Raw genomic sequence first — 72,089 nt, 5'->3', positions numbered from 1 at the left:
CAAAGTATCATGGACTGAGTGGCTTAAGCAACAGAAGTTAATTTGCTCACAGTTCTGGAGGCGAGAAGTCCAAGATCAAGGTGTTGGCAGAGCTGGTCTTCAGTGAGGCTTCTTTTCCTGGCATGAAGATGGCCACCTTCTCCCTGTGTCCTCACGTGAACTTTTCTTGAATGCGTACTCCTGATGTCTCTTCCTCTTCCTATAAAAACATCAGTCTTATTGGATTAGTTCCCCACCTTAAAGACCATATTTAATGTTAACTACCTCCTTAAAAGGCCCTATCTTCAAATACAATCACAAAGGTGATTATAAACTTCAGTATATGAATGTGAGGGGGGCACACAATTTTCTATTATAGTGTTCACAACTAACAGGCTACTCTTATTTCCCACTATAAAACCTACTAACTCTGAATGCTTATTGGTAAGGGTTACCCTTAGGGCAACAGACTACCTCCAATTTTGCTTCTATTAAGTTGCAAAATGATGAACTGAGAGTCAGCTATGATAAATTTCCAAATAAGAGCTATAATTACCAATTCAATAATTTATCTAAATATTGTACAGACCAATGGAAGGGGTGTCCGAAAAGTCTAGAGAGTTTCTGTATCTAAGACCAATTCTAATGTTTGGAAAAACTTAATAGAAGAAAATTATATGACAAAATTGTTTAATTAATTAATTGTGGCTGAAGCAACTATAAAAGAATGAGGGTAAAACCTATAAACATCCAAAAGGATTCTACCCTCAAATTATTTCGAAAGTGTCCAATGTATCACTTCACATTAATTAAACAGAAACCAAAAGCTGTGGTTGTTATTTTCAGAATGTTGTATATATAAGAAAGACAACATGGAACTACAATTAGCAGAAACATCCTCAAAAGGATGTCTCAATCCTACATCTAAAGGTAAAAATGAAATATACATAAATGGTTTATGTTAAAATAAAAGGCTTAATTATATTGTAGTATTTTAATGAGTCAACTTTTCATTACTCAAGTAATTATGAATTATAATCATATTATATAAGGATTCTTCTATATTTGTTTAAATAACAGTACAAATGTGACTATAAATAAGTTTAACTGAAATTTTTATTTATATATTTGTTTAAACAATAGGTTTATAACCCCAATTTTTATTAAAATTAGTTATCAGAGTGACTTGGTAGGTTGCATAATGTTCATTTTCATATATAAGTATTACAGTTATAATTCACGTAGGGGTTTCAGATATCTAGGAAGAAGATGTGATGACTAGGGACAGAGGCAAATGGAGAATTTACTGGGATATGCTGGGACAGAGTTGCACAAAAGGGGAGGTCTTTCACAGTATAAGGCTATTCAGAGGCTATGGCAAGGGGGCCAGCACCCTGAGGGGAAGGAGGGCAACGGAACTACTGGAGAAGAGGGGAATCAGAGAGGGGACTAACATGTTAGGTGATTTTTGCTCAGCAATACAGCTGGAGTTCTGTGGGTCCAAATACTATAAAGGACAATAGGAACTTGGGGTCCTATAGCCACAAGACGATCTAATCAATGACCCACAAAAATGGGATGAAGTTTCTCATTGTTTGTGAACTAGGCAGACTCTAAATGGCTAAAAATCTGTTTCTTGGGCTGGGTTCTTTTTTATATAGTTAGATGTACAAAGGTTTGAGTTTGGTACCAGGAGCTTCCAAGTCAATGCGTCTCAACCTGCAGTAAAGAAATAAAAAACCTAAGGACCAAAGCACAATAGCTATCTTTGGATCTTTTATATACAATTATATTATTAGTATATAATTATATGTGTATAAGTATTACATATACTTGTAAATATATGTGTTTATATATGTATATACTGATATTATTTCATGCTGATATTTGTGATATTCAACCATGAAACTACTGGACTAGAATTGCCATTAGCGATCATGAAAAAGAAGGGGTTGAACATTTATTTCCCCTAGAGAAAATAATTCCAGTGAACAAAAATTGTATACAGACAAAATCACTAATCATCTTTACCAAGTATAAATGTATATTTTAACATACTTGCACATAAATTATTTTAGCTTATATAAAATTGCCAAAAGAATGTACTACTGGCATGCTTTTCAGAGGAAATTTTAATTATTTTCTGTTCTCTCATCCTTATTTTTATTCTTCTTCTTGTTGTTTCCTTAGAGTCACTCTGGCATGGCTTCAAGGGAAAGAAAGTCGATTGAAATACATATTATTGATGTTACATTAACAGACTTCACAGCTAGCAATGTGAACCATGAATATACCCACATAAAATACAAATGGCTTCAATGTTGGGGGGAGGAGGGAAATAATAAATAACAGCTCTAAAATTGTGTGGAATGAAAATAAATCATCGTTTCAATAAATTAACAAACAGGACCCACTAGACTTATAAAAATGCAAAGCACTATGCACTTTAAATGAAGTTAATAAAAGCAGATGGGGAATATTTTATTAAGAAGCCATTAAACAATAAAATAAAATTCTAAGATAACTGTGGGTTGAAAGCTTGCTCAGAAATTAAACTAAGAGTAATAACAAGGATTGGGATATATGTTAGGGGAAGGGGAAGCACAATAACTTAATTCAACAACTTATCATTAGGAACCCAGGTGCCCAGGATATCAAGGTAAATACAAAAATATTTATTTGTAGCAGGGTGAGATGCAATTAAATCCCCTCAGACACCGGGTTAAAGAAGGGAGAGGCTTTATTTGGCCAGGAGTGTCAGCAGACTTGCGTCTCAAGAACCACACTTTCCGAAGAAAGAGTTCCTAGCCCTTTTAAGGGCTTACAACTCTAAGGGGTCCACCTGAAAGGGTTGTGATAGATTAAAGTCTATAGATAGCACATGTGGTTAGAGTGAGGGGTTAATCTTTAACCTCAGGCCTGGTCAGTGGCACCAGTTGGTCTTGCCACTGACTTCATTCCTGTTGTTTTTCAGTTTTTACTTCCTCCTTCTCTTCAGAGACAGGAGACAGTAAGAGAAATGGCGTCTCTCCTCATGTTCAAGGGTCACCATATATAGGCAGCCATTGTAATTGCCTTAAAGTAATACAAAGTCTAGTAGATAAGAAATAAAGTAAAGTACTGTATTGGTCTTTTTCTTCATAATTATCATAGTGTCCATCTTTCCCACAAGACCTTTTGAATATAAAAACTATATTCAGGTTTTTTACAGTATTACTAACACTAGAGCAGTGATGTTTGCATTCATAGGCCCTCAATAAGCATGTACATGTGTTAAATTGTTTAATAAACATTATGGGAAGAGCACCAACTTGGATTCTTGTTCTGCCTCAAGCATAAAACCAGAGTTTAGCAAGTAATCCTACTACCTGCACTGAGTTTTGCTATGTGTTTTTTCCTTCCTGAAGACTCTCATTCCAAGCTTAGAAGAAGTCCTGAAGACTCTCATTCCAAAGTTCAACATTTTTCTTTATCTCTGGATAGAGAACCCACCTTATGTAGGAATTGGGGAAATGTTACATAGTTTTCTTGTTAAACTAGAGATAGTATCTGATTAGAACATCAAAGTGAAGGGTAAACTTAAGAGTATGAATTTGAAGCCCAGTTAAATACCTGAAGCTCTAAGATAGTGTGCTGGATATTAGCCAACCTGGTGTTTCCACTACTCCATTTCAAGATCTCTTTTGTGACTCAAAAGACATATTAGAATCCACATTTCACAGACTCCCCTTCCATATTTGATTCCACATTGCATTTTCAGATGACAGGCACTGGTGAAGAAACCGAATTCCCTCAGGTATTTGCAGCCTGAACAAAACTGAGATGTACAGCAGCTTCCTGAAAAGTTTTTACAAACCACCCATTTCACTAATGCAGACTGGGAAAATTGGAGGGAATTTTATAGTATTAAAGTAGTTTCTAGACAAATTATTAAGAACCACCCACTTTGATATTTTGGGCTAAGATCGTGGGTAGAAGTTTTCCTGACCTTTGTTCCTTCAGCTCCTCTAATAGTTGTATGAGTCTCTATTTCTCATAGTAAGCTTCTGTATCCTAATCACTTAGTGAATGAATCATTAATTATGTGAGTAATTTCAGACAATACTGTTGTCTGTGTTTTCTCCACTTTTTAAGCACAGACAAAAAGCTAGAGTGGAAGACCTCAGATAATTGTCTTTACATCTACGTTAGCAAATGGCAACATTAGCTGTATGGGTAGTAAAAAACCCCATCTCTGGTTCATGGGTTTCTTAGCATTTTCTAACAATGAAACCTGACGTGTGTGATAGGACTGATCCAAACAATTTCCTGGGCTTACAGGCAAATGAATTCACACTGTGGTGCTCCTCATCCCTTTTGCGATCAAAGCAATCTGCAAGCTTGCTCCTGGTTCAGTGCTTTCATTATTTCAAATGCATGTAATTGTGGTACATTAAAAGAGACTATTCCTCCTAGATACAAATACTCTGCTCAGATTGGACTTCTTCACATCTATACATGGCATATCTCTATTATTTTCTAGACTCAAAGCCACCTGTCTTGGCAGAAACTTCAGTTTGAATTCAAGGGACTCTTAACATTTTTGGCTTCTTCTTTTCTCTATTATTATATTCTGTGCTTTACAGAGGTAAAATTGGGCTATATATACACATATTCTGACTAATACAAATGTCAGAGGCATGTGAACCACAGTAACTCCATCTTAAATAGGAGCTGGGTAAAATGAGGCTGAAACCTACTGGGCTGCATTCCCAGATGGTTAAGACATTCTAAGTCACAGGATGAGACAGGAGGTCGGCACAAAACACAGGTCATAAAGACCTTGCTGATAAAACAGGCTGTGGTAAAGAAGCCGGCTAAATCCCACCAAAACCAAGATGGCCACAAGAGTGACCTCTGGCCTTCCTTACTACTACACTCACATCAGTGCCATGACAGTTTACAAATGCCATGACAACGTCACAAAATTACCCTATATGGTCTGAAAAGGAGAGGCATGAATAATTCACCCGCTGTTTAGCATATCATCAGGAAATAACCACAAAAATGGGCAACCAGCAGCCCTCAGTGCTACTCTATGGAGTAGTCATTCTTGTATTCCTTTACTTTCTTAATAAACTTGCTTTCACTTTGCACTGCAGACTTGCCCTGAATTCTTTCTTGTGCAAGATCCAATAACCCTTTCTTGGGGTCTGGATCAGGATCCCTTTCCTGTCACATGAAGAGTGCTTACTTCATAATTTTCATAAACCATATTTTAAACAATATTTTCACTGTACCTCTGAATTGGAAATGAAATAATTTTTTAAATGCTGTGGGTAGAAATATGAGTTGAGAAATTTTGATCTAGACCTCTCTGTACCCAGATTCTAAATACTCTACTCAGGACTGTTGAATTAGTCTCTTAATTGGTCTCTCCACCTCTAACTGCTCTCTCTTCCATTTTCAAGATCTTGCCTACTAACTGTTCTACATTCTCTAAAATTACATGGAACTCTATAGATCAGTTCTGAGATAATGTGGGCAGAAGAGAAATGTTCTTTCAGGCCTGCCTTCCAAAAATCTTCCCATATAGCAAGTTAGGTGCAGAGGCCCAATAGAAAACAATGAGACTCTAGGAGTTTGCAGAAGGAGCCTAGGTCTTTGAAGAAGTAGAGCTTCCCCACTGACCCACTGGATTATAAGATAAGCAGGAAAAAAAAATTTCTTTGTTAAACCATTGAGATTTTAGAGATTAATGGTTAAGAGTATGTTAACCTAATCTGATTACATAAATTAGCCTAGTCTATCTAATCTCATCTCTGAAACCTCTCTACGAAACAGAATCTGAATATTTTAGAATTATTTTCTAAGACATTCCTCCAGGAAACTGTTCTAATATACTTACCTCCTTTCTTTGACAGACCTCATGTATAAAATTACAGTTTGGATTAACTGAACTAACTTTAACATGATCTGAATAATCTAAAATATACTCACTTTTTTTCTCCATTTACATTTTCTTTTCTCAAAGATTTGCCTCTTAAAATCCTACACAAAAATCCACTAAAGTGACTAAATTGTCAGGATTATTGTATTTTTGTGTATATTGGAGTGTACAGAATAAAATAAGGTCTGTCTGAGAAAAATAAATGTATTATGTCATAGAAAAATAGAAACTTTCATCTGTGAACTAGGGTTTGCAGCATTTTGATTTTTTAATTATCTATAGGTAAGTTTCACTTAAGGAAAAGATATTCTGGTTTCAAATAAAAAACCAAGCCTCACAATCTATTTCATACTCAGTATTATGGTGCATTAGACAAAATATTAAGCAAATAGTTGAATGTCAATTCTAAGTTTTAAAACTGTCTCTGATTTTCTTTACCGAAATGGGTAATGTATTGTGGTCTTGGCATTGTTTTGCTGGTTTGTTTCACCTCAATAAAGGTAGGATCCATAAACAAAAGTAAAGACCTCCACTCTGAAAAGTGATGGTTTATCGTTGTTATAAACTCATGTGGAAAATCTATATAAATGATCTTACACTGCTTGAGTCAGGTTTGTATATAATTATCCTAAGACATCCTAAAATGTATGTATTTACTTATCTGTCAGCATTCTAAAGCATGAAAATCATCTCCTTTACGTTGTATAAGAGTTGACTTCATGCATGGGAAAACATGGAGCCTTAAGGCTCAACTGGCATTTGGAACAAACAATCTGTCTACACAGAGCATCATCTGTTTACAGTTATTATCTATCAAAAGGATATAAGAAGCATTATCTTGTGAATGATCACACAGAAGCCATTGTTGTATCATCCTCACTGAGTGGCTGAGTAGCAGAAAAATACCACTTGGAAAAAACTGTGGAATCTTTATTTTCCCCTTCCAAAATCAAAGTCATCTCTTGTCAATGCTTAGATTATATGGCAATGAAATAGTCAGGTTTACTTCTTGTTTCCTTAGCACCTGAAATTATTAGAAATGACCAAAAACGGCTTGATTGTAGGGTTGTATCTTTAAACCCCAATTGGTGTATTTCAGAGTTTTTAATACACAATAAGTAGGCAAGTATTCACTGAATTTAACCAAAGAAACTGATATGGCAATATGGCATCTAAACACACAAATTGGAATATATATATATATGTACGTGCTGTATTTGAACTAAATGAATTGTTTGCTTCCTGTCTTGTTTTGGCATAAACAAAACACAATAAAAAATCAGAAAAGATGAAAACCTATTATCTATAATTTTGGACAGGGGCAAATATAAATAAGCCCTGCTGTTAATAAACATAAAAGAAAATGTATTATATTACTTAGAAAGGAGTTGAACTAACTCTAAAAACCTTATTCCTTTTATATACATGAGCTCTTTTTCTCTTCACCGGGTCTTAATGTTTTTGTAGATTTCTACCCTCACATTAGCTGGTATCAAGGTACTACTCCTTCTCTTTGCTGGAGTAGCATCACAGGATTCCTAGTAGAGAATCAGGATGTTAGCACTACCCAGTTTTAAAAGGCCATCCCTCCCACAGAGTGTAAGGTAGGCCACTTGAGGAGCATAAACCAGACACCTCTAGGCCCTCGCAGCCAGAGAGAGGCCCTAGTGGAGAGCTGGAATTCCTGCTTCCAACTAGCAATGACAACGAGTAACACCCTCCCCACCAAATGTTAATTGGGGACAGATGGAGAACCCCACACATGGGAGGAAAAAGATGACTTGTCTCTCCCCTGATGGAGTTATGCCTGAAGAGGCCTGCTATAACACAAGACTTGGAAACACTGAAATAACACAGATGTTACATATCTGATAAGGTTTTAAAGTGGCCTTCATATAATTACTTTAACAAGCAATTATGAGCATGATTGAAACAAATGAAGGAAAGACAGTCAGTCTCAGTGAAGAAATAAAACATTTAAACATGAACCAAATGAAAATTTTAGAAATGAAATTTATACGTCAACAGATACATCAACAACAGAATATAGAGGACAGCAGAAAGAAACAGTAAATTGACACGACCGGCTGGCCCTGGTTGGCCCTTGAATTCTTTTCCTGGGTGAAACCAAGAATCCTCCTCGGCTAAACCCCAATTTGGGGGCTTCCCTGTCCTGCATCAGTATAAATGGGAAATTCCACACATAGATTTGCCCAGGTAGTTATGTGAGTTCTTCATTTTCTCTTTTATAAAATTTTCAGACTCTAGAATAAAAATTATTTTGATCAGAAATTCTTTAAAATATTAAATGTCAGTATTTACCATAACACCTTTTCTGACCTGCTAGTATGAAAGTAAGGATCTCTTGCTTTCTAACTAGTTGAAAATACCAAATACGCAATAAGATCATCTCGTTTAATGTATTGCATAAATTGTGTGTGTAGACAGTAGAGTAGGTAGTAAAGAAAATGGGGACATGCGAGCAGGAATGGGGGTGGGGAGGGTAGTTTACAGAGCTCAACAAAACCACAGTCTAGCCAGCATATATATAGTTTAGTAACTCAGACTGACAAGGGATTTTTTAATCGATTTCAAGTAGTCATTTTGAGCAACATTTATATGATTTCTGCATCAATTCAACCAAATTACCATCTATATCTACTTATGAACTGAAGGGATGTAAGCCTACTGAGATGTCAAAGCTACTTTCTATTATTACCAGATTTCTTTCAGAGCTCAAGATTAATGAAAAACTAAATCTCAGCACAAACAAAACGAAAAGAAACATTCTATTCAACAAACTTAAACAATTTGATTTTTAGTCTAGCTTCATAACACACCTGACATGAATACATATTTTCTGCAACAGTATATGTATATATAAATATATATACATATATATAAATATATATACATATATATATATACACACACATACATACATATATATATATATATATATATATATATATATATATATATTTTTTTTTTTTTTTTTCTGGAAGAGGGATGCCCAGAAAATAAAGATATGGTGTTTTCTTTGGGAAAATTACCCTCAGGAACCTACTCAGCAGGACTGTCCCTGAATTTTCTGAGCCCTAGAGCAGCTTCCTAATTCAGGATGGTACTCGGGTCACAGAGGTAAAATTTATTTCCTTAGAGTAGATTTTTCAAGGTAGTATTTTAGGTTTGAATATCATACATTCTAGAAATAATCTTAGAAAATTAATTCATTGGAAGAAAGAGGTAGCATCATTTCAGAAAAAATAGTGTTTGCTTTTTATGTTTTCATAAAATTTATAGTTGGATTGTATAGGTTTGTTTTATTCATAATAATATAAAAGTAGAAATGTTTCAGATATTTTTAGTTTTACACATGTTGAATAAAATGCTTTTAGTTTAATACGATACAATAAGTGAATCTTTAGCAACATTTTGAAAAAAAAAAATTTTCCAATATATTTTTACATTCTAGAAAAATTCTCCATTCCAGACTACATCCACCATAAATGAAATACATGTATACTATAGCATTTTAAATTTATCGATTATTACTTACAAAGTAAAAGTCTTTCACCATTAATTACTTAGCAATGTATCATTTTCTCAAAAAGCCAGGATGAAAAATCTCATTATCAACTATGGTTTCAAGATATAAATTAAATTCAAATGACCAATAACAATCTTTTCCTTCTCCCTACCTAAATATCAAGGACTTGAATAAATTCAATCATCCATATTAAATAAATTCAATCACTTTCTCCTTTGTTTACAAATGTATGTTATTAAAAGATGATTCTCAAGCAAAAGAATAATTTTATCAGTTTTCTACTTTTAAGATTATTAAGGTTTTTCTTGTTTATATGCTTTCTTATACCCCTTTATTCTCCACCTAGTGAAAGTTATTCCAAAAGAGGTTATCCAGCGTAATAATGCACATAAATTAGTACTATTAGACTATTAAGAATGTATTAGTGTAAATAAGAGCTTTATAATAAAATTGATACTTTTTATTTTCTGATTCTCTTATTCCATATGTATTAAAACTACCATAGTTCCTATATACATATATGCCTCATTCCTAGTGCAAGTATGATACACTTTTATTTTGTTATTTAGTTTTTTGTCTTTGATTTACATGTTTACACTAACATTTTTTAAAACTCTATTTGCTTAAGGTACAAAAAAAATGTATTATTTACTGCAATCTCAACTATTAAAGCTAAAGCATTTCAAAGCACCTAGTCAAAAAAAAAACTGGAGGTGATATTCCCAGACAACAGCAAAGCACTAAATGAATTTCATAGCTGTAGCAAAACTTTTTTTCTTTTAAAATAGCAAAAAGATATTTATATCAAACTGCATCATCATAATCAAATATAGCATTATTATACTGAATATTGACTTTGTACATCATGCAAGACTTCGCAATTGCTGAAATATATTAAAAATCGAATGACAGGTGTGACAAAATCTACTGCTTGTGTGCCTTTAACTACATTAAGTCTCATCACAAACTGAAAGAAAAATGTATCACATGAGATAAAGAATATAAAGAACAACTCCAAGGGTTATTATCTTGTCACTTTCTATAAATCCAGACTTACATAATAGCCATTCTTTTAAGTGAATGAAGAACTAGAATACATTACAGACCAGAGCTGATTTCTTGCTAAGACCTCTCTTTCAATTTACCCTTTGTCCTTGTGATCAGTCCAAGTCCATGGCCTCAAATTAATTCATACATTGATGATGCTGTAGATTAGCTCTATCTCAGAATTATTATTTGAGGTTTATATCTATTATGGGCAATGCCCATTCAATATTTTATTTGGATGTCTCAGGAGCTCCTCAATTTTAACAAATCCAAAACTGAACCAAAGTTGATCATTTCCCAAGAATTCCATTTTACCTCCTAAATATTATTTTATCTATTTACTTATCTCTCTATCTCTATTGCAAGCACCCCAGTTCAATCTATTATGATCCGTCATTAACTGCACTATGGCCAACACCCTTCCTACTGGTCTCCTAGAATTTATTCTTGCCCCTAGCGTATCCATTCTTCATTCAACAGCCGGAAGCATCATTTTTAATGACAAGCATGATAAAAATGACCTTGAGGAAAAGAAGTGGCCAAATGTATGTTGTACTATTTTCAAATAAAATGATAAACAACTAGAGAAAAATGAATAGAGGTGTTGAAAAAATGACGTCAAACATTAGTCTTGTCAATGGTGACATTGACAAGACCAGATTCAGTGGAGAGGTAGGAATGGAAGCCAGAGTGAAGTGAGATGAAGCAAATGACAAGTAAGGAAATGAAAATACCAGATGAAGACAACCATTTTAAGGAGTTTAAAAACTGAAGCAGAGGAATGGGGCAGTAGCAGCATTAAAATATTGGATTAAGAGAGGAATTTCTTAAGATGGACAGTTATGAAAAACATTTGTATGCTAAGGGATCCATCATGCCCCAGTGGGACAGAGCATGGAAGGAAGAAAAAGTTAGGTTTCTATTTTTTGAATGGAAAAATTTTTATATCAGATCTGTGGTTCATAGAACATTTCTTCACCCAAAACTTTGGCTCTTTAGGTAAAATTGTAGTTAACAAGGGATAATAAAGTAACTGGAGTGATGGTGTCCTGTCTCTTTTTCTCCTCTCATAAGGTACTCATGATTCATGTAAGGTATTCAGCTATTTGAAATGAAGTACTCTAACCAAAAGGCATTAGAGAATGGTCACTGTAGGCTGGGCACGGTGGCTCATGCCTGTAATCCCAGCACTTTGGGAGGCCGAGGTGGGTGAATCGCCTGGGGTCAGGAGTGCGAGACCAGCCTGGCCAACATGGTGAAACCCCATCTCTACTAAAAATATGATCATTAGCCAGGTATGGTGGCAGGCACCTGTAATCCCAGCTACTCAGGAGGCTGAGGCAGGAGAATAGCTTGAACCCAGAAGGCAGAGGTTGCAGTGAGCCGAGATGGAGCCACTACACCCCAGCCTGGGTGACAGAGTGAGACTCCATCTCGAAAAAAAAAAAAAAAAAGAGAGAATCGTTGCTGTTGGTCACTGTAGAGCTCTGCCAGAGTGGGGACTACTGCCGCTTGTCCCTTTAAAATTAAACAGATTATAGTAAGAGACAATTAGTGTCAGTCAAATGAAGTGTCTAATGACCAAATTTTCTCAAACTTCTGGGTAAGGGAGTCATACTCCTTGTATCCACAACTTTCTGACATGAAATTATACCAGAACGGGAAAATGAAAGTAAGTGGAGCCCTGGAGGCCAGTAACAAAGAGTGCCTGAAAAGATGAAATAAGGATAGCAGTACTAAAGTTTCTCTATTTGCAACATTACATCTACTATGGATTTTTATGTAAAAGCCCAGGTTCTAGAGATTAACTAATTGAGTTCAAAACCCATGTAGAACTCACCGTTTACTAGCAGGGCGATTCAGAGCAATCAGTTTTCTGGAAAGGATAGTTTTCTTTGAACAATAGAACCAAAATTATAAGTCTTTGTAAGATTTAAAAGAAAAACTGTATGAAAAATACTTAGCAAAATATGCCAGATGAAGTATTCAGTGGTCACTATTATTATTATTATTATTATTATTATTATTCCAACTAACAAGAATGAAACGCAGCAACAGTGAGTTAAATTTGCCAACCAACAATAGAAAGTGTATGCACAGAATAGCTAGTGTAGTTAAACCTAAATTTATAAATAAATAGACTCCCATTCTCATTATTTCTATCAACATCATATAGAAGGTCATAGACAGTACTATAGATATACAAGATGTATAAAAAGCACAAATATTTGAAATGGAAAGTTAAAACTATCTTTATTTGAAGACAAAATAATTGCTTACATACAAATTCTAAAGCAATCTATAAAGCAAGTAATGTAGCTAATATATAGCTTTAGCAAGGATATAGGATATAAATTCAATATATCAAAGCCAATCATTGACTATATATAAACTGGAAATGATTGAAAAATAAAATTCTAATTATCTTTTCATTTAAATCTAAAATTTTAAGTATAAAATTAATTACAATAAATATAAGATTTTATGTAAACCACAGGAATAAATTTAACAAAACACATGCAAGACCTCTACTCCAAAAAGGAAAGTATAAATATTTGCTAAGCAAATTAAAGAAGGCTAAACAAATAGAAGGATATACCATGTTCATTAAATTAAAAAGACAGTATTTTTAAATGTCTATAGATTCAATGTAACCCCAGTGAAAACCTTAATTTTTTAGTATTAGTATAAAAGTAGTAATAGAAGACTGTAAAATAGGACAGAGAGCCTAGAAATTGATCCTCACTAAAATGTCAATCAATTTTCATCAAAGGAAAATCTTTTCAATAAATAGTATTGCACCAGCTGGATAAATATATGGACAGAAAACTGAATCTTGACCTCGCACCTCACACCATGCAAAAAAATTAATTTCAGGTGAAACATACGTAAAAGTCAAACCTTTAAGGTTTATAGAATAAAATGTAGAAAAGTATCTTCATATCCATGAGTAGGTAAAGATTTACTAGACAGATGGAAAAAAAGCAATCAATTAGACTTCATCAAAAATGTATTTTGCTCTCAATAGACACAATTAAGAAAATAAAAAGGCAAGCCACAGAGTAGGAGAAAATATTCACAAAACACATCTAACAAAAACATGTGTCCATAATATATATATAGCTATTTAGATTTTTATTAATTGATATAAATATATTTATATTAGTTTTATATATTTATGTAATAAACATAAATATTTGTTTATAAATTCATTTTGTATATGTTATTTGTTAGACATTTCTGTGACCATATGAATATATATACATATAATTTTTAAATCCTCCATCTCAATGATAAAAAGACAAACCACTTAATAAAAAAGAACAGAAGATATGAATACACACTTCATAAAGAAGGATATATAAAAAGGTCAATAAGCACATTAAAAGTGCTTAATATTACTACTCATTAGGAAAATTCAACAAATAGATTCCACTTCTTACCTGCCAGAATGCCTAAAATTTAAAAAACAAACTAACAAACAAAAAAAGACATAACAACAAGGGTTGGAAAGACATTGAAGCAACTGAAACTCTTATGCATTGCTGCTGGTGGGAATGTAAAACATACAATCTCTTTAAAAAATATTTGGCCTTTTATATAACTGGAAGCACTAGTTACCCAGAAATTTCACTCATAAGTATTTTTACAAAAGAAATTAAAATATATATCCTCAAAAAGACCTGTGCAAGGATTTTCACAGCAGTTTAATTCATAATAACCAAACGTGGAAACTAGAGAGATGTTTATCAATGGAATAATGGATAAATAAATAGTGTTGTACTAATACAATGAAATATTACTCAGCAATAAAAAGAAAAGTACTACTGGTACATATGGCAGCATGGCTGAATGTTACAGACACTAAGCTGAATGATAGAAACCTGACACAAACATCTACAGCAGGTAAAAATAAGATATGGTGGAAAAAATATAAAACAGAAAAGCAGTTGCCTCTGGTTGATGGGGAGTACACTGACTGAAAGGGGGCACAAGGGAGGTTTCTGGGGTGATGGAAATGTTCTATAACTTGAATGGAGTGATTGTCACACAGGTGTATGTATTTATCAAAACTCATGAATTACGGTGCACTTAATGTTTGTGCATTTCACTGCACATAAACTTTACTTCAATAAACATGGAAAAAATAAAAGAAACCTGAGGGGAGGAGGAGGGGGAACTCTGAGGACAACCATTTAGAATGTAATCTGTTTGGAAATCAGAGTCCCTCTGTTGAATGAGATTAGCACTGGTGTGACAGTTCTTTCCATTGGATTAAAGTTGCAAAGTAGCAACTCATCCATTCCTTTGTTCTATCATTTCTGCACTAGTTTTTTTTGAGCAAACATCGTATGTCAGACACTGTAACTGAATTTTTGGATATGCAGAAAAGTGAGTTCCCTGCATTTAAGGAGCTTAGTCCATTCTAAGGCCATTTCACAAAGGCACTCTGTGACCTCCTCCACACAAGTGTGTGAATATGTGTGTGCATGCACAGGCACACACACATACACAGAGAGATGTTTTAAATGTTTTTTAACAATAATTTCACTTGAGGAAACAATTAAATGTGGAGTTTCTCTAAAGTGCTAGATAGCCTATATAACCATATTTTCCTCTTATGCTTTGGTATTATAAAACAAAACAAAAAAACAGATGGGATTTATTTTGGTAAAGCATTTCACAGGATATTCAGTCAGCACAACTTGTTTGAATTTACACATGTGTAAAATATAACCTTTTCCCCCTGTGCTACCAGGTTAGCCTGAACATTAATGTTGCATAGATTATATCGTCATCTTAACATCATTGTATCTTTTTAATATTGAAAATGACTACACAAAATAGTGAATACTCATATTTCATTGAAGATGTTTACATTATGTTAGGTAATTGGTTAAAAAATGTGATGTATTGAAATAAATATTTTAATTAGGTTTTTTTCTCTAAATAAAACTATCTGCCAACATTTAGTTTATGTTATTTACAAGGGCATAAAAAGCAACAAAAGATGAACTTTATGTTTTTTAGAAGGCTGTATTTATCAGGTGAAGAATTCCTAGAGCCCAAAAGATGCCTGGAGTGATTCCAGATTTCAGGCATCACAACTGTCAACCTACTTAAAAATTAATTACTTGCAGAACATTTAATTAGCTATATGTTTCTTCAGTGAAATTATTTGACTATATCAATTTTATATTACTGTCTTACCAGCTGTGTGTATTACATTGTATAAACATTTTCTAACTTACAGAAAGATTTCTTACAAAATAAGAATAACTACAAATCTTCTCTAAATAAAAAAAAAAGCCCTACTGAAAAGAAGTCACTAAAGTTACTCACTTTTTAGGTAATTATTTATATATATTAGAAAGGGGATAGATCTGCTGGTGAAAATCATTCTATTTTGCTACACTATTGGTGTGGTATGAAAGATGTAGGTTAATGACACTTTGCCATACTCGAATCTTCAAAGCAAGAAGCAGAAAGAAATGGCTGATTTAAATTTATGGTTGATCAGAGGGGAGACATTCATATTTGTAAGTTTCCATGGAGGTAGACAGAAATTATTCGCCTGTAAAGAGTAACTAGGTTGCATGCAAACAGATGTTTGGGAGTTGTAGGCATGAAAGTTTCAAATAAAAAAATGATGCTATCAATGTTACTAACTAGGAAAATTTACATGTTTTTCTATTTCATTGAAGATGAATTCATAAAATAACTGTGCACTACTTGCTTTCCTTTGATATTACATTTACAAAAAATGTTTTTGTTTTGTTTTAGAAATAATCTGAGATGATGTTTTGCATAATCATTGATTTAGAAATGAGTTAAGCCTAATTACTTTGTAAGATATTTTTCATAATATATATTCTTATTATGTTTAGTATGTATAATTTGCAAAGGAAGGAGGACAGGTGGTAGAAGCAGGAGTTTCTTCTAAAATTAGTAAAAATGTTTAGATATCTACTAAGATGACATGTTACAGAAAGAGCACTAGATGGGGAATCAGAAGGTCAAAGTTCTGGTCCCAATTCTCTCATCTCCTATACGTCTTTAGAAAAAAAAAAAAAATCAGTTAAACATCAGAGAATCATTTTTCTCAAATGTAAAACAAGAGTGGGTAAAAGGTACAATAAAATATTTTATCTAGTCCGCCAAATTACAATTTCTGGGGAAAAACATAAGATTCTTGAAAGACTTCTATATTAACCCTCACTTGGTTCCAAGGTCACATTATACTTTATGGCCATCTGGAAACATTCTTGTAGCTCTAAGCCTTAAAACTAAATGAATATGGGGTAACTCTATGCCTAACAAATCACAGCCTTCTCTCTAAATTTTACAGAAACACTTACTGAATTAATAATTATATATTGTACTTTATTCATTATTGATTTATTCAATAAGGATTCATTGATTTCCTGTTTTGTTAGGCCTAGTGCTGTACACCGTGCTGTGACAAAAACAGACTTATCAAAGATAGATTTAGTTTCTCTCTACACAGAGTATATGCTTTATTTATTTTATCTTAATCTCTTCCGTTATATATAATAATATTAATAACTTGGATGTATTAGTAATTACTGGCTTTCAAGGCCCTGTATGAAGTATTTCACATATATTATACACTTTAGCTTTCACAACATTCCTATGAAGAATACTTTTATTTGGCAAATCATGGCCCATAGCCTAAATATGACCTTCTCCATATTTTTATGAATAAAATTTTATGGGACTATAGTCATATCCTTTCATTAAGAATCATCTATGGCTGCTTATTTTTGCTACAGTGGCAGAGTTAAATAGTTGTAGAAGAGATCACAGCGCCCACAAAATGAAAATATTTATTACTATCAGGCCTTTCACAGAACATTTTACCAAACACTGTTGGACACTGATTCAGACAGAAAAAGCTACCACTTATTCTGTTAACCAAATAACCTGATATTGCTGTCTCATCATGATTGCATTCTCTAAATATAAGGGTATAGCTAGAGTAAGGATAAGTCAACTAAAGTTACTCCTTTATTATGTAATTATATATGAATGTAAGAAATATGATGAACTAGCAAAATAATAAAATTCATGTTAATATTAATAGTATGAATGGGGCCAGACGTGGTGGCTCACGTCTGTAATCCCAGCACTTTAGGAGGCCAAGGTGGGCGGATCACTGGAAGTCAGGAGTTCGAGACCAGGCTGACCAACATGGAGAAATCCTATCTCCACTAAAAATACAAAATTAGCTGGGCATGGTGGTGCATGCCTGTAATCCCAGCTACTAAGGAGGCTGAGGCAGGAGAAACGCTTGAACCTGGGAGGCAGAGGTTGCAGTGATCCGAGATTGTGTCATTGCACTCCAGCCTGGGCAACAAGAGCAAAGCGTCTCAAAAACAAAACAAAACAGAAAAACAGTATGAATGGATATACACCTTTGACTGACAAATGTCAAACCATTTTGCACTCAATCAAAATAGCAATCAAAATTGCCATTTTAAGGGTAAAGATATCAAAACCAACCATCAAACTTCAGTGTGGATTTTCATGATGTCAGCCTTTGAACGTTGGCCTCTTCCCTCACACTTTACTGCATTGTCAGTAAGGAGTATTTTATCACCTTGTGGAGAAAAAGCAGCATTCTAAACAGGAATTATGGGTATCAAAGTTTTTTTAAAATAATGAGCAGCTTATTGCCATTAAGACAAGAAAATTACTATAGCAGAAAATCATCACTTGCAAGTCTAATTGTAGGCATTCTAAATTGTCTGTTTAGGAAAATTACCTTTAGGATATTTAAGAACTGCTTTGAGATGTACAAATTGCAGATTGACAATTTTTTTCTAGGAAACTAATCAATTATAAATAAATACAGCTTAATCAACAGTTCAAAATAAGAAGTTGCTACATTAACTTTAAAGAAGGTAAATATGTTTTATTCTATTGCCTGTACTTCATGTTTGTTTTAAAACAGTTCTGACATATGTCTGACAGAACTTAACTCGGTGCCTTACTCAGAAAAAAAGTCAGATTTAATGAGTGAATCATTTAATGAATGAGTTAACAAAACAGTTAATTAACTAGTAGAGAAAATTTGTAGAGTTAAAATCAGGTGCTTTATTAAAGGACTTATTTGAAACTACTTTTTTTATATTCTAAATTTTAATCTTCGGTGTCAAAATCTTCCTGACTCGTGTCACCCCTTACATTCCTGCCATTGCTTGAGCTTAGTGCTCTTCTTCTCAATGACCATAGCATACTGTGAATATATTATGACTTATTGAACTTTGTTATAATTATTTATATTAATATTTTATCTCCCCTCCTAGACTACCTTGGCCTACCTTAAGGCCAAGGCCTATATTCCTAACAACCTAGCACCATATCTAATATCTAGCATTGTGCCACATAATGTGCATTAAAAGTTATTGAAAGAATTAATAACCAAACATTTCTGGAATGAAGAGACTTTCCCCAAGTCGAGGGGCCAAGAGAGAGTTCAGGCAAGAAGAGTATGCAACTACATGAAAATTACAACTTAAGGCCGGGCGCGGTGGCTCAAGCCTGTAATCCCAGCACTTTGGGAGGCCGAGACGGGCGGATCACGAGGTCAGGAGATCGAGACCATCCTGGCTAACACGGTGAAACCCCGTCTCTACTTTAAAAAATACAAAAAAGTAGCCGGGCGAGGTGGCGGCGCCTGTAGTCCCAGCTACTCGGGAGCTGAGGCAGGAGAATGGCGTGAACCCGGGAGGCGGAGCTTGCAGTGAGCTGAGATCCGGCCACTGCACTCCAGCCTGGGCGGCAGAGCGAGACTCCGTCTCAAAAAAAAAAAAAAAAAAAAAAAAAAAGAAAATTACAACTTAAAATTTTTTCAGTATGTCAATAGTTCAGTATATCTAAAGTCCAAACTCATGAGGAAAATGTCAAATTGGAAAGATGCTTGTAGTCTATACTATTAGTGCCCTGGGCAGAAGCCCTTTATTTTCTTATGCCCCATTGTTATGGGTTGAATTGCACCTCCCAAAAAGGTATTTTGGGGTCCTACCCCAGGTATCTATAGATATGACTTTATATGGAAATAAAGTATTTGAAGATGTAATCAAATCAAGATGAATCTATTAGGGCAAACTCAAATCCAATATGACCAATATCCCTGTAACAATAAAGAAATTTGGACACTGATAAGGGAAATGACATGTGACAATAGAAACACACACAAGAAGACAACTATGTGACAACAGCGGCAGGTTTTGAAGTGATGCAGCTGCAAACCAATGCCCACCAAGAATTACTAGCAAACATCAGAGGCCAGAACTGGCAAGAAAGAATTCTCCCCTACTAGTTCCAAAGGTAGCATGGCCCTAATGACACCCTTATTTTGAAATTTTAGCCTCCATAACTGTGAGACAATCCATTTCTGTTGTTGTAAGCCACATACATGTATAGTATTTTGTTATGGTAGCCCTAGGACTCTAATACACACATCAGCCATTGGCTGTGAACAGCTTACAGCTGTATCCTTCTCAGAATAATTTCATTAACCTGATGAGTCTCTCAAAGTTGGATAACTCTGGTGCTATTTTTACTCCAAATTCCTTATGGGATCAGGCTGAGGCTAGCCTGAAAGCACATCTCCGTTAAGCTTCTTTCTTTCCCTGTCCTGCTTGCCTCCATTCCTCAGATGTTTTTCCTGAGAGTATTCCCTCAATAAAAACTTACAGAAGAATCCCCACCATACACTCTGCTTTTAGGGAATCTACACTAAAACAATGCCTATGATATTGAATCTTCTGTATGTATGTTTAAGAAACTAAGACAGTGTTCTATAAGTAAGTTGACCATATGCGCAAGTTTGCCTGAGATGCTTGATTTGTTCCTGCTGTGCTACCAAATTATTAATAAGTCTTCCTTTCATTCTCAAGAATTTGAATTACAAATCTTGTAATCACCCTGAATAAAATGATACAAAATGACTGAAGATGCTTAAGCAGAGAAGTAATGTGATTTGACTTTTGTTCTAGAATTGTAGGATTCAAGGGAGTTCAGTCTAAGGCTCAGAAATCTCATTAAGAGTCTATTGCAATAGCCCAGTCATGAGAGGCTATGAGAGATAAAGGAAGGAAGGAAAATACTGAGTTGACAAAACTTACTGACTAGTGAATGTGAGGAAAAGTAAGTTAATAGGGATGCCCAATTTCTTTTTAGTCTTAAAGTTCAAGAAAAATAATGATTTTGGAAATAGGGAAGAAGTAAGTTGTACTTGGTCAGGAGTTGGAGATTCCTGTTGGACATCCAGATGGATAAGCCAAGCAGCTTAAGCAACAAGCCTTAGAAGAAAATAGATATGTGTGGGTAATTAAGTGTTAAGACTTTTCCATCCTCCTGTACAGCTATGGCACAGTGTCTTTATGTTTCTTTTAGAAGTCCTTTTATCTAATAAAAAAAAAAAAAGATCTAGCAGATACTCCTTTAATTATTCTGGGGTCTAAAGAAGATGGTAATCATGCTCTTCACCTTTACCCTAAGACTTCTTGTCTTTACAGTTACCCTAACTCCCTGGATTTGATCCTTGCCTTAAAGTCTTTTCGTATTTGGGGAGCATTTACTGGCTGAAAAAATTATCTGAGCTCCTTATAGTATCTCTAAATTTTTCTTGAAATTGAAAAAAAAATTGTTCACTTTTGTTGTCTCTCATTTTATTTTTAGCAGCTAGAAAAAAACTGAAAATATTTCCAATGATCTGCCCAGAAATCTTCCCAGCTAATCAAATGCTTATGTGCATTTATAATTTCCACATTACCACAAGAAACAGTATTACCAAACTTTCTCTCACTACATAATTACATCTTTTCCTCCAGTTTTCAATAGCATTTTCTTCGCTTTCTATTGTACCCTCACTAATAGCCTCCTCAAGGTCTGTAGGTCCTGCCTACTCACTGCCGGATCCCCAAAACAGTATCAGCACCCAACTTCCAGGTACCAAATTCTGTTCTAGTTATCTATTGATGCATAAAAGACCACCCCAAATTTAGTGACATAAACAACCATACCACCGTGCTCATAGAAGTAAGATGTATTTTTGAACATGTTTTACCAAATGAAATTTATACAGCCCTGATCCTTAAGAAACATATTCATGTACTCCACAAAAATGACTGGGTATTGTTGGCAGAGAGAGATTCCTGGGCTAGGTAAATCAGTGGCTTCACAAGTCTGAAGTCTGCTTTTGGCTGTAGCTTGTGTCTTTCCATCTGTGACTTATCCTTAGAAAACAGAATTTAATCATCAGCAAGAAAAACTGAAATCTGAGTTGCTAGCAGGTAGAACATGCTCCTGCTACAAAAATTCTGCTTCCTACTATAGCTAATTTTTTGCTTAATCTCACTAAATTGTTTTATAGATCAAAGTTACACAGTTATAATTAAAATGCTATAAAAACATCCATCATTCTTCATGATTTCTAGTACTATTTATGCATACATAGGCAAGAATATTCACAGACATAGCAGACCGGGCATTTTTTTAAAGTGCTAGTAAAAGACAAAGAATGCTAAGGAAATATTAGCTACTTTCCTTCTTTCATTTACATTTTGTATTAGTTCTGATATGTTCTGTGTACTACATGGTATAAACTAAGCATTTGAATTCAATTGGTTAAAAGTATTGACATTCATTAGAAAAAATCAGAATTTAGGTAATTAAATGTTGAGCATTTTCCAAAACATTCTCTTCTACCCTCTGGCTGCAAAAGAATAAACTCAAAAGAAACATTGCAATTAGTTATCTGCTTTCACTGTGGTGCTGAAAATCGGCACACATTTTACAATAAAACGGGATCAATTTTTTTAAGGTTATACAATTTTGGAGATTTTTCTTCAGCCCCTTTATATTTTAATTAATCCATTCTGTCATTGTATCTAAAAAGTTACTTCATAATTAAGGAAATACCTTTTTGTTAAAAAAAAAAATACCCTCGATAAAATAATGAAATTTTATGCTCCTTTTTTGTGTTTTAATACTGAATCACGCCGGGCGCGGTGGCTCAAGCCTGTAATCCCAGCACTTTGGGAGGCCGAGACGGGCGGATCACGAGGTCAGGAGATCGAGACCATCCTGGCTAACACGGTGAAACCCCGTCTCTACTAAAAATACAAAAACTTAGCCGGGCGAGGTGGCAGGCGCCTGTAGTCCCAGCTACTCGGGAGGCTGAGGCAGGAGAATGGCGTAAACCCGGGAGGCGGAGCTTGCAGTGAGCTGAGATCTGGCCACTGCACTCCAGCCTGGGTGACAGAGCGAGACTCCGTCTCAAAAAAAAAAAAAAAAAAAAAAATATACTGAATCACTTTTCTGCTTATCCTATTTGCTACGATACAACACACATTGCAGATTCTACAAATAAAATCTGAAAAAGAGGGAACAAGTTTAAGCAACATTATCTTTTTTTCTCATCAACGGAAATCCAATGAATTTAGAAACTGTAATGTTGGTTGTTAGTCCCATGGTTATTCAAAGAAAATCTATCCATTATTAAGAAGTTTTTTGTTTGTTTGTATGTTTTTGAGATGAAGTTTCACTCTTGTCACCCAGGCTGGAATGCAGTGGCGCAATCTCAGCTCACTGCAACCTCCGCCTCCCGGGTTCAAGCGACTGTCCTGCCTCAGCCTCCCGAGTAGCTGGGATTACAAGCGCCTGCCACCACGCCCAGCTAATTTTTGTAATTTTTTTAGTTGAGGTAGGGTTTCACCATGTTGGCCAGGCTGGTCTCAAACTCCTGACGTAAGGTGATCCACCCGTCCCAGCCTCCCAAAGTCCAGGGATTATAGGTGTAAGCCACCATGCCCAGCCTATTAAGAAATTTTAGATAAAGCTGGAAACCTTCTATATACTTCTACTTTAAAATTAGCTCATCACTAATAAATACTTAAAATATTACATCCTATTAAACAAAAATTAACTATTTTGATTCATCACTTTTACCTTCAAAATAAATATTTAGATTTAATGTCTGTTGATTATTTTTTAAATAACAAGTTTTTAAAATTCATAATATGCTTATTTCTACAGACACAAAGTGAAGTGGAATATTAAGGCTTGTGCCAATATCTATTTTTCAGTTTTCATTTTCTGTATATTTCACCAGAAAAAGATTTGACCTAAGTCTTATTTCACTTTAGTCACTTTTTCATATTTTAAGAATATTCTATTATTTGCTTAAAGTCACCTTCTATACCATAACCAACGCTTACATGATTTAATATTGCCAGAAACAATAAAATTATGTTAAAACTTAAAATATATCATGCTTTCTTGTATTTTCAAGTTTAATACACTTTTCTATCCATTATGGAGAAATTGAAACTGTTGTGTTTTTCAATATCGTTATTTAATATGCTAATTTCTAATACCTAAAAAACATATAAATCTAAAATATAATATGTAAGTTATATAGTTGTACCGATGCTAAGGATAAAAGCTCATTATCTAAAACCTTCCATCACTTTATAACACTTACATGGTCCAGAAACCACAAGAATGTTTTAAATTTTGTACAAAACAACCTTTCCCTTTCCTGATTAAACTAAAACAGATATGAAGAACCCTTTTTCCTCTTCATGTCATCTGAAATTGTCTGTAGAAGTTTCATTTCTTTTGCTGAGGTCTTAATTACTATTAAGTTGGAAAGTCTTCAGATAACAACACCTTCATATGATGTTAACTGTTTACAGATTTAAAATGTATTAATTTTAGATATCATAAAAGCCTTCTTTTTTCCCAAAGAAAAAGAGAATGTATTTTTCTTGTAATCCTGGAGAGGGGTGTTCAGAAAAGAAGTGTCTGAACAGTAGGAACCAGAGCAGAGTTCAGGGGCTGAAAGATCCAAAGGCAACATTTTTTCCATGTAAGTGTTTGTTTTAAGGTAAGTCATGTTTTTCATACACAGGGTGTGACCTTGAAGTCAAAAGCTAGAAAATCAAATGTAAAGTTCCTGACTTTCTTCACGCAATGCAGGAGTAATACTTTCTTTTGATCCTTGCTGTAAACTAAGAAATAAACAGCTATTGTTTGCTCTGAGATATCCACTTAAAATCGTCACCACTGCAACAATGGGCAACTCTGTGTGCACGAGGTGAAGAAAAGAGTATTCAGCCTCATGTCTAGGCTCTTTATATTTCTAATGATTAAAAGAGTATATGTTGCTTTTTTCTTTATCAATCTCGATTTTCATCTTCACTCTACCCCACAAAGTTCTGACTGCCTAGAAAAGGGAGAGAAAAAAGGCAAACACAACTGTCAGATTCTGGGCAGGGGCAACCAGGAAATGGGAATGGCATCAGTGAAAAGGAAAATTAGAAGGATAGGTTTCTGATGGGGGATGGAGTTTCACCAAGGTAACAAATTCACTTTTATGCAGGCTGAGTTTGTGGTGTCATTGTGACCTTCCTGGGAGAGATTATCATTGAAATTCTCCAATAAGAGCATCATTGACAAAAGTCAGGTTAAGTACAGAAGATGGAGGCATCATCTTTGGTAGAAAGATGGCCAATTTGGTACCTAAGAGGAAAAAATATGATAACTTTTTTCCCCTATTACTAAAATTATCAAATCACCTTGTCAGACTTCATTGGTCTTTATGTTTTCAGATATTGGTATCTATCATCTTATTTTCCTGATATAGTGAGATTTTGCATCCTTAATCTTTCACATTTTTTTTTTCCCTTTGGAATTCCAACTTCCTTAAAGGTTTAAGATGGTTTTCACTTTGGTTATTTATATTTGCCACCAAATTCCCATTGCTTATATGAAAAAATATATATATATATGAAAGAGAGAGAAAAAGAAAGAGGAAGGAAGGAAGGAAGGAAGGAAGGAAGGAAGGAAGGAAGGAAGGAAGGAAGGAAGGAAGGAAGGAAGCAAGCAACAATCTTGTCCTAAACGAAAGTACACAGGTCAACAAATAGTATGTTTTTTCATCTTGCATATGGCTGTAACCACTCCTTCCCTAATCACTTACCGCTTCCAATATCAGTCCCGCCCACCTTCCCTATATAATGTTGCCTGTTGCATTGTAAATTTAAGTCAAATTCTTACTTCTTTTCTTAATATGTATCTAAGCCTTCATCTCTAACTTTAAAATCAAAGGTTTTACTTTCCTCTTGGGAATGACAGGAAAAGTTGTTGGATTTTTTTATCTCCCTGAAGTCAGGTATGTCTGCTTCCTCAATATATACTGAAGACTGCTCTCAGAGGGTTTATAACTCAAATCAGTGATTTTACTTCAGATGGTAAAAGCCTATGTCCTGGGAAAATAACTTTAAATTCATTATCTTTTTTTTTAAACGTAAATGACTGTAAGCTCTACCTTCCCCATAATTTTCTTCCTTTAGAATGGAATTTCTACAGCAGAAATGCAAAGAGAGGCTAGGCATGGTGGCTCATGTCTATAATCCCAACACTTTGGGAGGCTGAAGAGGGTGGATCACTTGAGGTCAGGAGTTTGAGACCAGCCCAGCCAATATGGTGAAACCCTGTCTCTACTAAAAGTACAAAACTTAGCTGGGTGTGTGGCGGCACTTGTAATCCCAGCTACCCAGGAGGCTGAGGGAGGAGAATTGCTTGAACTTAGGAGGTGGAGATTGCAGTAAGCTGAGGTCACACCACTGCACTCCAGCCTGGCCAGCAGAGTGAGACCCTGTCTGGAAAAAAAAAAAAAAAAAGAAGAAGAAGAGACAAGACAAGGAAAGAAAAGAAAAAGAAAAAGAAAAAGGAAGAAAACTTCAGCTTTTGAGTTTCTGAAAAGACACTAAAAACCTGTTGTGTTTGAGCAATAGGGATTTTGTATCTCACACTCCTGAAGTTTCAAAAGTCAAGTTTATGCTGATGCTATGCTACAAGACTATAAAATTAAGGTTTCTTCCAACAACCATTTCAATAAATTTGCTTAAGTTTATAATAATCCATGTAGATTATTAAAAATACCAAAACAATTTATGCAGAATCAGTAATACAGAATATAATATAGAATATAATAATATAAAATATAATAAACTAACAAAATATAATAATAATCTATACTTCTTTAGTAGTCCTCCACACTCAAATTTTTCTAGATGATTTAGGTTCCTCTCTATACAGTAAATAAACAGTATTCTAGTTTCTTCATCCGGTGAGTAAGAGAGATGTTCTCTCACATCTTAAGTTTCTATTATTATATTTAAATTATTTACCTTAAATGAACTTAAAGATGGCTTTAATCAAATATTCTGCTTATCTTTGTTAGTCAAAATATATACAAGGTACTATTACAGAGTTCCACAGCTCTTTTAGGCAATGGTAGTAAGAAAACTAGGAAACTGTCAGAGACAGAATATCTCAGGATGTCTTTCTTTTCCTTTTCCTTCAGAAGACTGTCTTCCTAGTGGCACTTAGTCAGGAAAGCAGTTTGTTTGCATCATACAAATGATAACGGGATTCCCTAAGAAGCTGATTTCAAGAAAAGAAAAAATTAAAAATTAAAAAATAACACACAACAAAATCTGAGAAATTTGTTATTAGTGACCCAAATGGTCAGGTGCCCTGGTAGCCTGAGTGGTTTGAGAAGTATCCTTGGGTCATATGACCTTAATATAAAAGCAATGACACAAATAAAGACAGTGCAGTAAACAGGAAGAAGGTAAGATCATCTTAACACAAACTGATCCCAGCACAGAAAAAATAGCAGCACTGAAAAACAATGGTATGGAACAAATAATCACTGCTATATATTGAGCATTACTACTTGCCAGACACAGTGATAAGCACATGTGTTGACTTAATTACAAACTAATTGTCTATTTCTGAAGGTAGATGTAAGGATAGGTTCATTACCTTCTAAATGAGTGGATATCAGCACACATTCACAAGACAGGAATAAAACAAAAGCAAGCTTTAATACTACATCCCATCTGCCCTGGACCCAGTATGGAACAGAGGGATGGATCAATAGAATCTATAAATGTGCATCACTCCAGGAAGTGGATGGCACACACTGATGCCAGAGAATGGAGTGGGCACTAAGCCAGAGGATTGCAGGATCCCAAGGAAGTAGGGCATTACCTTGCTGAGTCACGTGAGACACAGAAACTCAGACCAGGTACATATTCTGTTGACTCACATTGCCCTAAATAGATGATTATAGGACAACGGATTTCAGCCCAGAGGGATTATGCCACCAGAGATGTTTGGCAATGTCTGGAGACATATTTGGTTGCCATAAGGTAAGAGAAGGGAGGTGAATTTACTGGCATTTAGTGAATAGATGCCAGGGATGAAGCCAAATATTCTGTAATGCACAGAACATTCCCCTCAACAAAGAACTATCTGAGGCAGAATGTCAGCAGTGCAGTTCCCGCAGTAGAGCCTCATTTTTACAGGGCTGAGTGCAGTTCAGGCCTTAATTGAGGATAATCAGTTACCAAGGGCTAAGGTGCTCAGTGGAAATTAATATTTACAAGAAAAAAAAACCATCAAAAAGTGGGCAGAGGATATGAACAGCCACTTCTCAAAAAAAGACATTTATGTGGCCAACAAACACATGAAAAAAAAAGTACAGCATCACTGCTCATTAGAGAAATGCAAATCAAAACCACAATGAGATACCATCTCACACCAGTTAGAATAACGATCATTAAAAAGTCAGGAAACAACAGATATTGGAGAGGATGTGGAGAAATACAAACGCTTTCACACTACTGGTGGGAATGGAAATTAGTTCAACCATTGTGGAAGACAGTGTGGAGAGTTCTCAAAAATCTAGAATCAGAAATACCACTTGACCCAGTAATTTCATTACTGGTTATATACCCAAAGGGTTACACATCATTCTACTATAAAGACACATGTACATGTATGTTTATTGCAGCACTGTTCACAATAGCAAAGACTTGGAACCAACCCAAATGTCCATCAATGATAGACTGGATAAAGAAAATGTGGCGCATATACACCATGGAATACTATACAGCCATAAAAAAGGATGAGTTCATGTCCTTTGCAGGGACATGGATAAAGCTGGAAACCATCACTCTCAGCAAATACACAGGAACAGAAAACCAAACATCACATGTTCTCACTCATAAGTGGGAGTTGAACAATGAGAACACCTGGACACGGGGAGGGGAACATCACACACTGGGGCCTGTTGGGAGGTGGGGGCCTAGCAGACGGATAGCATTAGGAGAAATACCTAATGTAGATGATGGGTTGATGAGTACAGAAAACCACCATGGCACATATATACCTATGTAACAAACCTGCATGTTCTGCACATGTATCCCAGAACTTAAAGCATAATAATAAAAGTTTTTTTTTTTTTTTTTTTTTTTGTGTGTGTGTGTGTATATATATATATATATATATATATATATATATATCCTTTATAATATATTGCAAAAAATAAACATTGGGTGACTGAAATGTTCTGTATCTTAATTGTGATTTGGGTTAATAGTTACATAGAGTTGTGAAATTCATTGATCAGTGTACTGAAAATACATATATGTTTTATTGCATGTAAATTATACCTGGATCAAGTTAATTTTAAAAACTAAGTGGGGAAGGTTTCAAGATAGCTTCCACTAAGAAGAGCCAAAATAGTGGGTAGAAAATCACACTTGGAATAGATCATCTCAAAGAAAACACTGGAATTCAATAGAAAGGTGACAGGAAATACCTAAAGCAAAGAAAGAGAAGCAAATCAGGCAGCCTGCTTGGCCAGGAACAGCTGGAAGCCAAGAGAGACTCCCCAGTGTGGGGAAAGGGTAAGTAAGAGGCACTGAGTGGTTCATATTCCAACCAGGGACTCCTGCAATCCTTGGCACTGGAGAGCTCCTCAGCCCTCATGAGCCCTGAAACTAATATAGGGAGATGCCAAGAGATTGTGGAAGAGCACTGCTCCATGAAGGAAGCTCACACTGTGTCCCACACACTCTCTGAAACCTAAGCAGATACAGCAAGGCACCATTGTAGAGGCTCAACCCCTACAGACTGTGCACTGTCCAGGAGCCCAGTGGTAGCACTGGGGCTGAGGTGCAAGAGAAATCAGCTGACACGCCCCACTCCTCCCCAGCTTAGGCTTAGATGCAAGCAACCACGGGCTACTGCATCAGGGTCCCGGGCTCAGACTGAGGCATGAGCAAGGCACTGGCTACCATAGCAGGGGCCAAGACGTGAGTGTTACCAGGGCTGAAGCATGAGTAGCATGCTTGTTCCCTACCCACCGGCGTAGGCTGCCCACCACTGAAGGCATCAGCACCTTCCCCAGTGACAGAGCAGCAATGCAGCTGCTGCTGCTCCCCAACACAAGCAATCCAGTGGTAACCCGGGAATCACTCCACCAGTGCCCACCACAGCTGGTCCCTGCACTTACCATCAGCAGGCCTGAGGACAAGCCTACCCTACCTGGCTTCAACCCCCACCATGTTCCAGAGCATACAGTCTGGGGCCTGTGGGAGTGTCCCCAGGCCACTACCTTTAGTACCTGAACACTCCTCCCAAGGGTGGTCTGAGTTTGAACCTATAAATCAGCTGCTACCACCACAGCTGGCACCAACCTGTATGTACCACCTGCAGGCAGGCCTGGAGACTGGCTCACCCAGCCCACTGCAGCCGTCGCCAACCAGCACGCACTTCTCAGAACCTAAAAGATCATCCTACTACTGCCACTGTCATCACCCATGCCATACAAGCTTCCCAGGGGACCAAGAACTCACTCACTCACTGCTGCCACTACTGGCATCTGAGTGAACACCTAAAGGACCCAAAATTGGCTCACCTGGACCTGCTAACACCAGTGCCAGCATACACTGCCATGGTGCCCAGTGACAGGCCCACCACTCTCACCACTGTAGCTCAAAGGCTGACCTAGCTGACATCCCAGTTGCCAGCAAAACTTCATCACGGTCACCATTAATAACTGCACCATAAGCCACTATGAAAATTACAAATATCACTGATGCTATTTACAGTTGAATAAATTGTGGAGAGACTACACTACTTCAGGTGCCCAGAATGAAGTCAAAGTGTCCAACAACTGCAGAATACACAGTATTCTTATCAGTACATGGAACATTCTCCAGGACAGACCATATATTAGGCCACAAAACAAGTTACATCAAGTTTGTAAAAATCAAAATTATATCATGTGTCTTCTCAGACTACAGCAGAATAAAACTGGAAATCAATACCAACAGGAACTTTGGAAAAAAATTCTTCTGAATAATCATGTTTCAATAAAGAAATTAGCATGGAAGTCAAAAAATCTCTTGAGAGAAACGGAAATGGAAACACAGCTTATTAAAAGCTATGGAACACAACAAAAGTAGTTTGTAGCAATAAATGCCTACATCAAAAATGTGCAAAGATTTCTGATGTAGTTTGCTTATGTCCAAATCTCATGTTGAATTGTAATCCCCCGTATTGGAAATGGGGCCTGGTGGGAGGTGATTAGATCGTGGGGGCGGATTTCTCATGAATGATTTAGCACCATCCTCTTGATTCCATCCTTGTGATAATGAGTGCATTCTCACAAGATCTAGTTGTTTAAAAGTGTGTGGCTCCTCCCCACCGTCACTGGCCCCTGCCCTGGTCATGTGACATGTCTGCTTCTCTTTTGCCTTCTGCTATGATTGTAAGTTTCCTGAGGCCTCTACAGAAGTCAAACAGATACCAGCATTGTGCTTCCTGTACAGCCTGCTGAACCATAAGCCAATTAAATCTTTCTTCTTTAGGATAAACTCTTGAAAACATAAAATCTACAAAGATTGAATCAGGAATAAATAGAAAATCCAAACAGACCAATAATGAGCAGGAAGAGTGGAGCAGTAGTGAAAAGTCCCCCAACAAAGGAAAGCCCAGGACCACATGGATTCACTTCCGAATTCTACCAAGTACATAGGAGAACTAACACCAATCCTCCTTAAACAATTCCAAAAAAAATGAATAGGAAAGAATTCTTACTATCTAATTTATATAACCAGCATTACCCTTATACCAAAACCAGAAGAGGACACAACAACAATAAAAGAGAACTACAGGCCAGCATCCCTGATGAACATAGACAGAAAATCCTCCACAAAATACTAGCAAATCAAATCCAACAATGCATCAAAAAGATAATACCCCATGATCAAGTGGGATTTATATCAGAGATACAAAGATGGTTTAACATACGCAAATCAATAAACATGATACATCATATCAACAGAACAAAGGATAAAAACCATATGATCTTCTCAATAAATGCAGAAAATCACTTAATAAAATTAACATCCCTTTAGATAAAAACTTTCAACAGACTAGGCATAGATGGAACATATCTCAAAATAATAGAGGTCATGTATGACAAACCCACAGCTAACATCACACTGAATGGGGAAAAGTAGAAAGCCTTTTCTACAAGAACTTGAACAAGTCAAGTATGTCAACTTCCACTACTCTTATTCAATATAGTACTGGAAGTTTTAGCCATTCCAATCAGGCCAGAGAAAGAAACAAAGGCATCTAAGTTGGGAAAAAAGGAAGTTGAGTTGTGCCTCTTTGCAAATAACATGTACTCTACTTAGAAAACTCAAAAGACTCCACCAGAAAACACTTAGGAGCTGATAAACAAATTCAGTGAAGTTGCAGGATACAAAATCAACATACAAAAAATCAGTCACGTTTCTACATGCAAATAATGAAATAGCTAAAAAAAGAAATCAAGAAGAAAATCCCATTTATAATAACTATTAAAAATAAAATAGTTAGGAATAAATTTAACCAAAGAGGTAGAAGATCTCTACAAGGAAAATGACAAAACACTGATGAAAGTAATTGTAGATGACACAAACAAATGGAAACATATCCCATGCTCTTGGATCAGAATAATTAATATTGTTAAAATGAGCATACTCCCCAGTGCAATACACAGATTAAATATAATTCCCATCAAACTATCAATGTCAGTTTTCACAGAAATTGAAAAATCAACTCTAAAAATGTGCATAAAACCAAAAAAGAGCCAGAGTACCTGTAGAGGACTACGTGCTCGCAAACAGGGTGTTCCCAATAAGTCCTGCTCCTGCAAACGAAGCAGGGCGTTCCCCGTAAGTCCTGCTCCTGCAAACGAAGCTGGGCGTTCCCCGTAAGTACTGCTCCTGCAAACGAAGCAGGGCGTTCCCCCTAAGTCCTGCTCTTGCAAAGGAAGCAGGGCGTTCCCCATAAGTCCTGCTCTTGCAAAGTCAGGGAAAGGTCAGGGAAAGGTCAGAAAGCAGGTCAGAAAGCAGGGCGTTCCCCATAAGTCCTGCTCTTGCAAAGTCAGGGAAAGGTCAGAAAAACAACAATGTGTCTTGTGACTTGGTAACATTCCACAAGCGACTGTATAAAATAAGGCAGAGGGCGCCATTCGAGGCAGCCGCCATGTTTGTCTTGTCTTGTGTGTTCATTCCTTTGTTTAGGAAACACGCGGACCCCAACATCCCATCAAACTATCAACATCAGTTTTCACAGAAATTGAAAAATCAACTCTAAAAATGCGCATAAAACCAAAAAAGAGCCAGAGTACCCAAAGCATTTCCAAGCAAAAAGAACAAAGCTGGAAGCATCACACTACCTGACTTCAAATTATATTACAAGGCTGTAGTAACCAAGACAGTATGGTATTGGTATAAAAATAGACAGATAGACCAATGGAACAGAATAGAGAACACAGAAATAAATTCACGTATTTATAGCCAAATGATTTCCAACAAAGATGCCAAGAACATACGCTGGGGAAAGGACATCCTATTCAATAAATAGTGCTTGAAAATTGAATATTCATATGCAGAAGAATGAAACTGGGTTCCTATTTCTCACTGTATACAAAAATCAACTCAAGATGGATTAAAGACTTAAACAAAAGACCCAAAACTATAAAACTACTAGAAGAAAACATAGAGAAAACAGTTCAGGACATTGGTCTAGGCAAATATTTTATGGCTGAGACCTCAAAAGCACAGACAACTGAAACAAAAATAGACAATTTGTCTTCTATTAAACTAGAAATCTTTGCACAGCAAAGGAAACAAGAGTAAAGAGACAATCTGTTGAATTGGAGGAAAGATTTGCAAACTATTCATCTAACAAGGGGCTAATACCTAGAATTTATAAGGAACTCAACACAATGTTTTTTAAAAATCCCATAAAAAGTGGGCAAAGCACATGGATAGACAATTCTCAAAGAAAAAAATATAAGTGACAAACAGGCAAATGGAAAAAACAATGCTCATTACCACTAATTATCACGGAAATGAAAATCAAAACCACAATGAGACATCACCTCACACCTGTCAGAATAACCATTATAAAAAGACAAAAATAACAGATGCCTGAAAGAATGTGGAGAAAAGGGAACTCTTACATACTATTGGTGCGAATGTAAATTAGTACAACTTTTATGGAAAACAGTATGGAGAGTTCTCAGAAAGCTAAAAATAGAACTATCATACAATCCAGCAATCCTACTATTGGGTATTTATCTAAAGGAAAAGAAATCAGTATATCAAAGGGATACCTGAACTCACACATTTATCACAGCACTATTAACAGTAGCAAAGATATGGAGTGTCCATCAGCACTAAGTGTCACATCAGATGAATGGAAAACGAAAATGTGGCATGTAAACACAAAGGAATAGTTTTCAGCCATAAAAAATGAAATCACATCATTTGCAGCAACATGGATGGAACTGGCAGTCATTACATTAAGTGAAATAACACAGGCACAGAAAGACAAATAGCACATGCTCCCACTCATCTGCAAGAACTAAGAAACTTAATCTCAAGGACATAGAGAATAGAATGGTAGATAATAGAGGCATTGGAGGATATGAGGGTGGGAGAGGGAAATGAAGAGAAGTTGGTGAATTGGTACTCACAGTAGATAGAAGGAATAAATTCTAACATTCAATAGTCAACTAGGATGACTATAGTTGGCAATAATATGTTCTACATTTCAAAATAGTAGAAAAAAGGACTTGAAATGTTACCAACACATAGAAATGATGAATACTCAAGCTTACAAATCACCCAAATACTCTGACCTTCTCATTACACCACCTCCTATGTATATAAAAAATACTCACATATACTGCATACATATGTAAAATATTATGTAGTAATAAAAGAAAGAAACAATAATTTCACACTTAAAACATAGTATTTGATATAAATTCAAATTGCCACATAATTCATTGTTTTCAGTGAACAGTCATTGATTGTCTTTATGCAGGGTACTTAGGATAGATATATCAGTAATCAGATAAAAACCTAACCCCTGGCCCTCTGAGAGATTACATTCTAATAATCAACCAGCCTTTTAAAAAATATTTTGGACCTACTTACTTCAATGGCCAATCTAGACAATGAAGCAAAAAGAGAAAATTAATTAAAAAGTGGCATGGAGGAGGATACCTCCAAAGGGGATTATTATAGGGACATTTACTAATAGAACACTCCAAAGCATCACATATTTCAATTAACCATCCTAACAAGTCTATAAAGTAGGTAACATTATTGTCCCCACTTAAAAGATAGGGAAATGTTATGCAACTAGCCCAAAGCTAAATATGGTAGATCATGTACTGAACCCAGGTCAGTCTGATCCCAGGCTATAGTGTGTTCCTTGGAGTGTGCAACTCTGTCTGGGGAAATGTGTAGGAGCAAGAAAACCACAGAAGAATTACGAGGATTTTTCAGCCACTGTAACAAAGCCCCAAGATTATATTTAACCACCAGATATTAAACTCCTGTGGAGTCACTCCATAAGACTCCAGCAAGAAATTAGAAAGTCTCTGAAGAAAATAGTATGTCTTAAACAAAGCTATTTCCAATTTCCTCTCAAGCACACAGAAATCACATATTTATCAGACCCCTGTCTTCTAGGTAGTAGTGTGTGAATCAAGTAGAAGACTCCAAAGAGACGCAAGAAGATAATGGCACTTAAATTATCACGTGGAAGATCACATGCTTAACATCTGATTCAGATTATGACATAAGTGAGAAATAAATTGTGTTAAGCTGCTAAATTTGGGGATTGTATGTTACATTAGCTAGCTTCAATTATGCTGTCTGGCCCAGGCTCCATAAAGCATAGAAGAGAAAACTTGATAAATCACACTGCAACAACTTTGTATGTGAGGAAAATTTATGATTTATGATTAGTTGATTTACATGTTAATATTATTCCAGAAAACATTTGAAGTACAGAAGACACACAGTATATAACAAGATAAAATAAATTTTAAATTGAAGAGTAAAATGAAGCAAAGGTAAATTTAGAAAAGAAGATAGAGCCAGGAGTAGGGTACACAAAATATATTCATTGTCTCCACTGAAGATGGATCACATATTTGACTCTAAGTTTTCTAGGAACCTAAAGAGGAAATCACAGTGAAGCTTATTATTAACAGTACCCATAGGCAAACAGGCAAAAAAGCGAGTCAGCTACTCGGGAGAAGCCTGTTTATTCTAGTCTAAGACCAGAGAGAAATTTTTCCTATGGGTCCTCATAAAAATGACATTGTGAAGCGTATTGAACCACATTCTTGGGAAAAAAAAATCCTCACAGTAAACCCATAAATGAGTTTTATAAGTCTGTTATTTATAAAAATCCCTTAGCACAAGTAGGAAAGAAGATGGCCAAGCACAATTCAGGGACAATAATACAGTTTTCGAATGTTGTTCAATGAGGGATGTGAAGAGAACTGGTAATTAAACCTAACCCACTTTGTGTAATAGTTTTATAATTAGCTGACATGTTTAAAACAACCCTTTGGTGAATGCAGTAATAATTTACACAAAGGACATAGATGTTATTATCAAGTAAATTCCATTTTTTTGAAATTATAAGTCCAAACTGAAAAGCCAAACACAGAAACCGTTATAGCACAAATACCTTTTGATGGACTATATGTATTAGTTCGTTCTCACACTGCTATAAGAACATACCCATGACTGTGTAATTTATGAAGGAAAGAGGTTTAATTGACTCACAGTTCTGTAGGGCTGGGGAGGCCACAGGAAACTTACAATCACGCAAAAAGAGAAGCAAACACGTCCTTCTTCACATGGCAGCAGCAAGGAGAAGTGCAGATTGAAGCAGGGTAAAACCCCTTATAAAACCATCAGATCTCTTGAGAACTCGCTATCACGAGAACAGCATGGAGGTAAGAGCCCCACTGATTCAGTTACCTCCCACTGGGTCCCTCTCACAACACGTGGGTATTATAGGAACTACAGTTCAAGATGAGATTTGCATGGGGACAAAACCATATCACTATTTTAACAATGTAGTTGCCAACAAACACATTGTTTAGAGGATCAGAGTGCCTCCAGTTGAATTTCTGTAGTCTCACCTATAGAAATATAGCAGCAGCTTACATACATTGATCACTAGTGTTGGACCTGGTTATAAATCATGATTTTCAGGGAGTTATTTGCACAATTGTTTATATTCATCATATAGAATACAAGAAAGTTAGTTCTACTCTCAAATCTCTCCTATATTTATTTTGCTTCTACTCTGGAAAAAGTCTTTCTTTTTAGAACAATGCGTCAAATTTATTATAAAATACCTTTCGTCATTTAAATTATGTTTCCCTAAAAGGAATAAATGAAGCTATTTAATTATTTAGTATTCCAGTTATAAAACAAAGCAGGAGATACCATAGTAATTTTTTTTTTTCTTTTTTTTGACACAGAGTCTCACTCTGTCACTCAGGCTGGAGTGCAGTGGCATGATATCGGCTCACTGCAACCTCTGCTGCCAGGGTTCAAGCGATTCTCCTGCCTCAGCCTCACAGGTAGCTGGAATTACAGGAGCCTGCCACTGCGCCCAGCTAAATTTTATTTATTTTTTATTTTTTTTGAGATGGAGTCTTGCTCTGTCACCCAGGCTGGAGTGCAGTGGTGCACAATCTCGGCTCATTCCAACCTCTGCCTCCCGGGTTCAAGCAATTCCCCTGCCTCAGCCTCCCCAGTAGCTGGGACTACAGGTGTGTGCCACCACACCCAGCTAATTTTTTGTATTTTTTTGTGGTTGTTGTTTTTAGTAGAGATGGGGTTTCACCATGTTGGCCAGGAAGATCCCGATCTCCTAACCTCGTGATCCACCAGCCTCAGCCTCCCAAAGTGCTGAGACTACAGGCGTGAGCCACCACATCCGGCCTGTATTTTTAGTAGAGATGGGGTTTCACCATTTTGGCCAGGCTGGTCTTGAACTCCTGACCTCATGATTCACCCACCTCGGTCTCCCAAAGTGCTGGAATTATAGGCGTGAGCCACCACACACAGTCCTACTACAGCAGTTTAGAAAAACCTGGTCAAAGCAGTAACAAGTGTCATGGCAAGTTGAGCTAAAATGGAGATGGAACATGAATATAATGAGACTTGGTGATTTTCAAATTGAGAAATATTAGTTTCTATGTTTATCTTATAAATATGTATCTACCCATACTTGGTAATTCTCAATGACAAATGATTGTATCATGAGATGATTCAAGAAAAGTGAACCATTTTTAAACCTAAATTAAGGTAAGATAAGTAAGTTGGAATGAAAAACACGAAACACTTTTAAGGGAAAAAATGTTATCGAAAGGTAACGAGACTTTTTCCACTTTGTTTTTTGTCTGTTGTTTGGTTTAGCTTCTCATATTCTAAATCATTTCAACTTCTCATACTCTCTTGATACAAACTAAGTCTTGTCAAATCTCCTTGGAGTAGATTTGATATTTGGAAATATCCAGAAGTTATTTTGGAGCCGAGACTGTTGAATAAAGCCATCCTGTAGCATATGTATTTTGAAATACTTTGGGGGAAAATAACATTTTTAAAATGTATCTTATAATTGAACCTACTTCATTCTCTGACAATTTCTGTCTCCTTGGACTTTAATTTATGCAATTGTGCTAGGTGACAAGCAGAGGTGGATCATAGGGAGGCACTTTTTAGATAAAAATCACAAAGCATTAAAAACAAAACATTAGGTGTTGAAGTGAAGCGGGGGTGGTTACCTCCATGCTGTTCTCGTGATAGTGAGTTCTCATTCGATCTGATAGCTTTATAAGGGGTTTTATCCCCTTTCACTCTGTACTTCTCCTTGCTGCTGCCATGTGAAGGACGAACATAAGAAAGTAAAATAATATTTTAATCATTAATTGCCTGATACATTTCTATAAGACAGTTTCCTATAGTTTTTTGTTGCATACCTTTTCATCACCCCTTCATGTGACAATTTTGCAATATCATTTTCTATAGAGAGACTACAAAGATAATCCATTATTTCTCCTAGCAAGATAGATCAGACTTGGAGCAGGGGAAAGCAAGAAGGAGCCCTGTGGGGATGGATTAAAATTTGAGGTGTTGGTGAAAGGTGATTTCTTTTTTCTTTTCCTTTTTTATTTTTTTGAGACAGAGTCTCGCTCTGTTGCCAGGCTGGCATGCAGTGGCGCGATCTCGGCTCACTGCAACCTTTGCCTCCTGAGTTAAAGTGATTCTCCCGCCTCAGTCTCCCAAGTAGCTGGGACTACAGGCGCGTGCCACCACACCCATCTAATTTTTGTACTTTTAGTAGATACGGGGTTTCACCACGTTGGCCAGGATGGTCTCTATCTCTTGACCTCGTGATCCGCCCGCCTCAGCCTCCCAAAGTCCTGAGATAACAGGCATGAGCCACCGTGCTTGGCCAGATATGATTTCTAAAATGTGTATATGCATCTGCATTTTCATGTTTATGTACACATATATGTGTACATGCATAACTTCTAGGAAGCAAAGGCATCCTAGTAGTAGTGAACATACCTAACACCCAGACATTAATCTTTATTACCGTTTACCACTAACAGAAACCAGTGAGCATTCTTCATAGAGATTCTGGTTCCCAGGACTGAGATAAGGTAGGTATAAATAGGCCAGGAATATCTTATTATGAAATAAATATTAAAAGATAAAAAATGATAAGGACACATAGCAAACACAGGTGGAAGCTTGAAGGGGCTACCAAATCTGGAACAATGTGAGCACTAAAATATTTAAGTAGAGTATTGAATTATAGACCATTTAAAAATTAATTAGTGAATACCAATAATAAATAAAGTAAATATATAGAGTAGGAAGTAGGTCTTTTTCATATAGTTAAATGTAAAAGGACAGTTAGTAAATATGGAAGGGGTACTGGAGTTGGAAAATCATTATTTCACAACTATTATGGTAATAATTAGGAAAGAATAATCAGTGGAGTCTATATCCAAAGGAAATGTTTGAGAGGAGTAGGATATTAGCATGGTCTTAACATGTCTTCACATGGGGTACTTATTAGTTGCAAGAGAGAAACAGTAATTGTACAGTGAAAAAGTCAAACAACACCTTGACTACATTGTGAACATTAACGTCACCAGTGAGGAACAGATGCACATACTGTGCCTCCACATGTGATGCCCTAAAATGACACGAATCACCTAGGCAGCATTTGCCCAAGAACACATAGTCTCAGTTTACTCCTAAGGAAATGCTGGACAAACACAAAATGAGGAATGTTTTGTGTTTTTCAAAATGCAGGATGGGCTGTATTACTCAGACATGTTAGTGTCATAAGAGACAAAGAAAGGCTATGGAAATTGTCTTAGTCTGTTTTCACACTGCTATGAAGAACTGCCCAAGACTGGGTCATTTATGAAGAAAATAGATTTAATCAACTCACAGTTACACATGTCTGGGGAGGCCTCTGGAAACTTAGAATAATGGCATAAAGGGAAGCAGGCACATCTTACATGGTGGCCGGTGAGAGAGAGAAGAGCGGGTGAAGGAGGAACTGTCAAACACTTATAAAGCTATCACATCTCATGAGAATTCACCCACTATCATGAGAACAACATGAAGGAAATGGTCCCCATAATCCAATCACCTCCCTCCCTCAACATATGGGGATTACAGGTCCCTCCCTCACCACATGGGGATTACAATTCAAGATGAGACTTGGGTGGGGACACAGAGTCAAATCATATCAAAAATGCTCTGGCTTATAGAAGACTAAGGCGATAAAGAGATATAATGCAGTATTTGCCTCTAGACGTTATTAGTAGATCTGCTAACAAAACTGGAATATGCATAGATAAAAATATTGTACCAGTATAAATTCATCAGGTTGATACTGCACTGTAGTTATATAAGAGAATAGCCCTATTCTTAGGAAATACACACAGAAGTACTTAGGGGTCAAGTGGTATAATGTAAGTTAGGCTCAAACCACTCAGAAAAAAATATGTATAGAGAAAGAAAAAGTACAAATGTTAAAGAAAATAAAATAAGGTTTTTTAAATAGGCAAATCTAGCTAAAGAATATATAAATGTTTCTTGTACAAATTTTATTTATGCAACGTTATTTGTGCAAGTTTGAAATTATTTCCTAATATTTTAAAATAATTAAATTTTATTATGTTCAAATATCTATACATTTCCATTAAGTATAAGTTGATATTGATAAATTCATATATAAAAATAAGTATATTTTATTTATTTTTATACATATTCTAAATATATTAAATTATTTCCAAATCAGTATAGTGTGAATGTTTGTCTCCTCTAAATCTCATGTAGACATGTGGTTCTCGGTGTTGGAGGTGGGGCCGAATGGGAGGTGATTGGATGATGTGGACTGATCCCTCATGAATGGTTTAGCACTATCCCCTTGGAGATGTCAGTTCTTGTTCAGTTAGTTCACACAAGATCTGTTTTTTAAGAAAAGTCTGGCACCTCCCCTTTCTCGCTCTTTCTCTCATTTTTGTCATGTGATGGGCCTACTCTCCCTTTGCCTTCTGCCATAATTATAAGCTCCCTGAGGCCCTTACAAGAAGCAGATGCCGGTGCCATGTTTCCTGTATAGCCTGCAGAACTGTAAGCCAATTAAGTATCTTTTCTTTATAAATTACCCAGTTTCAGGTATTTCTTTATAGCAGAGCAAAAACGACCTAATGCACAAATATTTTTAAACAAAATTTTTTTTGTTTAAATTTAGGGGGCATAAGTGCAGTTTTGATACATGGTTATATTGCATATGGTAAAGTCTGAGTTTTAGTGTAACCATCACCTGAATAGTGTACATTATACACATTAAGTAATTTTTCATCCTTTATCCACTTCTCACATGTATGTTTTTAAGTTTCCAATGTCTATTATTCCACAATCTATGTCCATGTGTATATATTATTTAACTCCCACTTATAAGTGAGAACATGTGACATTTGACTTTCTGAGTTATTTCACCTAAGATAATGGCCTCTAATTCCATTGATGTTACTGCAAAAGATAAGATTTTATTCTTATAAAACAAATAAGTAGTATTCCTAGAGCATTCATTCATTCATATACATATATGATTCATATATATATATGAAGATGATACAATTCATCTTGAATTGTAATCCCCATGTGTTGAGGGAGGGACCTGTAATCCCCATATGTCGAGGGAGGGAGGTGATTGGATTATGTCTATATATAGAGAGAGAGAGAGACACACACACACACATTTTCATTATCCAGTCACCCACCGATGGACACTTAGATTGATTCCTTCATCTTTGCTATTGTGAATAGTGCTGCGATAAACATATGAGCACAGGTATCGTTCTGAAATCATGATTTATTTTCCTTTGGTTAGATATCCAGTCATGGGATTGCTGGATCAAATGGCAGTTCTATTTTTAGTTCTTTGAGAAAGCTCCATAATGTTTTCCATAGAGGTTGTACTAATTTACATATCCACCAACAGTGCATAAGCACTCCTTTTCTCTGCATCCTCACTAACATCTGTTCTTGTTTGACTTTTTAATAACAACCATTCTGACTGGTGTAAGGTGATATCCCATTGTGGTTTTAATTTGCATTTATGATTAGTAACGACAATTTGTTCATATGCTTGTTAGCTATTTGTGTGTCTTCTTTTGAAAAAAATGTCTATTTATGTCCTTTGTCCACATTTGATGAGTTTTGGGAGTTTTTCTTGTTGAGTTGTTTGAGTTCTTTGTGAATTTTGGATATCAGGCTCCTAAGGGATGTATTGTTTGCAAATACTTCGTCCCAGTTTGCAAGTTGTCTGTTCACTCTATTGATTATTATCGTTGCAGTGCTGAAGCTTTTTAGTTTAATTAAGTCCTATTTGTCTCATTTTAGATTTGTTTCTTGTGTTTTTGAGTTCTTAGTCATGAATTCTTTGCCAAGGCCAATGTGCAGAAGAGTTTTTCTAAGATTTTCTTCTAGTGTTCATTGTTTGGGGTCTTTTAAGTCTTTAACCTATTTTTAGGTAATTTTTGTATATGATAAAAGATATGGGTCCAGTTTCATTCTTCCGCATATAGATATCCAATTTTCCCAGCACCATTTATTGAATAGGGTGTGCTTTCCCCGGTGTATGTTTTTGTTCACTTTGTTGAAGATCAGTTGTCTGTAGTTATGTGGCTTCATTTTTGGGTTCTCTATTCTGTTCCATTGATCTATCTATTTTTACTCAAGCACCATGCTGTTTTGTTTACCATAGGCTTGTAGTATAATTTGAAATCAGAAAATGTGACACCTCCAATTTTGTTCTTTTTGCTTAGGATTGCTTTGGTTATTCAGGCTCTGCTTTTGTTCCTGTGAAATTTAGGATTGTGTTTTCTAATTCTGAGAAAAATTATATTGCTAGTTTGACAGGGATTGCATTGAATCTGTATATTGCTTTGGGCACTATGGTCATTTTAATAATATTAATTCTTCTGATCCATGACCATGGGATGTGTTCCCACTTGTTTGTGTGGACTACAATGTCTTTCTTCACTGTTTCATGGTTTTATTTGAAACTTTCTTAATTAAATATATTCCTATGTATTCTATTCTTCTTAGAACTATTGTAAATGGGATTCAGTTCTTGATTTACTTCTTGGCTTCTTGACTTGATCATTATTGGTGTATATGAAACACTGCTGATTTTTATATGCTGATTTTGTATCCTAAAACTTTACTGAATTCATTTATCAAATATAGGAATCTTTTTAGGGTTTTCTAGGTATAATATTATATCATCAGAAAATAGAGATAATTTGATTTCTTGTTTTCCAATTTGAATGCCTTTTATTTCTCTCTTGCTTGATTGCTCTGGCTAGGTCTGCTAGTTCCATGTCAAATAAGAATGGTGAAAGGGGGCATTCTTGTCTCCTTTCAGACCTTAGAAGGAATGTTTTCAGCTATTCTTCATTCATTATGATGTCACCTGTGGGTTTGTCATATATGGTTTTTATTATTTTGAGGTATGACCCTTCTATTCCTAATTTGTTAAAGGTTTTTATCCTGAAGAGATACTGAATTTTATCAGATGCTTTTTCTGCATTGAGATGATCATATGGTTTTTATTTTTAATTCTGTTTATATGGTAAATCACATTTATTGATTTGCATATGTTGAACTATCTTTGAATTTCTGGAATAAATTCCACTTATTCATGCTGTATTTTTTTATGTTCTGTTGAATTCCATTTGCTAGTATGTTTTTGAGGATTGTTGCATCTATGATCATCAGGGATATTGGTTTGTGGTTTTCTTATTTTGTTGTGTCCTTGTTTAGCTTTAGTATCATGGTGATACTGGCTTCGTAGAATGAGTTAGGGAGAATTCTCTCTTCCTAAATTTTTAAGTAGAAATAATAACAAAGGGATAATCCAGGCATTTCTCACTCCCTTCTAGTAGTAGAAAAGCATCATAAATGTGGTAGAGTCTAGCATCCCCCTGCAAAAGAGATTCAACTCCAGGCCAGCAAAGTAGCTGAGAGAGGGTAAGAATGAGGCAGCCAGCATGCAATCCATCCCATTGCAATCTCAAGCCCTGGCAGATGTAACTTTTCTGAGAAAAATATTTCCAAAGGCGGATTTGATTAATGTTTGCAAAACCAATGACTTCAAGTCTCCTAGAAGACAATTTAGAAGTGTTAGAAGCACAAGTTCAGAGCTCTGGTGTTAATCAAGGATCACAGGACCTGGTGGTCTGCCCTGCTATTATACCACCCAGCCATGCTGTCTCTGGAACCTAAAGAACAGTCCAACTCTAATTATCTCTGCAATCTGAGAGATCTGTTCAGCATAATACAGCAGAAGATGAAGCTTTAAGTCGTGAGGAGCCTACATACACTGTATTAGTGTGTTCTCATGCTGCTAATAAAGACATACCTGAGACTGGCTAATTTCTAAAGAAAAGATGTTTAATTGACTTATAGTTCAGCATGGCTGAGGAAGGCAAGGCTGAAGAGGAAACTTACAGTCATGCTGGAAGGCAAAGAAGCAAGGCACCTTCTTCACAAGGCAGCAGGAAGAAGAAGTGCAAGCAGAGGAAATGTCAGATGCTTATAAAACCATCAGATCTCATGAGAACTCACTCACTATCAGAAGAATAGCATGCGGGAAACTACCCCCATGATTCCATTACCTCCCACCAGGTATCTCCCACAACATGTGGGGATTATGGGGATTATCATTCAAGATGACATTTGGGTGGGGACAGAGCGAAACCATATCTCAAACACACACGTGCGCACACACACACAAACACACACACAATTGAATCCATATATAATCATGTATAAACTGAACTCTTACCTGCCTTCCCTTAGGATATGAGCAACTTGTCTTCCAAGCAATTCGTTTAGACCACGGTATGCAATGATTAGGAGCAGAAACTTTGAAATCAGATAAAACTTGGTTTAACTTCCAGTTTTGCTACTTACTAGCTGTTCATGCTCAAAGCAAGTCATTTAGATTCATTAGTCTCAATTGCTTCTTCTATAAAAGAGTAATGATAACAATAGTAATAGTTCCTTCACAGGATTATTATGAAGATTAAATGAGATCTTATATGTAAAGTCTACGGTAAGAACTGGATGTTAGTTTTTATTAATGAATTTTAAAAGTTTAAGTAGAATTAAGGACACAGTGAGCCACTGAAAAAAATATGTATTTTGCACCAGGGACCACTTTTTTGAAGAAACACTGAACCACTTTGTATTATTATGAGGTTTAAATGAGATATTATATGTAAAGTATATGGTAATAACTGGGTGTTAGTTTTTTTAAAAATTTAAGTAGAATTAAGAACACAGTGAGCCACTGAAAAAAATATGTGTTTTGCACCAGGGACCACTTTGTTGAAGAAACACTGAACCACTTTGTATTGAATACATTATTTATCCATCTATTCATGAAACATAAATTTATTGAGTACTTACTATGTGAGAGGATAAAATGATGAAACATTGTCCTTTTTTTTAAAAAAAGAAGCATATGGTAAGGAGATAGAGACATATATAACTAATTACAATGCATGATATTACTAACATAAAAGTATTATAAATTAAATTCGAGGTGACCTTAAAGGAAAGATAAATTGATTCCTTTTAAGGGTTTTAGGAAGGCTTCTTAGAGAAAGTGACACAGATGTAGAATTTTGAAGACAACAATAGGAAAAAGAGGAAAGAAGTGAGGGCATTTTACAAAGAAGAAACAATATAAAGAGTTAAGCATATATTATAGTTTTTTGATCAGTAAGTAAGGATTATTTGCAAAACTTTCTCTTTCAGAGAGTCATCACTAAATCATTCAGAAGACTGACAGAATATTTCACAACCCTAATTTCTTCAGAAGAATCTCATTTTCTCCTTTTCCTGAAGCCAGGTTCCCCCTCGACTCTTTCCCCAACAAACATAAAATTTCAAATAGATGTTAACACAGAGCCCTGATTCTAATGCTACAGTAGCGAGAAGTGGTAAAAACTTAAAAAGAAACTTGTTAACTTGAGTTTTGCAATGTAGGATGGAAACATATAATTTATTCCCTAAACAATTTATTTTTTTAAAAAACTTCAACCTAGTCCTTAAAAATCTAATATAGCAGCTGTTGAGGAAAATGACAAATATTGTACTTTAATTTTTGGATATACTGTTCTATATAATATTGAGAAAATGACAAATATTGTACTTTAGTTTTGGGATATACTGTTTTATATAATGGAATTTCAGTCTCTAAAGCCTCAAGTGGATCTAGAAAGTACATTGCTCATTCTTTGATATACACGCTACTCACTACTTAAAATAATTGGATTTTACTTTTAAGATATAATACTGAAGTAATCCTCACGTCTCTGAAGACATTTTCTATTTTGTACCCATCAATTCATGAAATATCTCATTTCTCTTTAAATGCACTTTATAGTGAAAGAGTATCATACTGAATCCAAAGTTGCTCTAGAATTATTCACATTTTTCTTGCCAGCTGTTATGACATGAATATAGATTGTTAGGCTGCTTGTATAAGAAAAAATAAATAAATCATACCTGTTCCAGGTATGATTTACCCAAAACTTAGTGACTCAAGGAAACAATTTACTGTTTTCTCTTACAATTCTGGGGGCTAATGGGCTCAGCTGGGCAGTCCTTGTTTAACATGCTTCATAAAGTTGCAGGCAAATATAACTGTGGCTAAAGTCACCTGAAGGCACCTTTACAAATACATCTGATGCCTGGGCTGGGATGGCAAGAATAGCTGGGTGCTGGTAAGTCTGTCCCTTTCCCTGTCTCCCTCTCCCTACTTACCCTCTCCTTCTCCTTGTACTTTTTCTGTCTTCTTCCCTCTCCCCATCTGCACATACCCTACCCCCGACCCCTACCCCCAGTAATGTGGCTTATCCATATAGCTAGTTTGGTTTTCCTCTTAGTCCTGAAAGTCTCTGGATAGTTAGACTTCTCACATGGTATTTGACTTCTCCCAAGAAAACATTCCAAGTTGCTAAAGAGAAGCTGCAAGGCTTTTGATGAACCAGCCTCAGAAGTCTCAGAATGTCACTCTGTTGCATTCTATTGGTCAATTCAGTCACTAAGGTCAAGAAAAGGGATGTTAGACCCCACCACTCAACAGAAAGAGTTTCCAAAAATTTGTGACCATCTTTAATTTCCCACGATGCCTATACAAAAATAGAATATTGCCAGATTTATTTAAACTTTTTCTTCCTTGTTTAGTGAATTTAAAAGAAATCAAGATTAGCATAAAACTCCTAAACTCAGACTACATTCATTAGTTAACTAATTTATTAATTGCTTTCTACTTAGCAATTAAGAAAAAACATATAGCAACTAGTATAAAATTTTATTTTGTGCTCAGTTTGGCTTATTGACAAAAAATGTTCTTTAGAAAATATTTTGAAATAACTATCAAGAGTGTGATCTACAGGTGGTATCTAGCCACTAATACAAAAGTCAGTAATCTGCCAAGAATAAGTGATCTCAGCCACTTTGAATCCCACTTCATTTTACCTCCTAACTCATCAGGAGCATCGAAAAGCTGCAAAGTGCATTTCTGAGTGTCTAGCACTCTCCAGAATACACCAGCTGCTACACCACCTTCAAATAGAACCACCATACCTCCCATACTCTCAATGTTTTGGCATGTTTGGCGCATCCGTCTTCATTATAGTGGAAGAACTATCACAGAAACATGACTCCAGAGAAAAATATATTTGAAGCAAAGATAATATTTTACATGATACAGCTAAATTCTCATCTACAGATTGGTAATGAGAAACTGTGTTTTACTCATGGCATCTAGAAGAAAGGCTAATTTCCTTAAATAGAGCAGCTGTGCTACTTCTAGTTCTCTTTTTGTTGCTCCATAAAAAAACTACCCCAAACTTTATGACTTGAAAAAACAACTATTTTATTATACCACACAAATCTCTAGAACACCATTTTGGGCAGGAGTCAACTGGACAACTCTGCTCTACACAGTGGTGACTGTAGTCACTCAGCAATATTCAGCGGAGGGTGGGGCTAGGCTGAAGGGTCCAAGATAGCTTCGTTCACATGCCTGGCACTTGAGTGTAACCACCCTCCTCCCCCATATTTACATAGGTATAAACATTATATATATATTTTTTTTTTTTTTAATTTTTAACTTACCACAAAGTCCATGAGTAGGCAGACAATTCTGAAACCATATTCTGGAATCTCTGGCCTGCAGGTCCCTAAAGAGTTAACTCAAAGCCAGATACCCCGTGGAGGCTCAATTAATGTGAAATAGAAGCAACAATGAACCAAATCCACAGATAACATTACTTTACACTAGATTGAAAAGTATAATCCAGAAATATTAAGTGTGAAAAACTCTCTCAATTATAGTTAAATCAGAATCCTTTAATACGCAAAGGCAGTGAATGGAATGTTAAAAAAAAATGAATGTCACATAACTTCTATAAATTAGGTGGTAGGGGACACCAGTTATGATGCATTTCATGAAACCCTACTCAAAAATAAGCTACTTGTTGAAACAAAATATTAATTTAAGCGTTTTTTTGTTTTTGTTTTCGTTTTTTTTTTTTTTTGGTGGGGGGGCATGGTTGTTCTCTTCCAAAAACTGAAAGAAAAAAAAAATAGACAAAACAAAGCATATATGTTATGCCCTTTTCAAAGCAAACCTTGGGTCCTATTTGAATTGTTTCCTAATGCTCTATAAATGAGACACGTGAGGAAATACACATTCCCCCACAGATGAATAACATAACACTTAGGTTACTAGGGTCTTTCACAATCTAACCTAACACCACTTTCCCACGTTCATTTATCACTGGTTTCTTCTCAAGACCACCAGAAGCACACCTGTAATTGACAAATGATGTTTATTATTCATTGCAGTAAGAGAGAGCATATATTGTGAGAAACTATGACGTTTAAGAGTTCTCTGTAAAATATTAGAAAATGCTTGTTGGATTTGGGATTTTTTTCCCCTAATATTGGCTATCTTCCTAAATCTTAGGAGGAAGGAAAGCTAGATCCAGGCTAAGACTGTAAAGAAGCAGAAGTCATCATATTAAACCAGATAGGGTGATGTTCGGTCATTTTTGTGGCTTGGACAATGTTTTATCTGTGTTCAGATATGATTACACGGTGATCATATTCTTTTCTTGATGAACACTGTCAGAGTGGTCTTGTTGGATGCTTTTGCTTGCTGAAATTGTGTACGTTCATTAGGCGGACACCAGTTCCCAGTCCAGGCTAGCTCCAGGTATCAGAGGCCGGTTTTCTCTTCTACTCCTCACACATGCTGTGTTCATACCAGACTTGAGTTTTCCTTGCCCTTTGTTCTTCTTTCTGTTCTATTTGATTCCCTTTATCTTTAGTGATCATTACCTTAGTACTTCAGTTTTCTTTCTGAAGTCCTTTGTGCTGCATGTTGTTTGGTTACTTGTGTTTATGCTTTGTTTCTTCAGCCAGGATCATTAGCACATATCTCTCAGCACTGGCAAAAGTCCTTGAAATCATTGATACCTAGCATATACTTTATTTAAAATAAAAAGAAAAAATAAAAGAAAAGGAATGGGTTTATTGTCCTGTTCAATAGACTAGAGTACACGGAGTGAAACTGCTTCACTTGATTCAATAAAATCGTTTCCAGGCCAGGCGCGGTGGCTCATGCCTGTAATCCCAGTACTCTGGGAGGCCCAGGCGGGCGGATCACGAGGTCAGAAGATCCAGACCATCCTGGCTAACACGGTGAAACCCTGTCTCTCCTAAAAATACAAAAAAATTAGCCTGGCGCGGTGGCGGGCGCCTGTAGTCCCAGCTACTTGGGAGGCTAAGGCAGGAGAATAGTGTGAACCCGGGAGGCGGAGCTTGCAGTGAGCCAAGATCGCGCCACCGCACTCCTGCCTGGGCGACAGAGCGAGACTCCGTCTCAAAAAAAAAAAAAAAATCGTTTCCGGTAACAGGCCCCCAGGAATCCTAGACCTAACCCTGGCGCGAAACTACATTTCCCACAATCCTTCGGGAGCTGATAAGGCGCCGCACTGTTCTGAACTACAATTCCCACAATCCATTGAGATCTCCGCTTTGACGCGTTTCCTCAAGGCTCCCCTCCATTTCCCATCTTTCCTTTCGGTCCTTGAGCACGGGGGAACAAGGTCGTGAGAACAAGGTCTTGGTGAGGTGCAGCCGTTTCATCCATCCTCGGTCTGCGCCTTTCGCAGAGCTTCCAGCAGCGCTATGTTGGGCCACAGCATCCGGAGGTTCACAACCTCTGTGGTCCGTAGGAGCCACTATGAGGAGGGCCCTGGGAAGGTTAGTGTATAAAGGGGCTCGACTTCGTTGGGGGAGGGGGCGCTTGGCTGTGACTCGCGTACCTGAAAGGCAGCCTCCGGGCTGTGGCGAGGGAGATGAAAGCCAGGAACTAGGCTGAGACGCAGAGTAGCGTTTCACTTACCCCAGGGGCCAGTGAGGAAGCTGGGCATCCTAGCGCGTAGCAGCTAAAGGAATGGGTAGGTAGATCCGGAAGCTCTGCCTCTATCAACCGCCTGACGCCCCCTCCCCCGCCCCGCAGAAAGCCCTGGGATGGCTCCTGGAGGCCACGGCTGCAGGTGTATGGCTTAAAGCCGAGCTGGAGGTCGTCGTACCCGAAATTAAGGTCATTGGAAAATCATGAGGAAATCAGGGCCTCTGGGTTATGGAAGAGGCTTTGTAAACCAGCTGGCTAAGTTAAAAGTACTAACCCTTCAACTTCGTTAAGGCCGTGTTTGGCCTCAGTTGTAAATAACTTGAACCACTTAGCAGTCACAACCTCGGAGGGTCACACGAGGCCTAGTCGTCAAGGGCAGAGAAGGTGCTTCGTATTGAGAAAATAAATAAATAAATTGGGCCGGGTGCGGTGGCTCATGCCTGTAATCGGGAGGCCGAGGCAGACGGATCACCTGAGGTCAGGAGTTCGAGACCAGCCTGGCCAACATGGCGAAACCCTGTCTCTACTAAAAAGTACAAAAAAATTACGTGGTGGTGTGTGCCTGTAATCCCTGCTACACGGGAGGCTGAGGCAGGAGAATCGCTTGAACCCCGGAGGTGGAGGTTGCAGTGAGCCGAGATCGCGCCACTGCACGCCAGCCTGTATGACAGAGCGGGACTCAGTCTCAAAAAAAAAAAAAAAAAAAAAGAAAAGAAAAAACAACTTTGTATTGCACTTAAGATTGCTATGTATCTTCTTCTAATGTGACTACTTAAGACAGCAGTTTTTTCGATTTTCTAAAATAAGAAACTTCTCACTATTTGACGTTTGAGTCCTTAAGACCATTACCTAGTGCTCAAGTAAAGCCGGATTGTTTCTTACGTTCTAGTGTTGTGTGATAAAGGTCATGGGATAAATGTTTAAAAAGATGTTATGATTTATGGCATATGTGCCATGATGTAAAATAAATATAACTAGCATTTCCTGTATACTTGTGTTTTGATTATTAAGCACATTATTTGAGGTTCTATTTCGATTACTTTTTCTCTTTTTTTCCAACAGAATTTGCCATTTTCAGTGGAAAACAAGTGGGCGTTACTAGTTAAGATGTGTTTGTTCTTTGGATCTGCATTTTCTGTACCCTTCCTTGTAGTAAGACACCAACTGCTTAAACAATAAGGATGTTTCAGTTCGTCCATTTACCAGGTAGTTCATGGATTTCTAATCTTGTTAAAGCAGGCCTTTTTATTAAGTAGCCTCTTCCCCCTCACCCAGAACACACACACAAATACATTGTTAAGTAGGGCTGATTCCTGAGATTATATGTAGGTGTGGCATTGGTGGAGACTAGTTGTAAACCTGTATAAAAATATTTGAATAATGGCCAGTGTTTATTGAACACTACTGCTTATCAGGTACACTTTACATCGATATCTCATGTTCTCTAGCAAGCTTGTGAGGCGGATGATAGTAACCCCATCTGAGACACAAAGATGTTAAGTTGTTCAAGATCTCATAACTGGTATAATGGTGGACCAGGACTCTTGCCCAGGCAGTTTCTTGTTCCAGAACTCACACTTTTAAACTAGGTAAAACTCTGACAAACTGATTAATGTTATTCTATCTTAAACACTGTTACTACAACAGTGGCCGAGAATATGTCTTTTAAAACACTATAAACATTTCCATTTCTTTCAGAAAGTGGTCACTGTGCTCCCAGTTTTTAAATTGGCTTACAATACTTGTTTAAGTTGTGAAAAAATCCCTGAAGATGAAGAAAACCCTTCTAGTGTTCCTTGATATATAAGTCCCAGCTAATTATGCAGTTGTAAATCTATGCCTCACCAACTCAACCATGTTGGGAAACTCAAACTTCTGAATATACTTTCCTCATTAAGGCAGTGGTTCTTAAATGAGAATGATTTTACAACACAGTGGGGCATTTGGCAATGTGAGACATTTTTGATCATTCCAAGTTGGGGGCAAAATACCAGTGGTGCTGAGGTTGAGAAGCCTTGTGTCAAGGGGATATGTTAATATATGCTCAAAGGAGTCCTTCATATTGGAAGGTTAGCAGATTTCCTGTGAGTGGTTAAAATATTTATTTACCTTAATTGTCGTCAGAGTTTCTCAGAGTAATACTATAGAACACTGGAATGATCGGAAAGACTGTCATAGTTTAGAGGGGGAATAACTTATCCAAGCTACTAATGCGGAAAGGTTTCGGTGCATGTGATGAAGCAAATCAGTATGAATGAAGTCATGATACTGTAAACGCTTTCTGATGTACTACTGAAACTAATAGAAAATATTTTCATGAAACTACATGATTTCTGTTGAATGAGATTTTTAAAATGCCATTAATTTCTGTGTTTATTTTGCAGATATGAAGAGCATTTTAAGAGATACAGCCTCTGGAAATGGATCAAACTCTAACTCATGGCATGCTAGATATGTTTTTCAATAAACTTATGACATGAATGCTTAATGCCTCTTTTTTGAAATAGGGAATGTAATACTTGGCCATTTTCCTACTTTATTAATTTGGGTAACATTCCAGTATTACTCTGAGATTTAGCTTATTTAATGGTGTTAAACTGAGGTTATATTATTAATTTTTTGATTCCCAGGTCAGGATTTTGTTGGTAATTTATGCAATAAAAGGGAAATACAAATCAATCTTGTTTATTTCTTTGATTTTTTTTTTTTTTTTTTGTCGTTAACTTGAAGGAAAAAATACTTTTGCTCTTGCCCTATACTTTGATATAGTAAATTATTTTTCCCATGATTGATTAATCATCAGGAAAACTATTAGTTTATTCCAATTGAAGTTCTGGAGAATCAGGTATTTAGGAGCTTCATTCTTTTTTTGTTTTGTTTTTTGTGTTTCTCTAGGTCTGTAACCTAAAACAGAAGTGTTTGCCTCAGTAAGTGTTCTGGTGACCAGTACTAGTCTTAATTAGAATGAATAAAGAATATTTGAAATGGAATATAATACTATGTAATTTGTAGTATAGTAAGTACTCCCAATTTATTCTGGTGCTTTCACTATCATATAGCCTAGTAGAAATGGGATAAAAGGTAGTTCTGATTAGTAATTATATATGTGAATCGAATTTATTTTATAAGTAGTGAAATGCTGCTTGCCATTTAAAATGTAATGAAGTCATTACATTTTAGGACTTTGTATAAGATGTAGGACAGTAACTACTGAGTATTTTCATCTGCTCACTGTTGGAATACCACTGATGTTAAAATGCTGCAATAAAATAGACTCCAGACTTGTAGTCTGTTTGGCCTCCAGACTTTGGTGAAAGGGTGATGCTCTGTTTTTAAACCAACATTTAAAAACCTATTTCCATAAAAGTATATTTCTGGATTTTTTAAAAATTGCTCTGAGTGGTTCTATATCCCTTCATCAAAAAAAAATAGCTGTGTAGGCCACTCCCCACTATATCATTAGATTTCTTATATGGCCCTTGGGTACAACTACTGATTTGCTAAAAACTTCCATTTTGATTTTTTTGTTTCTCACCTAGGGCCTCACTTTAGGTTCTTCAACAGTCACCTGATAACTACTTAATTATGGTGCAGCCTTAATTTATATGACTGCTCATATGTCTCTTGTACTTGTGTGTCATTGTTATTTGATTATTCAGTGGTAGATCAGGTATCCTGTATTGAGAGAGTTCCTTGTATGGAACATAAAGGTTTTTCATCTTTGGAAAAAGTTGAAGCGGCCAGGCAAGGTGGCTGATGCCTGTAATCCCAGCACTTTGGGAGGCCAAGGCAGGTGGATCACGAGGTCAAGAGATTGAGACCATCCTGGCCAACATGGTGAAACCCTTTCTCGACTAAAAATAGAAGAAAACTAGCTGGGCATGGTGGCGCATGCCTGTAGTCCCAGCTACTCGAGAGGCTGAGGCAGGAGAATCACTTGAACCTGGGAGGCGGAGGTTGCAGTGAGGTGCGAACGCGCCACTGCACTCCAGCCTGGGTGACAGCGAGACTCTGTCTCAAAAAAAAGGAGAAGCAAGAGTAAGTTTAAGGTTTGTTAGATGATTTTTTGGTTTTCTTGGAAATTATGATAAGTCTTACCTCATTGGATTGTTTTTGAGATCTAGTAAGTTATATAAAAACTTGTCTCACAAGTCCTAAATTTGAATTTTTTGGAGAGAATGTTAAAATAGATTAGGAATCAATAGTTATGGGTAGCTAAGTCTAGCTAGAGAAGTATTTGAGGGATATATGTGAGAGAAAAAACCTCTACCTGTCTTGTAATAGTACAGATGGTGCCACCCCCCAAAAAGGCTTCAGTAGGCTGGCTGTAAGTGCATAAGTTACAGAGGGTGTATAACTGCTTAGTTTCTGTATTAGGATTCTCTAGACAAACAGATCAAGAGGATGCACATAGAAAAAATTGTCTCATCCGATTCTGGAGGCTTGGTGGTTTGGAAATACGGGTATGCCAGTGGGCTGGAGACCCAGCAAAGGCAGTTGCTGGTGGAATTCCTCCTTGGGGGAGGTCAGTCTTGGTTCATTAAGATGTTCAACTAATTCAAGAAGCTTAGCCACATTATAAAGAGGGTCAGCTTTACTCCAAGTCCACTGACTTAAATGGTAAACTCATATAATTCAAGAAACACTTTCAGAGAAATATCTAGAGGATTGTTGATGCAAATATTTGAGCACTGTGTCCTTGTTGACACAAAGTTAACCATAACAGTAGTTTAATTTTCTGTTTCCCTAAACTGGTTTTTAAAATTCAAGCCAATATTTAAAACCTGGAGGTCTCCAAAAAAGTCCAGATTCTCGAAAAAAAAAAAAAAAATTACACTGGATGAACCCACAAATGCCCACGTGAAACTAATCAGGACCAAGTAAAAAGTTTGCACCTTTTGCAGATGTTTCCCTAACTCGCTAGAATACCAGAATAGGAATTTTGGTCAGAATCCAAGATTTGTTTTAAAGACAAGTCACTATCATTGTTTCAATGATTAAGCCATGGCCACAGTGAAGGACGTAATTCAAAATGTAGGTTTTGCTGCAGAGACCATAGAGGTTAAGTATGTGGGCTCAGAACTAAGACTTGGCTGGATCCAAAGCCAGGATTGATACATTCCTCATCTTCAACGATCTGTACCTCACTTTAAGTTGATACCTAATTTAGTGTAGCTGTGAAGATTAAAAATGAAAATAGAGGTAGGGCACAGTGGCTCACACCTGTAGTCCCAGCACTTTGGGAGGTCGAGGTGGGTGAATCACGAGGTCAAAAGTTAGAGATCAGCCTGGCCAATGTGGTGAAACCCCATCTCTACTAAAAATACAAGAAATTAGTTGGGCGTAGTGGTGGGCGCCTGTAATTCCAGCTACTCAGGAGGCCGAGACAGGGGAATTGCTTGAACCCGGGAGGTGGAGGTTGTAGTGACCCGAGATGGCACCACTGCACTCCAACCTGGCCGACAGAGCAAGACTATCTCAAAATTAAGAAAAGAAAATAAAATATACCTAAATTGAGGCAAATTTCCTTAAGTTTCTAGTGTAGAGTGCTTAATTGGAACAAGCGAGATGGGGCAAGTACAATGGGCATTGTGTAAGTCGTTAAAGTTGATCCCAGAGCAATTCTGCAATAGTTAATAGATTGGTCTGTGCTGCAGACACTGTGTCTTCAAAAGTGATGCCAGAATAATAGTGCTAAAATGCAAGTCATCATTTTACTCACTGTAAAACACCTCACCATGACAATGGTCACTTCCTTATAGTTTCAGCCTCATCCTAGCCATATCACACAGTTTTATGTACCACCTCCATGTTTTAATGTAGCTCAGGTGCCACCTTTTCTATAAAGTCTCCCCTTTTTATTTTATTTTTTTAAGAGATAGGGCCTCGATTTGGCACCCAGGCTGGAGTACAGTGGCACAATCATAACTGGCTGCCACCCTCCAGGGGATCCTCCTGCCTCAGCATCTGGAGTAGTTGGGGCTACAGGGGCTTGTCACTGTCCCTCGTTAATATTTTTTTTATTTTATTTTTTGAAGAGACTGAGTCTCACTGTATTGCCCAGGCTGTTTTCATACTCCCGGCTGCAATCCCTCGTTCTCTGAGGGATTATAGGCATGTGCCACCAAACCCAGTCCCTTGCTGATTTCTCTTCATTGTCCATAACACACTCCACACACCCTGTAAACAGGCTTATAATTCAGCAGGTACTGTAATGACTGATTTCCTTATCTACCTTTCATACCAGCCTGTGATCTTTCTGAGCCCAGAGAGGCTTCTGTATTCATGTATCCTGCATCTATCATTTAGTTGGTGATCCATGAACACTCTCTATTCTGTGAATCCTCTCGATAATCTGAAGCCAAGAATAAAAATTACCTAAAAACAAATTCTAGGCCTTTTATGCACCAAAATGTATGTTTCAATACTTTACGAATAAAAATGAATTTTTCCTGGATAGTTGGAAATTGCTTCTCCCACCAAACATAAATGTATTGAAATAATCCAGTTGAAAAAAAAAAAATGAGTTTAAATTCGCACCAAAATGTAACTCAACTATGTCACTACTGATATCCATCTGATATCTTTTTTTCTTTGCAGACAAACCCTTAATGAAGGAAAGTGTGTTTTTATATATTCCGGAATAGCCCTTTATCTTGTTTCAAGCCAGCATTTTAAGAAGCACTGGCTTAAAGAATTGAGCTTTTTTTTTTTTTTTTTTAATCTTGCGTAACAAAAGATGGAGCTCAGGAATTTTAGGTCCCTCCAAGTTTCTCAGCCTGTTTTTCCTAAACCATTTCTTCCATTCTCATAAGATGGCTGCTACAGTTCCAGGCATCCTATACAGACTTGACAATATCCAGCAAGAAAAATTACTGTCTTTGTTATTTTTCAAAGTGAAGAAAGCTTTCCTTCAGACTATCCCTCGTTAGTCACTGTCCAGAAAAGTGATAAATTCACCTCTGAATATAACACAGGCAAGGGAATAGCATGACAATGATTAAATTTGACCAATTAGCATTTTCTCACATGTCTTACGTGGGCAGAGTGGATACTGAAGCAAGTCAGAATTCTACCAGAAAGGAAAGAGAAAGTGGCTATTGGGTATGCAAAAGACACTGCCTGCTGCAATTATCCTATATACTATACTAAAAAGATGGACCAGAATGTCATAAAATGTGATAAGCCTTCATTTTAGTGTTTCCAATAAATAAAGACCACAGCGTAGGTCTTTAGAGCAAGCTATATAGAATAGAGGAGAAATACTGTTTAGGCTTTTTCTTTCTGTCTCCTTTCAATATAAAATATAAATAATGTGAGCTTTTATATGATTTATACTCTGCCCACATCAAAACCTTTTAAAAAATTTCATCTATTATCAAATGGTGTTTTGTTATCATAGCTATTGTAACTTTATAACCCAGAGGGAAGACAGCCACTTTCTATATATCTTAATACAGTGAAGATTTTCCAGTGAGTATGTAATTCAAATAATATATAGTTGATTCATGTGGTACCCACATTTCCTTCCTTAACCTGGTATAGTAGTCATTAAGGCTTTTCATAAATATGACAGCTCTATTTCTGTACATATAGGATCAAACTCTAACCCCTTTGCTTTGACAATAAAAAACTGAGAAGTGATATGCATTACTTCTACATGAAAGCTCTGAAAGGCAATATACCCTTCACCAACTTCCCTTCTTCCTGCTACAGGGATATAGCCTCCATCAGCCGGGGTTCCTGAAAGACTCTAAGCGTAGCCTCTTGTCAGATGTATAGAGTGAGCAAGAAATTTTCAATGTTTTAAGCATTTGGGGTTTGGGGATCGTTTGTTACTGCAGTAAAAGTTGTCCTACCTTCAAAATACTTAAGCACTTCATATGTCCTTGAAAAGTATCACTTCTCTACTTCTCTGATTCTTCAGTCAAAGAATTATGTTGATGATCTCTTAAGGACTCTTCCCAATTTAAGTGAATTGTATCTACAATTGCAAATGTAGGTACCACACAAAAGCCTGACTCAGAGGTGGTAAGATCTCTTTTCAGCACTCTTCATGCGTGGACAGGGCCAGAATGATGGAGATGAATCACCTTGGGCTTTCAAAGTGGTTTTCAGATGCAGTATTGAGCAACTACCTACTAGTCATTTCCACCTTCTCTCTCATTTTCATGGACTCTACTTACCCATTGTACACTTTTGTAAAAATTGGAAAATGAGTCTCTTCTTCCAGAGAGGCACAGCATCATGCCAGAGCATTCATGCTTTCCTATGTAGTACCTCTGTATCATTGTAAAACAGTACAGCTGTATGTTACATTCCTGTACAGTCATCTCAACTTTGAATTTTTCGGATTATTCCTACTAAAATTCACTCCTCCTCCCCCTAGATTTTCCCAGCTCTAACAAAAGGTGGATAGCATAATTATTATGGGTTGAATAGGTGTCTGTATTTTTTAGAATAAGCTTTGTGTGTTTTCTTTGCTGGATTCCAAAACATAGTACTATGCTTGGTAAATATTAAGCTTTCAACAAATATATTTAGATAGATGAAGGTATGGAAGAATACTAATCAGATTTAATAGCATCTTCAAGTTCAATAGCATTAGAAACCAGTCTAGGAAGTTCTGTACTTGATGCGTCCCTCTCTAAGGGGGACCAGGAAGTGATTGTTAAGTACCCATATATTGATAAATTTATCAGGGTTACATCTTAACCCTAATTTTCTTAGTATTATCAAAAAAAATTCCCATTCATTATGTTGTGAGAGCAATTTTATACCATCTATGAAACTGCCTAGTGTGAAATATTTATTCACACGCCAGCCCTCATACTACAAAAACAATTGTTTGAAAGTGATTTTTTAATTTCCCCAGACAGGATATATACTAAGTTGAACCATATGAAATTACTGATATTTTACTTTTTTTTTTTTAACCTATAGGATGGTAATTTCTGATGGTTCAATGATCATAGTTTCCCTTTTCAGTTACTGGACCACCCATAGAGTTCCTTTCATCCATATACCTGTTTTGGGAAACTGTGGATTTTACCAACATCAAAAATTGACTAATTGGGTTGTATACACTCAGTATATCAGAACTAATTCTTCTTAATCTGGGTACCATTATTTCATTACCAATTATACAACAAGATAGTCTGAAATTCCCAAATGTTGCCTTTTCCTAACAGTCTGCACTTTGGGGAATAGAGTTCTGTATTACACAGCTCTGAAATCCATTACTTTCAGATGCAGAGTAAAATGAGCTTACAGCAAGATTATGGCTTGCAATGTTTTTCATTGTCAGATTTAATGTAAATTATCTGGATTTTAGAAAAGGAATTCTAAATATTTCCATGTTTTCATAGGAAAAAAATTGACTTATTTTAAATCTAAATCTCCCCTCATGTCCTCCCCCCAAAAAAAAAAATCGTACTGATTGTCAGGAAAATTCACTCATAACCTATACCTTTAATGTAACTAGGAAATAGATTTTTAAATTACTTATCAATAGGAAAATAAACACTTGAGACCAGCAGAATTTGGTAGATGTGTGTGTGGCAAAGAAGAAAGGCCCTGGTGGGGAGTGGGATGGGTGTTATTCATGTGACAACGTAAGGTCTAGGATTGATGGTGGGCTACAGCACTTTACAATTCTTAGCATATGAATTACAGGAGCAATATTATATTTGCAACTACCTGCCTGATGACCTGCTAAGAATAGAAACTGTGGAGAAGAATACCCAGAAAGAAGTAATCTGAGAATGGGAATATGAAGGTTTAATCAGGTTTAGAACATTATTCAGTTTAAGAGATATTTGAAAACAAAATGCAGAAAAATTGTGTGTCCTGTTGTCCCTAATTGTCCTGTTTCAGCAGTGGACTTGTTTCACCTGTGCACTTCGTTAGATTCTTTAGGAATTCTATTCTATTGTGTAAATGTGCAAAAATACGACACTGAATTTTTATATAGTGACTCAGAAAAAGAAATGAGAGTAGAAAATTCTTCAAGGGGCCAGCCAATGTGAAAAGTGCTTTCACTACTCTATCTCCATAGTTAATTTAGTTCTGGTCTTAAAATCTAAATGCCTCTGTATTCTAAGACCTGTGGTAGTCTTGTGATGTCTTGAATGCTTCGCACTTTCTCTGACATTATAAAATAACTTTATAGTGCAGTTAATCAAATGACAGTAAAAAAAAAAGTACTCTACAGAGAGCTCATTTTAATATTTAATAAGATGAATGCTGATCTCTAAAGTTGAAGGCAGCTCCATTTACATAGGTACATAGGACGTCAGTACCTCATCAAAGCAGTAACTGCCAGTCAGGAAACTCTATGTGCTCTTCCCGAGCAGTTGTTTGACAAAGACATATATTCATTTCACTCAGTATCTATTTAACTCCTATGTTTAAGGTACTGTAGTGGCCTGTGAGAGAAACACTAAGAGAAGTAAGTATTCCCCATCTTTCAGGAGTGCAGAAACTCAGGAAAATATAGATGCTTATGCACATAAATTGAGTACAAATTAAGAAGTCATAAGTACTGGAAAAGAGGCTCAAAAAGGGCAACGGGGGCCGGGCGCGGTGGCTCACGCCTGTAATCCCAGCACTTTGGGAGGCCGAGACGGGCGGATCACGAGGTCAGGAGATCGAGACCATCCTGGCTAACACGGTGAAACCCCGTCTGTACTAAAAAAAAAAAAAAAAAAAAAAAAAAAAATAAAAATAAAAAAAAATTAGCCGGGCGAGGTGGCGGGCGCCTGTAGTCCCAGCTACTCGGGAGGCTGAGGCAGGAGAATGGTGTAAACCCGGGAGGCGGAGCTTGCAGTGAGCTGAGATCCCGCCACTGCACTCCAGCCTGGGTGACAGAGCGAGACTCCGTCTCAAAAAAAAAAAAAAAAAAAGGGCAACGGGGGCCGGGCGCGGTCGCTCAAGCCTGTAATCCTAGCACTTTGGAAGGCCGAGACGGGCGGATCACGAGGTCAGGAGATCAAGACCATCCTGGCTAACATGGTGAAACCCCGTCTCTACTAAAAAAAATACAAAAAACTAGCTGGGCAAGGTGATGGGCGCCTGTAGTCCCAGCTACTTGGGAGGCTGAGGCAGGAGAATGGCATAAACCCGGGAGGCAGAGCTTGCAGGGAGCTGAGATCTGGCCACTGCACTCCAGCCTGGGCGACAGAGCGAGTCTCCGTCTCAAAAAAAAAAAAAAAAAAAAGGGCAATGGGAGGAATGGGGTCAGGGGCTGGAAGCCTAGCGTATCTGAAACAATTTTAAGTTCATGTCTTAAGACATGTGAAGAATTTGTGCTCATAGATAGGGAAAAGGGTGGGCTATACAAAGTATGTATTTATATATATATATATGTAGAGAGAGAGAGTATGTATACATATATAATAGTGTGTGTGTATATATAGTGTGTGTGTGTGTGTGTATATATATATATAGGGGGAGAGAGAGAGGCAGAGAGAGAGAGAGAGAGAGAGAGAGAGAGAAAGAGATGGAGTCTTGCTCTGTTGCCCAGTCTGGAGTGCAGTGGCATGATCTTGGCTCACTGCAATCTCCACCTCCTAGGTTCAAGTGATTCTCCTGCCTTAGCCTTCTGAGTAGCTGGGAGTACAGGCACACACCACCATGCCCTTGCTAATTTTTTTGTATTTTTTTTAGTAGAGATGAGTTTTGACCCTGCTGGCTAGACTGGTCTTGAGCTCCTGACCTCAGGCGATCCGCCTGCCTTAGCCACCCAAAGTGCTGGGATTACAGGCGTGAGCCACCACTCCCAGCCCTATTTACATATATTTTAAGTGTATACACACATGTGTACGAGAGAGAGAGAGACAAGAATTGCATAGATTATTTCTTTATTGCATAGAATAAAGAAAAATCCTTAAGCACTTTAATGCTCAAGGTACACATTTTATTTATTTTAGAAATGGTTCTAAGCAAAGCAGAGCAATGCTATTATTCAGGTATATGCATTAAATCTGAAAATCTGGAACATGAAGCCACTAATCTCTGGTTGTTATGACAACCTCTTCTGTACAGTTTGTAAGTAATTTTGATAGACTCCAAAATATCATATTATTAGAGGGAGTCTTCATTAAGACAAAATTTTGGACCTCAGTGCCCTGGCATTAAATCAATCATCAATCTGCAAATGTGAAAAACTTCCCAAGCAACAAACTAAACTAACATATTAAAAGAACTTAAAAAGGCTAAAAATCACTTGTTAAAATGTAACCCATTGGAAACAAACAAACAAAAAAACAAACGATTTTTAAAAAGGAATGGAAGCAAGAGTTGGTATTTAGAAACATTTTTCAGCCATATTTGTTACAGTGTTCTATGGTCATAGAACTATTAATGTATTAATTTACATATATCCTTGATTTACCCTCAAAGATACTTTAGTCAGGTACCTAAATCTTTTACTCTTTGATGTATACATACACACATGCACACACACAGACATGTACACATTTATATATATACACACACATAAACGTATATGCATGGATACACATACACATCACGATCATTTCAAGAGAATGAAGAACAAAATTAATTAATCTTTGATCTTATGGGTACATTGAAAGTCTCCTGGAGAAGGGAGACCATGGCCTGAAACTTACTGAAAGATCATGACTGCACTTAGGATATGGTAAAGACTAACTAGTGGGCCATTTCAACTGGTGTTTCATGAGAGATCTACACCAACATGATGACTGCCTGGGTTCAGAGACTCTAACTTGGGGCTTAAACATTCAGTTTTGTCATTTCATTTGTATGGGTTAATCAAAATCACAGAAGGCTGCATTATGAGAATGATAGTATATTGGGGTATACATGATAATCTCCATTTACCTTCTTAAGAAAGCTTAGTGAAGAGACTAAGGTAATATAAAAAGTATGCTTTGCTGTTATAGTCAGAGAAAATTTGAAAACATGAAAATTTTGATATCAAATGACTAAGTAAAATATACCTGGTTGTAATGTTCAAAATCAACTAATATTTATTAAGAAATAAATACTGCACTTTTGGACTTTCATACACTACCTGATGTGTCCTTCACTATAGTGCAGGATATTAATATTTTTTCTATATATATATTCCATATATATATATTATATATATATCATGCTGTTAACTAAGCTGTTATGATGTTAACTAAGATGGAAACATTAGATCACAATATGTTTTGTCACCTGAGTGCTAATGCCATTTCTTCTTCTCTCACTTGATCTTAAAACTGGCGATTGTTCTTAATTGTGTGCGTGTGTGTGTTTGTGTGTGCATATGTGCACTTAGCATTTCCAAGGAGGCTAAATTTCTTCAGGATGTTCTGTTAGCAGTAGATCCTGCAAAGGATTAGCTAAAATGTTTCTAATGAAACAATTAACCAAAGCAAGCAAGGATATTCATGAAAACTGAAAATAAAACCAATTTTAATTTTTTTAAACAATTTTTACATGATGCTTTTTGTATTTTATTTTTTTATTTGACAGCCGAGAATATGGGGAGGACTGATGACAGTTTACAAACAAGAAAACAGAAATATCTAGGCAAGAATGAAATAGCACTATTAAACTATTGAATTTAATATTTAAAAACATTATGGCATAGGTACTTATTCATTCATACAACAAATATTTATTGAGCACCTACCATGTTCTAGGCACTGTTCCAGGAACAGTGTTCAGTGAATACAACAGACCAAAATCACTGCCGTTGTTATGATAACTTTACATTTTGAAGAGGGAAAGACAGATAATAAACAGTAAGTCTAATAGGTAAACTCTATTGTATCTGTAGAGTTGGAATACTATATAGAAAACACAGAAGTGGAAAAAAGACAGTGAGTAGGCTAAGGAGAGAGAGGTTGCAGTTTTATTTATTTTTATTTTTTGTAGAGACAATGTCTCACTATGTTGCCCAAGATGGTCTTGAACTCCTGGGCTCAAGCAATAATTTTGCCTCAGCCTCCCAAAGTGCTAGGATTATAGGCATGGATCACCATGCCCGGTGGAGGTTGTAGTATTAAATAGAAATGTAGGCTTTATTCAGAAGTTGATATTTGAGCAAAAACTTAAGAAATCTGAGAAAAGAGTGTTTCTAAGGCAGAGTTTTGCCTATCAGGCTTAAAGAATAGTAAAACAGTCAGAGTAGCTAGAGTATACCAATGAGATATAGCCTAGTAAGATATAGCCTAGGTCACTGGGGGCTAGATAAAGTTGAGCCTTGTAAGCCTTTGTAAGGACCTTGGTTTTTAATCTGAATGAGAAGGGGAGTCAGTGGAGAGTTTAGAGGAAAGGAAGGACAGATCTTAAAACTTGCAATCTAACTTAAATTTTAAAAAGTTCACTGTGGCTGCTACCTTGAGAACCCAAGACAGTAAGAAGCAAGATTGAAATCAGAAGGCAAAGGAGAAGCATATTCAGTATTCAGACAAAGGATAGTGGGCTATTGAACCAACATAGATTTATTTTATATTAGCCTGGGTTCTCTAGAGAAACACCCCAACAGGAGATAGACATCTACATCTGTCTGTCTGTCTGTCTGTCTATCTATCTATCTATCTATCTATCTATCTATCTATCTATCTATATCTATCATCTATCTATCAAGGAATGGGGAGACTGACCATAAGGCATCAGCTCATGTGATTACGGAGGTTGAGAATTTCAAGATCTGAAGTTGGCAAGCTGATGTTATAATTTCAGTCTAAGTCTGAAGGCCTGAGAACCAGGAAAGCTGATGGTGAAGTTTCAGTTCAAGTCCAAATCTGAAAGAAGGAGGAGAGTGACATCCTAGCTCGAAAACAGTCAGGCAGAAAGAAAGAATTCTTTCTTAACCTATTATTCTATTCAGGTCTATAGCAGGCTGGATGAGTTCCACTCATGTTGGGGAGAAAATCTGCTTTACTTAGTCTACTGATTCAAATGTTAAACTCTTCCAGAAACACCCTCACAGACACACCAGGAATCCCATTTAACCAAATATCTGGGCACTACATAGACTAGTCAAGTTGATGCATACATTTAACCATTAGATATTTTGAAGGTAGAGCTAATAGGATTTCCTGACAAGAATTTCCTGGCACATTGGTTGCTAAAGGAGTAAGAGAAAGAGAGAAATCAAGGATCCTTCTCTCTATTTTTACATAACAACAAACTGTATCTAAGAGAGTGTCCAGATATACCCAAGGACATGTACCTATTAAATGACACAAGGGGATTTGAACTCAGGCCTGGTTCATACCACATAAGCTCTTAATCTCCCCAATAGGTTCATCTCACATTGGGTGGGAAAGAAGGCAGAGGTTGCTGTAGAATCAATAATTCCCCTAAATAATGTTTATAACATTATTTTATAAATAGTTTCTCTTATTTGTGTGTCTACACCTTCCAAATATCCCTTATTTCTCTATGCGTCTGCCTTCTAAATTATTTAAATTTTCCCTCTATTCAGTTTTCAAGGTATCATTTAGCACTTGGATCCTTATCAAGGCTAAGATAAATGCTCCTGTTTGGAGCCAAACCTATGCCAGAAATATAATTATGAGAAAAAAAAAAATTAACCGTTGAAAGAGGCTCTGTCAAAAGACTTACATAGCAAAAAGCTTCTTATTTTGTTAAAATTTTTGATGTGGAAATTAGTATGTACTTACCATCCATAACCATATTGTTTGCATGTCAATTAAATTCACAATGCCTACAAATACTTTAATTATACTACTATTAAGAGATGGAAAATTATAACTAATTATGCTTCAGATATTTCTTCCCAGATGTCAAACTAAATTACAGGTGAGAAAAAACTAAACACCATGTGAAATGCCACAACGATATGTACAAAGTACAGTCAGCATTTACCCCAACTTCCTGAGGATAGGAATTTTATGGGAGACAAGAATTATTTTTATTATTTTCATCAGGAAGATAAAATGTTCCTCTCCTTGCTGTGTTAAGATTTTGAAGACAGATCCCTGTGGCTTTGTGTTGATGAGCTAAATTTAAGAAAAAAAAAGACTGAAGCCATGGAAAAAGTTCACATTATTTTATATTGTGTTCCATTAGGCTTTCTGTTTGCAGAAGGAGAAATGTTTAGAACATGATGCCCTGGTTCCTCAAGAGGCTCTCCGATCACCCTTGAAAACTGGATTAGAATTTACATTTAGAAAGATTTTATAGCTGATATTTAGATCTCCATTTAATTTCTCTTAATGAAGTAATAACATAACCTCAGTTTAAGAGCTTTACTTCACCCTTCAAAGGGAAAAATTTGAAGTTTCTTTGGGTCTTTTAAATACCAAGTCCAAGTCCAATGTACAGTCAGTTTGAATGACAACTGCTGGAAATCATCACTAGAGAAAAGTACAATGAAGGTGACAGCAGGAGCCAAGCCCAGAGAGTTGTTTGTCCCCCTAACGCACGTTCTGGGCCAGGTCCATGCAGTTAAATTACTTTAAGTTATTATACCAAGACTGAGTCAGACTTGAAGGAGTTGGAGTCCCCAGCTTCTTATAGAAACTATGACTTGTATAGAATTTATTCTGAGGAAGACCTTTTTTCTCAATATGGACTTCTTACTATTGTTTTGAGTCTCCCTCACATTTGAACAAAACAGACCCTTGTTAGGTGTATTCATATTGACATATAGATACTTAGACACCAGGTAACAAGGCCTCTGCTATGTTTTGAATTTCCCCTCCAACACTCATGTTGAAATTTAATTGCTATTGTGATGGCATTAAGAGGTGCCACATTGGGGATCAAATTTCAACATGAAGTTTGGAGGGAGAAAACATCTAAATCGTAACACATTTCAAAATGGAATGAAGCTCCAGAACCCGAAGACCTCTCTAGGTAGGTAGGTTTTAAAAGTTGAGATATGTATGGGCTATCTGGCTCCCGGAGAGATTTTATTGACCTATCAAAGGGTTGAAATAAGGAGATCCTTTTAGAAGGGAAAGGTGACAGCTGCCTCCTTCCTCTTTATAAGCAAGGAAAAATAATTTTTCCTTGGCCATTTATGTAGGTCAATTGACCTGGCTTTTACTATGTGGCCATAAAGGTTAGGACTTGGGCAAAGGGGGCCCAATACACTTCTTTACTGTGAGGAATTAGTACGAGGAAACCTGTCTCTGACCCAGAACACCTTGTATGTGTATTCAGGATGAAATGAATAAAAAGAAACATTTAATATATAACAATAATGAGAAAAGTAATCCCAAATTCAAAGTGCTTTAACCAAATCAAGGTTTTCTTCTACATGGTAATTAGTCATCAAGTTGGGTAGGGTAGTAGAGGTCTGCTCCTTGTTTAAGGACTCGGGATGACAGAGATTTAGTCCTCTCGTGGCACCTTCACAACAATGGAAGTTCTTAGGCTCCCTGTATCAGGGGAAAAGAGTACAAGGGAAGTAGAGGAGAAGAAACCTGCTTGTAGGCTTGTACTAGAAGAGTGTGCCACTTCTGCCCAAACATCATTTGCCAGGACTAGTCACATTGCCCTGCTTAACAACAACAAGATTGGAAAATGTTGGGGAGCATGTGAAAATGTAATATATGGTAAACATCTTTGGAATATTTTTGCTTCTGTTCACATCATTCCAATAACTTCAACTTTCTGGTTTTTCTACTACCAACACCTTAAAATACAACAAAATTTTCACTCGCTGTCAAGCCATGCTTACACATTTGGAATATAGACAATTGCCATGGGTTATTACTGAAGGATTGCCATTGAATTACAAGAAAAAGTTATTGATCATGAAGTCCAGGGATGATGTCTTAATCCATCCAGGCTGCTATAACAAAATACCTTAGACTAGATGATTTATAAACAATGGACATTTATTGCTTACAGCTCTGGAGTCTGGGAATTCCAGGATCAAAGTACCAGAAGATTCAGTATCTGTTGAGGGTTTGTTCCTCATAGATGGCATGTCTTATGTGTTCTTACATGGCAGAAGGGGAAAACAGGCTCCCTCAGGCCTCTTTTATAAGGTCAGGAATCTCATTCATGGAGGCAGAGTCTTCATGACCTAATCATCTCCCAAAGACCTCACCTCTTAATACGAATATCATGGGGGTTATATTTCAACATGTGAATTTGGGGAAAACACAAACATTCAGACCATAGCAGATGGTTTAAAAGTTTTGTTCCTGGCCAGCTGCGGTGGCTCACGCCTGTAATCCCAGCACTTTGGAAGGCCAAGGCGGGCAGATCACGAGGTCAGGAGATCGAAACCACCCTGGCTAACATGGTGAAACCCCGTCTCTACTAAAAATACAAAAAATTAACTGGGCATGGTGCCAGGAGCCTGTAGTCCCAGCTACTCAGGAGGCTGAGGCAGGAGAATGGCTTGAATCCGGGAGGCAGAGCTTGCAGTGAGCCGAGATGAAGCCACTGCACTCCAGCCTGGGTGACAGAGTGAGACTCCGTCTCAAAAAAAAAAGAGTTTTGTTTTTATCATACTTCTCTATCACGTGCTGCTTATTCTCTAGCCAGCATGAATATAGTATTGCCTTCTCTCTGTTACTTCTATGAGGGTTGACTGTAAACTGGCTCCAGTGGCTATTTTTGTGAAAATAGTTTTTACAGAGGAAAAGCACAACAGAATCCTGGTTGCTAGGCCAAATAATCACAGGTAATAAGACTTGTAGTTATTTGATTTTTTTCTCAGTAGAATTTAGAAGTTATATCATAAGATCTATCCTTTCTACAATGAGAAAGAATTGAAGGTTCAGAAATGTCATTTGAGACTAAGAATACTCAAAGGAAAGCTCAGTGCTCACTCTCTTATTGGGTATTTGTAATATGCTTATTTGTGCACTTAATTCTCATTATTCACAGTATTTATGTTCTACAAAGTTGTGGCAGACACTGAATTAATAAATACCGAATTATTGCTCATAGGGGAAATACAAAGTTAGGTTTCTGCAAGCCCCACTCACATTTTTTTCCAATGGATCCATACATCAACATGTTGTTCTGTTTCTGTTTAAAGACATTTTATTTAATGTGTATCATTGATTCATTAACATTGAGCTCATAACCAACAGCACTATAACTCATGCCTAAACAAAGCTTATTTAACACATGTACTTCTTCCCTAAGATATATATCAGCCTTCTTGCACTTAGCAACAATAGACAGTATTTCAGCACTGAGCTTGGGGGCCATTTAAATAACACAATTACCAACGGAAAGCACAAAAATGCAAAGTACATGTCACTAAATAGACTGCAGAAAGAATATTTGTTTACAGTATCAGATTTGAAACAAGAAGGCAAAGCACCATTTTGTTCCTCAACTGGGGAGGTGCACATAATTACATTCAAAGTTTTTGCCACTTTGCTCATGTCCATGAATGACTGTAAAGGTGCAGTAACTGTTGATTAGGGAGTTACAAATAAATTTTTGTGAGTAGGCAAATTCACAATTTTAGAATCTTTGAATAAAGAGAATCAACTGTATTTGCAAGGAGACTGAAAAATGAAATAAGCACCACATCGCTGGATGCTAGCCATGCTTTGCCCTCTCACTGAAGTTATTTAAGAAAAAAACTGGACAACTTTGGTGGGAAATTTTGTGGAATGGATTAAAACATGGGAGAAGTTTGGGGACTAGATGGTTTTTAAAGTCCCTACAAACAATGAGCTATTATGACTTTATTTTGTACAGATTATACACCAGAATAGCAAACCAATTAATAGAAGAGGCCTTGACCTTAGATTTTTTAAATTAATAATTAGCTAAGGTTTAAAATTTTGATAAAATTATATCTTTTTATGTAATAAATACCTTTTTCTGGCAGTGTCCCAGACATTGTTTTGATTTTCAAAACACTAAAAAAGTTCTAAGATAATGGAAGACTTATCACACACACACAGGCACACACGAAACTCCTATAGAATATACGCTAAAGCACTTATGCTCAAATTTACATAATTAAATTGATATATACTTTCCAGTAAGTTTCCTTGGAGAACTAAGCTAATTATCTTTTTGTGATACTACCACCATCATGGTCTCAAAATACTTTTCTGTTTTGAACTTCTTTCTTTTTTTTTTTTTTTTTTTTTTTTTTTTTTTTTGAGACGGAGTCTCACTCTGTCGCCCAGGCTGGAGTGCAGTGGCCGGATCTCAGCTCACTGCAAGCTCTGCCTCCCGGGTTTACGCCATTCTCCTGCCTCAGCCTCCCGAGTAGCTGGGACTACAGGCGCCCGCCACCTCGCCCGGCTAGTTTTTTTGTATTTTTAGTACAGACGGGGTTTCACCATGTTAGCCAGGATGGTCTCGGTCTCCTGACCTTGTGATCCGCCCGTCTCGGCCTCCCAAAGTGCTGGGATTACAGGCTTGAGCCACCGCGCCCGGCCTGAACTTCTTTCTTTAAGTTATTTCAGAGTCTATTTCTAAATCACACACATACACACACACACACACACACACACACACACACACAAAATTTGGTCTCCCTACTTTCCATTACCTTTATTTGAACTCAAGCTGGTACTATGCAGTTTTTTTTTCTTGTCAGAGTCATATAACACTTAGCTCTTCATGAACTCCTAAAATTCAAATCTGCTGCTACTTATGTTGAAGACTTGCCTCATTTACAAACTATTCAAAACACGATTCTCACTGTGTTCAGTGAGGACAGTAATTATGACTTTGTGCCTATAACTTCAACCTCATCCTCTTATACACTGCTTACTACACAGCAGGTACTCAATAAGTATCTGTTAAACAGCAACAACAGAAAAATGAATGGAACCAGGCGTGGTGGCTCACGCCTGTTATCCTAGCACTTTGAGAGGCTGAGGAGGGTGGATTGCTTGAGGTCAGGAGTTCAAGACCAGCCTTGGCAACATGGCAAAACCCTCAAAAAAATTAACTGGTCATGGTGGTGTGTGCCTGTAGTCCCAGGTACTTGGGAGAGCTGAGGCAGGAGGATCACTTGAGCCCAGGAGATCAAGGCTGCAGTGAGCTGAGATTGTGCGACCGCACTCTAGCCTTTTGTCACTGAGTGACAAAGTGAGAGACCCTGTCTCAGAAAAAATAAAATAAAATAAAATAAAATAAATAAAATAAAAAGAGGAAACACAGAAACTGAAGGTACACCTGAGATGGATACAATTAAGTATAAAAAGCTTTCACCTGAGAGTATACGTTCATCAAACAGAATGATCTCTTTCTTCTATGGTGGTGGCAATTCCTTATTTGCCATTTTAAAACTATTTTTATTATTGT

General features: G+C 36.6%; 1 protein-coding gene and 1 non-coding gene across 2 annotated transcripts; both read left to right on the top strand.

The window, feature by feature from the left end:
• Positions 1–50,503: 50,503 nt before the first annotated feature.
• LOC126957397 (cytochrome c oxidase subunit 7C, mitochondrial) lies at positions 50,504–52,034 on the top strand. The gene is made up of 2 exons (XM_050795171.1): positions 50,504–50,677; positions 51,894–52,034. The coding sequence occupies exons 1-2, from the start codon at positions 50,603–50,605 to the stop codon at positions 52,008–52,010; spliced, it is 192 nt and encodes a 63-aa protein (XP_050651128.1). The 5' UTR covers positions 50,504–50,602; the 3' UTR covers positions 52,011–52,034.
• A 1,023-nt stretch (positions 52,035–53,057) lies between these two features.
• LOC126957779 (small nucleolar RNA Z39) lies at positions 53,058–53,120 on the top strand. Its single transcript, XR_007726947.1, has one exon. It is a non-coding gene; the product is annotated as a small nucleolar RNA Z39 (small nucleolar RNA).
• Positions 53,121–72,089: the final 18,969 nt, after the last annotated feature.

Source organism: Macaca thibetana, chromosome 6, assembly GCF_024542745.1.
Source record: "Macaca thibetana thibetana isolate TM-01 chromosome 6, ASM2454274v1, whole genome shotgun sequence".
Classification (NCBI taxonomy): Eukaryota; Metazoa; Chordata; class Mammalia; order Primates; family Cercopithecidae; genus Macaca; species Macaca thibetana.
Note: the sequence above shows the minus strand (reverse complement) of the source record. Positions and strands in the feature narration are given on the sequence as shown.

Excerpts from the sequence above, each read along its gene's own strand:
- LOC126957397 (XM_050795171.1), top strand. The coding sequence starts at position 50,603 with ATGTTGGGCCACAGCATCCGGAGGTTCACAACCTCTGTGGTCCGTAGG. Across the intron at positions 50,678-51,893 it reads ATGAGGAGGGCCCTGGGAAG|AATTTGCCATTTTCAGTGGA; the intron begins GTTAGTGTATAA and ends TTTTTCCAACAG.